Source organism: Periplaneta americana, chromosome 17 (assembly GCF_040183065.1).
Source record: "Periplaneta americana isolate PAMFEO1 chromosome 17, P.americana_PAMFEO1_priV1, whole genome shotgun sequence".
NCBI lineage: Eukaryota > Metazoa > Arthropoda > Insecta > Blattodea > Blattidae > Periplaneta > Periplaneta americana.
Genome location: NC_091133.1, coordinates 50,523,946 through 50,596,034, shown reverse-complemented (window position 1 = coordinate 50,596,034; position 72,089 = coordinate 50,523,946). Strand labels below are relative to the sequence as shown.

The 72,089-nt window shown below is 35.2% G+C and overlaps 3 protein-coding genes across 3 annotated transcripts in view; 2 read left to right on the top strand and 1 right to left on the bottom strand.

The window, feature by feature from the left end:
• Positions 1-2,869, bottom strand: part of LOC138692875 (methyl farnesoate epoxidase-like) — a 14,200-nt gene extending 11,331 nt beyond the window's left edge. The window contains exons 1-3 of the mRNA XM_069816181.1: positions 2,733-2,869; positions 1,089-1,328; positions 653-807 (exon numbers count right to left, since the gene is read on the bottom strand). Coding sequence (XP_069672282.1) covers positions 653-807; positions 1,089-1,328; positions 2,733-2,814 — 477 coding nt within the window. The 5' untranslated portion in view covers positions 2,815-2,869. The remainder of the gene's footprint in view (positions 1-652; positions 808-1,088; positions 1,329-2,732) is intronic.
• Positions 2,870-26,931: 24,062 nt separating this feature from the next.
• LOC138693206 (myb/SANT-like DNA-binding domain-containing protein 3) lies at positions 26,932-35,080 on the top strand. The gene is made up of 5 exons (XM_069816981.1): positions 26,932-27,121; positions 27,289-27,358; positions 34,036-34,104; positions 34,202-34,264; positions 34,347-35,080. Exons 1-5 carry the CDS (start codon positions 26,948-26,950, stop codon positions 34,718-34,720), a joined length of 750 nt encoding a protein of 249 aa, XP_069673082.1. The 5' UTR covers positions 26,932-26,947; the 3' UTR covers positions 34,721-35,080.
• An 8,542-nt stretch (positions 35,081-43,622) lies between these two features.
• Positions 43,623-71,278, top strand: LOC138693095 (zinc finger protein OZF-like). The gene is made up of 4 exons (XM_069816716.1): positions 43,623-43,834; positions 50,001-50,153; positions 51,875-52,044; positions 53,139-71,278. Exons 1-4 carry the CDS (start codon positions 43,694-43,696, stop codon positions 53,920-53,922), a joined length of 1,248 nt encoding a protein of 415 aa, XP_069672817.1. The 5' UTR covers positions 43,623-43,693; the 3' UTR covers positions 53,923-71,278.
• Positions 71,279-72,089: the final 811 nt, after the last annotated feature.

Here is a 72,089-nt window from a genome sequence, read left to right as displayed (position 1 = left end):
TGAGACTTCCATGCTGATGGCGTAACGACTGGGATATTATGGATGGATAGAGTTATTTGAAGTATTGTTTCAAAATGTTAAAAATGTTAAGTTCCCTACATTGTGGATAAATAAATCATTTTATAAGATATTATTCTATGTTGGCAATGTAATAATGCTGTATTACAGATGATTTCTATTATCTGAGATAATGTGCTATATTGATAATACAGCTAATTACATATACAGCAAATTTTTCAATTTATTCAGGAAGACATAATGAATTGGATACAGCATGCATTTACAGAGGATGAATAATGGCAGTTTCTATACTCAAGCTAAGCGAAAGAGAAGTTTGGCACGACCGAATAAACTACTACTGATTGAGACCAAGCCACAACTCCTAAACCGCACCGGGAGAAGATAACGCATGATTGACAATGATAATATAACAAGTCCAGCTATACAGGTTATTATAATTATTTAAAATATTATTCTTTGTTTAAAAAGTGATATGTCCGGGTATGCAGATAAATCGCGTTATTAGAGAAAATATTTCATGCTAATAGAGAAGTGTGGCATTATTTTATATGAATAACACTCCATGGAATACAGCTACGTCTTAAAATTTTAACTCGTTCAGAATTATTGTGTCATGTCTGGTTTCACGTGCCTGTGTCTCGCTGCTTTGTAGCTTCCTGACCAGTTGCTCAACTTCGTCGACTATGATAGTCTCTAAGCTCTTCTTGCCGAAACCCAGATCTCTCAAGTGACGTAATGTAAAACGCCTCTGCTCCACCCAGTACGCACCATCGGTGAAGAAGAATCCTGAAAAAAAAAAAAGCCGAATTCGTGATGCAACCCATAAAGTAATAATTTAATTATGGAATTATCTTCATAATATATAATACCTTGCCGCAATTCTAACCCAAACTTTTAATTCATACGAGTATTATGCAGATTTAATAATCTGTAAATTCTAGATAAAATATTTTTATTCTTATGGACTTTTACACGCCTACATGACGTCGATACTATTGGAAGAGTAGATAAATTTATTGTAATTTATTCTTCTACAATACTTTGTCCCAGTATGCAATCTGTGTTACCCAGCCTCTTGTTGAAGGCCCTGTCCCTCGAGTTGAAGTTGTCAGGGCGTCCCTGGAACTCTTCGCGGCGTAGAACCTCCAGCACTGCCTTCGGCTCGACGATGGCCACGGTTGGCTTGGAACCGAACATGAGACCCACGACAGGCCCGTAGCGTTTCCTCCATTTGCCGCACATGGTGAACTGAACATGTTGTGGCGGTATGAATGGCACCGATCCCACGATAGGCAAGCATAGAGGACCTGCAATTTTAACACCGTAATATGGCTATGAGTGTAGGTCTCACACCAAGCTTTGCAATTACGCGCCTTCAAAAAGTTCTCACAATCAAAACAGCAAGGTAATTGCAGTGAGTTAAAATGACATGACGGAAAAAACTACATGCAGATCAGAAGAATGTGAGAGAACTTTAGCAGCGTACAAAATACTGCCTCATATATAAACGATTATGATAGTCTATATTATTACAAGTAATACACGTAAATATACACACATACATACATACATACATACATACATACATACATACATACATACATACATACATACATACATACATACATACATACATACAACCTGTGAATTCATACACACGTACTACCTCAGCATTCATAAAGCTTCAGGGTAGGCAGGGTAAGCTGAGATTTCCCAAACATTTTCGAAGAAGGGACAAGATCAATTTAGAATTTAGTTAATTAAAAACTGGAGCGTTTCCGCGTTTCGTGTATCTTTTAGCGACGTAAAGCACGGCCTAGATCACTATTTCTGATCCATGCCTTCAGCCCAGCTAATCCAAAAATTTTGTCACGCTTCGCTACTGAAAATAATACGTACTACCTATGCATTCATACGTACGTATTACATGCATTCATGTATACGTACTACCTATTCATACATACATACATACATACATACATACATACATACATACATACATACATACACATATACATACACATACATACATACATACATACATACATACATACATACATACATACATACATACTACCTCTACATTCATAAAATAATACGTACTACCTATGCAATCATACATATATATTACCTCTGCATTCATACATACGTATTACCTCTACATTCATAAGTACGTACTACCTATGCAATCATACATACGTACTACCTATTTAATCATATATATGTACTATCTATATAATCATACATATGTGGGCCTACTACCTCTATATTCATACATGTATGAATAGGTATGTATACGTGCTACCTATGCATTCATACATACGTAGTCTACTACCTCTACATTCATATATACGTACTACCTATGCAATCATACATACGTAGTCCTACTATCTCTAGATTTATACATACGTACTACCTATGCAATCATACATACGTAATCCTACTACCTCTAGATTTATACATACGTACTACCTATGCAATCATACATACGTAGCCCTACTACCTCTAAATTTATACATACGTACTACCTATGCAATCATACATACGTAGTCCTACTACCTCTTCATTCATACATACCATACGTACTACCTATGCAATCATACATACGTAGGCCTACTACCTATGCATTCATACATGCGACTCGCAACGAACTAAGAAAACTTATCAGTCAAATGCCATGCACTCGAAGCTCTTCATATGTGTGAACTTACCCGGTGGGAAGTTTTTGGGTCTGAATATCAGGAGTTTGTACAAGAAGAGGGCGGCAAGCGCCACTAACACCAAAGTTATCATGTCTACTAGCGCTGCTAATTTGTGTAGCAGTCGTGACAGATTTCGCAGCTCTGAATCGAAATGCTTTAATGTTTCGCTAATTAAAGTATTTACAAGACGGATTTGCTGACGTCATAAGGGTTAGCAGTATGAAGGGTCATGACCCTGACATTAACATCCAATCTTCTGCCAATTTGTTATGATTTGAAACTTTCATCACTGTGAATTGCAAGAATGATTATTCATCATACCCAAATCAAGACATCGATAACTAAGTAGTCCCGAATGCAGGTAAGGCTTACATAGCCCACCACCTTCAAGGTGAATTAAATAAATAATTTGTAGCACCTTATCAAACAAGTTACTACCTTTTGTGGTATCATGCTTAGGCCTACTTCTAACTTCTATAATATCATCTTTAACTGTGAAGCTAATATTCACACCTCTAACAAATATCAGCATATGGGCAGTGTCCGTTATATCTTTATTCTCCTTGCGTGCAATAGAATAATACTGTAATCAAATTGTTTTCCTTTTCCAATAAGCTACTGCTTATCGTCTTTCACACACCTACTGTTCTTAATAATGTTTCTTGACAATATATTGATATGAAGGAGTCAGTTTTATCAGCACACAACGTTTCGACAACATTTCTTAACAAATCCACCCTCTTCGAACGCTTTTTCGTGCTTAGAAAAGAGTTTCGAAACCTCGTAACTCGTTTCCGTTGCATTTTTGTTTCGAAGTTCCATGTGAAATCATTAATTACTGTTGTACAGTAACTTTTGTTGCTCTTCTATGTTGTTTGGCTAAGATACTGAGACATTAACTTGTTTACTTTTATTTTATAACCTAGCAACGAATTCCGAAATCTAATCATCAAGCAAACGATCTTACTAACTCGATTACATTCATCTTATAGAACATATCAAAGGTCGCAAAAATAATAAAATTATAAAAAGGTACATGAAATACAGTAGGGGAGAGTCGGGTAGTATCGGACATCGGGTAATATCGGACAGTGAGTTTCTTTCATCTACCACACGATGATAGTACCTGATTGACATGGTTACGTTTCTGTGATGTCGCATAGAGAAACGTAACCATGTCATTCAGGTACTACCATATGGTGGTAGATGAAAGAAACGCACTGTCCGATACTACTCGACTCTCTCCTATATCTTGATTTTATTAATATCTGTTTTTAAAGCGGACATGTCCCAGAAGAATAGAATATAGCAATAGATTGCCCAGTATTTAAAAGTGATGACAGAACAAAAACTACAAATTACGGAGGAATTGGCCTATTGAGCTCAGCTTATAAGGTATTTGCAAGTTCAGACAAGAGTGAACACCATAGAAGGAGAAATCCTTTGTGTAACACAGCATGGCTTTAAAAAAGGATGGCAGTGATTGAACTACGTATTTTCAATATTCCAATAAGTAGAAAAGTGCACAGAGAATTTAACTCTCATAAATCACGAAAGTAAGTAGAGGAAAAATGTTTAAAATAATGATTAAAATGGGGTTTCCTCAGCATCTAGTCAAAGTAAGACAATGTTTATACCTAAATAATCATGGTGGAAGGAAAAACAAAAATTAAAATATACCGAAGTGTTAGATAAGGATGACCATTCTTACCCACCTTTTTCAATACACATGATAATTAAAAATTACGGGGACAAACTTTGAGTGCGAATTTCTCACACCAAAACAACAAAAAAAAAGTAATTAATATGTTCGGAAATGCCTTGTTTACGGGTTATTTCAATACAAAGACAGCCATATTTCAATTGAAACGGATTCTATTTACAATTACATTACAATGTACTTGTACAAATTGTTTTCAGCTTACAATTTGTAGCAAATGTTCAAAATGTCCTCCGCCTGCTTGTACTCATCGATGCACACAATTAACTACCACTGATATAACATGCCTCATAGAAACCAAGAAATGTAGCACGAAAGTTACAAACATTTTAGTATCTGTTTGGCACAGTCAAAAAGCATTTTAAGAATTTGAGTCGTGAAACTCCTTTAAAATTTCGTATCACCATGGCAGTTTCTGTACTTCTATATGACAGTGAAAATGGACTCTATCTATAACCCAGATGAAGAGGACACAGAGTGCTTTACTGACGTCACGAGTGTGGGTGGAGTTATACTGGGTGTTCAGTTCAAAATGTGTCTTGGCTCGCTGTATGCCGTCATGTGGCTAGCTGATGAGCCTAGAGAATTCAATCTTCCTACACTTCCGCAGCTCAGGTGTATAATCTAAGAGGCAGAGAAGTTGGCTAGCAAGTACGGCGTTCATTCTGAAGAGTACGTGCCGATACGTACGGTAACGCCGGTAGTGGCAGGAATGTGAACTGTTTGGAAATACGTACTGTCGGGATAAGGGGAGAGGGTTAAGACGATTACTTACGTATTTGTTGACATTAACTTCGACGGTCAACATGGACACGGAGCATTTGATTTGTGTTGTGGAATGTTACCGTACGCAACCGATGATAACAAATACCCTGCGTACGACTTGCCGGCGCAAAACACAGTTCGAAAGAGGTTATGGTAGCACACAGACCGTACAGACCGCCATCTGTTGCTACGACGTTCAAGTTATACCGTACACGTTCTCAAGTTCAGATTGAAGAACGCCTTAAATAATAGGCAACTTCTCTCACATATAAGCTGAAACTCGCTTCAAATCGGTGACCCAACAACAGTGACGTCATGACACACTTTGAAATGAACACCCAGTATCTCTTAGGTACACTGACTTTACGCTCACAACTCACTGGTAGTGGACGTGATTTCGTAGCATTTATTTACCACTCTTTGGCAGTTATTTCTTACTCCCGTACTTCTACACTTGCTGGCACAATTCTTAACTTCTTCCCTTAGTTTTTCACATTCACCCACACGTCTTCACTTCTTCATTCGTATATATGGACTATGTACAGCATTTATTTACTTCCCACCGTAATTCTTCTCAGTCTTACGTACTTCTTTACTTAATTTCGTAGCATTTATTTACCTTTAAGCCACCGGCGTGGCTCAATCGGTTAAGGCGTTTGCCTGCCGGTCTGAAGTTGCGTTCGGGCGCGGGTTCAATCCCCACTTGGGCTGATTACCTGGTTGAGTTTTTCCGAGGTTTTCCCCAACCGTAATATGAATGCAAGGTAATCTATGGCGAATCCTCGGCCTCATCTCGCCAAATATCATCTCGCTATCACCAATCTCATCGACGCTAAATAACCTAGTAGTTGATACAGCGTCGTTAAATAACCAACAGAAATAAAAAACATTTATCTTTATACCAAAACATCGGTAAGATATGCCGAAAGCAAATAAGTCTCTGTATTTGAAGCTGTAGTTATTTGTTGAAGAGTTCTGATCTCAACGCTTCTCTACGGACAATTTTAGCGAGAGACGAGTACTTTTATTAATGTTATGTTTTTTGTCGTAATTTTAACAATTTATGTTGAATATTGTGTTGCGAAATAGACTAAAATAATGATTTATTGGTAGGCATCATATTTTAAATTCACCCGTGCTACATCATGCTTTGTAGAAAGAAGTTTTTCTCAGTATAAACACTGCTTAACTGAATATCGTAAGAGATTCACGTCTCAATCCCTGATGAAACATATTGTTTTTTTTTTTTATTGCAACAAGTGCAACCATGAGAGAAGAGAAAGTAGTGCAAAGGAATATGATATAGCCTACATTTTCTTTGTGTGGTTAACTGTATATTCATTGAAGGCTAAATATGTGTATTGTAATTCCGTAACACACTGAATCGTACATATTGTTAGTAAACGTGGTAACTTAATGTGAAATGTAAGCAATAGGTGATTTAATATTTTAAAGTGCATTCATGGAATATAGAAATATGTAGCTCAAAGGACTGTATCGCTGACAAGTAAACATTCTGATGGGGGCAGATAAAAAAAGTTAAGTTCGGCAGGGGCCGTTAACAGAAAGAAAACACAATTTCATTAGAAAAATTAATTGGAGGAGACTCAGTAATTTTTTAGCTATTTTTCAACATATTCCCCACCAGAACTGAGACATTTGTCATATCATGGGAGCGACAGAGAGGTGCAGACGGTTGTCAAACGCTGGTTCCGATACCAGACGGCAGACTTCTGCGACACAAGGATGCAAAAATTGATCTCATGGTATGACAGATGTCTCAATTCTATTTGGGGGATATGTTGACAAATAGCTCAACAATTACTGTAGCTAGCTGTTCCAATAATTTTTCCATGCAATTGTGCTTTTTTTCTGTAAACGGCCCCAGGGGGAAATCATTTTGTAAATTGTAGTGTACTTCGTTAAATTGTAGTGTACTTTGTAAATTTGTAGTGTTTTTTGTAACGCAGTTTTACTCCTGGTTGAGTGTTAGAGAAGGCGGTATGGCCTTAACTCTGCCAGGTTAAATAAATCATTATTATTATTATTATTATTATTATTATTATTATTATTATTATTATTATTATTATTATTATTATTTCTGGACGGTCTCGTAATTTCGGTCGAGTGGCCAAAATTTGTATAAGCACTTCTTTTGACATTATTAATATGGTGGAAGGAAAAAAAATAACTTTCTTATCTGCCCCCATCAGAATGTTTGACAGTACACTGTACTTCCTTATATCCTGATCATGGTCATACCTATAGTCGATGCTGCAGTTAACCTTGCGGTTTACAAACTTTAAATGCGCTCTCTATCTATCACACGTTCTCACCTCTAATGACTGCCATCACAGTTCTTTGTCCATTTAATGATCCATAAATGATTCTCAGCAGTTGAATATCTTACTTAACTCCTTCAAGACACATTTTTTTTATTGGCTAATAAATTATTTCAGTTTTCAAGATTTCTCGAAGCTACTATTAAGGCTATAATAGTTTTGGGTCCACCGCTGTGGAGTAACGGTTAGCATGTCTGACCGTGAAACGAGTAGACCCGAGTTCAAATTCTGATTGGGACATGTTACCTGGTTGAGAATTTTTCCGGGTTTCCCCTCAATCTATTAAGAGCAAATGCTGGGTAACTTTCGGCGTTGGACCTTGGCCTCATTTCTCTGGTATTCAGTTTCATCTCACTCAGATACTAGATAACCATAGCAGTTGTTAAAGCGTCGTAAAACAACGAATTAAAAAACTTTTTGGCATATCTTCCTTCTGAAGAGAAGAGAGGTCTATGTCGTATATTCATGGCGTGTAGGAAAATCCTGTCCTTGAAACTGAGAACTCCAGAAAAAAATAAAAAATTTTTAAGTTGCACAAATGGGTCCATACGAGTGACAAAACAGTTCATCTTCAATGATTTTCCATGATGGTATGTTTTCCTCATAAAGTAATCCAAACTTAGTTAATCTTGTGAAATGTATTAAATGTCAAATGTTTTGCAGAATCCATCGGATTTGTTGATGAATGTAAAGCATCAATTTGAGAAGAAAAAAGAATCCTTGTGTTGATATCATCCTAGAGATTCTCCATAAATATCTCAAGGGAAACGTAACGCGTTCATAAGTTTGAAGCATTACACAGCTTATTTCTGTTAAGTAACTCGCACATCATCATCATAGAGTCTTCTGCTAGGTCGTCTGGGTTCAGAGCCAGTTGTTTGCGTCCTAACTTACTGATAGATAAGAGAGCAAATGATTGCATGAGTTACAAAAATAATTTCTCCGCATACAATGGAAAATTAGTCCTACCAAGAGATTAAATGCATGATTCCAAAGATTATGCAATTGGTTCTGAGTGGCTAATGTTATACTGATCAGTACCAAAACACAAAACGCTGAAAAACAAGGAATACCCGTAGGTGTTGTGAAAAAAAAAGTCTCAGATTTATTTGTTTATTGTTATTATTCATTACATATAGCTATTTCATCAGAAATTGAATTTATCTGTCCATATGCATCAAAGTAATAATAGCAATGTGCAACAATATTGAAAAAAACATATTACTCAAGAAAACACATTTTAAGTGTTCTCGAATATGTTTTACTATTTCACAACAGTGTTTGTCATGAAAACTTTTGTGGCTTTCTGTATAATGTTTGCATTAATTTGTGTACTTCTCATTAGATTTTGATAGATCAGTTCCTAAGAGTTATTTTGTGAAGCGCCTAAATTAAATATTGACGCACAAAATTCCTCAACACTAAATTCTTCAAATTTAGTTTCTTTCTATTCCTATTACAAGCCAGAGAGGCCATATGGTAGCGGGAGGTTAAGGCTCTCTCCTTCACGGACAATCGGCATTAGTAGAAGTACGAGTAGAGACGTCAGTCTACGTTCTTGCCGCCTTTGCCCCCAAGGGAAAATGACTGCTACTAAGGTAAACATAACTTTATCTACACCTGTATAGGCTAGTAATACATAATTTCAATTTAAAATAACATTATCCACCGGCGTAGCTCAGACTGTAGCGCGTTTGCCTGCTGATTCGGGCGTGCGTTCGATTCCCACTTGGGCTGATTACCTGGTTGGGTTTTCTCCTAGGTTTTTCCCAGTGAATGTCATGTAATCTATGGTTAATCCTCAGTCTCATCTCACTAAATACCATCTCGCAATCACCAACTCCATCGACGCTAAATAACCCAGTAATTGAAACAGCGTTGTTAAATAACTAAGCAAAGAAAAAGTGTTTGAAAATTATCAAGTATTCAGTAAAATGTTATAACGAACGACAGTATAACGAAATATTCAGCATTACGAGATTATGTTCTGTCTCGTGCCTTTTTCTCATATAATTTAATGTTAAAATATTTCAATTTAACGAATTTCGCCTTTACGAAAAGAAGAAGTCAGTAGGCCTATAACGAAATATAAATTTCTCTCCCTTGTCGAAAAATCTACTTTTTTTTAAGAAACATATTTTAAATATAGAGTACAATTTGTTACAAACTAGGAACATATTTGGTATAATAATAATAATAATAATAATAATAATAATAATAATAATAATAATGCAATTGTATCATAATGGCCTACTAAATGCATTTTAGACACATGTCATATGCAGGAGCGTATATTTAAATGACTTTGCGGCCATTTCCAACAACAGTTTTTTTAATTATTACTGTTAACATTGATATATCTGCAGTGCTTGGGAAAAGTAGGATAAGTCAGTTTCCACAAACATTTTTTAATAATTTATTGACAACTTACGGAACATCTGCTCTCTTGGGAAAAGAGACATAAGTTTTTCTCCCATTACAATAATTCATACAGAAGAAAATCAAATCGACATAAACCAGTGTGAAGACAGTTTTTTTTCCTTTTCCTGTGAAATTAACATTTTTGACTTGTGCCACTTTTCCCGAGCTATATATATATATATATATATATATATATATATATATATATATATATATATATTTCGCCGTCCTCATGGAATAATCAAGACATGCATTCAACATGTAGATAGGCCTACCTATTATTGGAGAAAAATTTGTTCCGGCACCGGGAATCGAACCCAGGATGATACAAAGGAGGCGAGTTCGACCTGCACCGTGAATCGGGTCTCGGCATAGCTCAGATGGAAAGAGCGCTCAGTGCGCAAAGCCGAGAGGTCCTGGGTTCGATTCGCAGTGCTGGAACGAATTTCTCACGAATAATAGGTATCATTACACTTAGTTATTAATGAGGTAGTTGAAGTAATAAAATTAACAAAATGGTTTCGTATAGTATGGGCAGCATTACTCGATCTTTCTCTCAATCGATCTATGTTTGAAAAAACATGAGCGGGTTGATTCATGACTGTGCTATCTTCTTGTACTTCTGGTTCACTAGTACTATGTTGTATGAAATTTTTAATAAAGTTGTGAAGACAACATACAGCTTTGACAACATGAACTGCAGAAACAATATTTAACTTTATAGATCTAAAAAATACACGTCACTTCTGAGCTGATTTGCCAAGGCATTTTAAACTACACGTCGTACTCTATTAAGTCAAGTCGTTTATTGTAATTTTATTTTTCTCTATGATCTGCAATTGCATTTCTCGGGAAAAGGTTCTTTAAATACGTTTTTTGGACATGTTAATTAATCCAGGCGATAAAAAACGAAAGTAAAAGTACAATTTCAAACAAATTTAGAAAAAAGAATCGAAAATATACGATGAGTAGTCTACTGCACTTGGCAACAACTGCTTCCACGCTGGTTCGTCCTCTACTGTCCGCGTTCTGTTTTACTCAATGACGTAGTTACCGTTTGACTACTCCAGTCCGTGGCGGACTGCGATCCTCCCGTCCGCGCGTACAGTCCGCGTTCTGTTTGACGAGACCTTAGAGAATAGTTGAATTTATTAAATTGAATATATTGCTATTACTTTACTGTTCAATCATGTCAAAATGTGTTTTAAAGTGGTAAATGATTTAGTGCCCACTTCAATGCCTATCATTCTCGATAGTGCCTATATAAGTGCCCTTTTTGAACTTGTTTTAGTGCCTATTTGCCTGCTTATTTCAAACGTTTTAGTGTCCCTAGCGCCGAGCTCGTCATAAACTAGGAATGGAAATTCAGACACCGAATCTATGAAGTTAACTACGGTGCGTTTTATACAAGTCGTGTCCACAGACTTCATGAAGTTATGGCGGAAATGAAGCGATACTGTACAAGCTGTAATTCTTGAGTCGAGTAGACCTACAAGTATTATAATAGAATCCTCAGGGAAGCAGAAGATGGGAAAGGTCGAAAAACATATATAAGAATAACAATCGAAAATGAACTGAACACTACAAATAAGACATGGAGATAGATTAAGCATCTACAGTGCATGAGGGTTAAGTTGGCGTGATTTCTACTATCCTTGTCTGCGGTCCTTGTCTATCGACTGTCAACAGATGTAAGGGGGGAAAGGTTTTCTTTAGTAGAATTCTTGGAATTCCCTTCCCTCCTTCTCCCTTGGCCCTTCTAGAACACACTTTTGCAAACCCAATTAGTGGGTCTCTCAGTGGCGTCTTGGCGTTGTTCGAGTTCATTTATTCAGTAGTGTTTTGTGAATAGTGAATAGTGAAGTAAGTGTGTGTCTCGTGTCAATTTAATATAATATAATATAATATAATATACAATAATTCACAATTTAAACAAAATGTTTTCGGAATTGCATGGTTTCCCTGTTATCTTAAACATTGTAATGTGTGTTGTGCTCTTGTTTTTAATAATCATGGTAGGCAATATGGGAAAACGCGGGAAAGCCTTGAAGTCGGACAGTATGAACATGGTTATTAATGTACACAAATTCTTTACTGAAGAATATGAGGCACTGAAACGCGGAAAGCAAACAATATCTGTGTCGAGTGTTATCGAAAGAACTGCTGCAGCGACAGGTATATCGTCTCGTAGTGTTAGCAGGATTTTAAAAAAACAAAGGGAGGCACTAGAAAGTGGAAGTGTTCTGCGAACTCCAGGAAAGAAACGCCCAAACAGGACCCCTCAGAAAACTGCAATTGACTCATTTTCTGCCGCCGCTATAAGACGAGTAATTTATTCTTTGTATCGGACTGATTTTTTGCCTAGTTTGAAGGATATAAATGACGCATTAATTAAGGAAAGCTTATTCACTGGAAGCATATGGAGTTTGAGAGAAATTCTTAAAAAAATGAAATTTAGGTATGTTAAAAATACTCAAGGCAGAAAATTTTTAATGGAAAGGTCAGATGTTATTTTAAAGAGATTTAAATTCTTAAGAAAAATGAAAGAATTACGCGCCACTGGACGCGCCGTTGTTTATCTAGACGAAACTTGGGTTAATGTGAACCATACGAAAAGCAAAGTTTGGAAAAGCGATGATCACGAAATTGACTTCCCACTTCAAACCCCAATAGGAAAAGGTCAACGGTTTATTATTTTACACGCCGGATGTTCGACAGGTTTCATTCCAAACGCGCTTCTAACTTTCAAATCTAAATCAACTAAAGACTACCACGAGGAGATGGACAGCACTGTATTTAAGAACTGGTTCATTAATCAATTATTACCAAACATTCCTCTCAATAGCATCATTGTAATGGACAATGCCCCCTATCATTCAACAGAACTCAATAAGGCACCAATTTCATCAACACCGAAATCTGAAATGCAGTCCTGGCTTCGTAACAATAACATTGAATTTGATTTACGATCCACGAAACCTGTATTATATGAACTTGTAAAAACTAAAAAAGATAATTTCAAAACATACGAAATCGACCAAATTGCGACAATGCACTCCCATACTGTAGTGAGACAGCCACCATACCATTGTGATTTAAATGCGATCGAATTAATATGGGGGCAGGTTAAAAATGACGTTGCGAAGCGTAATATTTCGTTCAAAAGTAAAGATGTGAAATTGTTGTTTGAGAGCGCTCTTGCAAAAGTGACGGAAGATAATTGGAAAAAGGCCTGTGAACACGTGGAAAAAGTCGAACAATTTTATTGGGAGAAGGACGGACTAGTAGACGAAATTAGCGATCGATTCGTAATAAATTTGGACGACACGGACACGGACGAGGAACTTTCTGGCGGAGAGGAGTCAGAATTTGAAGAGGAAGAGAGTGCCGCCGCTGCTAACTCCTGGTCGCTGGAAGGAGTGTCGACCATACCGCCGTCACCATAAATGAGGGTAGAGAGAGATGGTGAGTATTCTTTCTCTTTCTAAAAGGGACTAGACAAGTAAATCCTCATGGACTGTAGTTCAAAACAGAATACTGTACGCTGGCGAAATTTTGCAAAAACCTTGTATCAAACGGAGGAATGTTGATAATGATGATGATGACGACAATGACGGACGACGACCCGAGCCATCTATCTATCGAACTGGAACAATCATCGCATAGCCTCTAGGGCGCACAATAGGCTATGCAAGCGCAAGTGCATGGATTCGTCCCGGCTCCTGCCCTCGAAAAGCGAGCCAGGCAGCCAGAATAAAATTATGTGTTGATAATTAATATATTGTAAAAATCACACAAATGCATTGAAAATACATGATCATAAAGTTTAATTTGAGTAGGCATACTGTTTTCGCAAGTCTTTAAATAAAATATGATCCAACATCCTACATTATAGGAATTACCCGCTCTGATATCGACACCAAAACAAAGTGCACATTTCGAGACTATTGACTCCGTACAGTTTACTTCACAGATTCAATTGCAGATAAAACTTGGCATTCAGTTGAGAGCAGCAGCGTTCTGGTCATGATAGAAGCGAATGTCGCAAGTTAAGATGAATAGTCACCGTGAGTCTGTATTTTAAGTGCTTCCTCATCGTGTTTATCTTCACAATTTATGAGTCTGAGTGCCACATGTTATCAAATCTGAATTATTAAAATTTGTGCTGTAGTTCAGTAGCAATACACTTATTTTTCTGAATTCTATAGAGCCTGCAAAGTGATGATTCAGGATTTATGGCACCAGAAAGAAAGGAAAAAAAAAACTATTAAAAACTCAACCTCAGAACAGCATTTCCTATCGCATATCGCATATTTCACACAATCTGCCGAACACTATGCATATACCGATTCTGTATCAAAATTAAATGTACAGCCTTAGACACAAAAAAATGACCGATCTTCTGTAGCGTGAATTTATCTAAGTCCATTTCGGGCAGCGCCTGGTTCAAATGACTAGGAAAAGAATGTTTATTTTGCACCTAATTTACTCCTTGAATATATCTTCGTTATAGATTATTCATAACACTTGACCTATAAACAGACAGAAAAAAACAACAAATAAACAAAACAAAGGAAAAACAGAACGGAGTCTTGCATAAGAAATTCCTTCACGCGTAAATCTAAGCGATGTCTTTCGAAGGGGACTGCGCGTATGGCAACCGGTAATTTTTTTTCTGTCGAAGACTGTACATACATACACACACACACACACACACACACACACACACACACACCATAAACGCAGTTTTTTTTTTAATTTGGCGTATCGTCGTTAACGTCGTCGCCCTCATCATTATCATAATTTGTTTCAACATCATCACCAACCATCACTAACCAACTACCAAAACATCGTGATCATTATCAACATGTGAATTATTCATCATAAACTTATTATGCTACTATCGATATAGGTAAATTTTTAATACAGTCTGACCTCGATTTCTCGAATCACAACAGGACCAAAAAATTAGTTCGACTTACTGAAATTTCATTGGAAGATTACCTGAACATGCAGGATTATGTTTTACAAGAGAAGTACTGTACTACTGCAAATAGTCTGTCAGTTTCTTCTTTTTCTTGTTTTTCATCTTGTTTTCTTCCATCTAATTTTCCAAAGTATTAACAGCACTGAAAAGATTATCATTCACACATGACTGTCCCTGGATGTAAGATCGAATTGTTGCTAGAGCACCTAACGCCTGGTTCGCAGATGGTGTTGGATAACATTTGACCTGCCCAACCTCGACTAACTCATTTTCTTCTTATTCCTCCGGATCCACTGTTGCACTACTCTGGTCCATTCTTGCACTAAGAACACCCACATCCGTTGGATTCTCGGCCACGATAACTTGAGAATCCACATTAACGAAGGTATCATAGTCATCGTCACAATTGACAATCCGCTAGTAGGCCTACTGTAACCATTCATCAGGAGTGGGGTGGTTAGCTCCTCTTCATCTTCTTCACCGTCATCGGGCCCTGAGTCACCATACGAAAATCCTGCTTTTCGAAAGCAATTTGTAATTGTTTTCGTTTTGATGGCGGCCCACGACTTGTGCAGCAGCATTATAGAATCAAGAAGACTGATCACAGGCACTATAGAATTCTGTCTCTTGGGATCAAAATTTTGCTTCTAGATATCGAAAATTCGAAATACCAAATTTCGACTTATCGATTATTATTAACACGTAAAGTACATGTACAGTAATATGTTTGGGACCAAGAAAATTCTCCGATAAATCGAATATTCGAGTTATAGCGGTTCGAGAAATTGAGGTCAGACTGCATGTGCATATGTTTGCATAAGACTCCATTTAGCTCAAACAAAAAGAAAGAAAAAGAAAAAAAAATGTAGCCTATAACTTTTTTTTTATCCAATGACAACCCTTAATTTGTCGTTATTCGTCACAACTCTACGAGCTGGTTCATAGATGTCACTAGTGCCTAGAATCGTAAACAGCTTAATTCGTCGGAGACAATCCAGAGTGCACTTGTAATGAATGAATGGCTATGATTATGTGGAATTGTTGGGATATCACTCCAGGACAATTGGAGTATCCGAAAAAAAAGAACCTCTATGTTGACTTGCCCAACATAAGTTAATCAGCTGGAAATGGATTTGAACCGGCCTCCTGGCTTATAAGCCCAGCATACTAGCACCACAGTCTAATACATACAGTCACGAAACTTCAAGACTTTTTCTGCCAACATTCGCGACACTAGCGCCCAAGCGGCAGGCAAGGCACTGGTCATAGTCTCGTTCAGCCAGTACGTGCTTTAAAGGGATGCGAGATGTTATAATAACGTTTTAATCATGCATCGGAATAAAGGCAATATGTGCAATGACGAAAATTGCAGTAACAAATTTAAATCTCTGAATTTGTCGTTCTTCAGATTCCCTAAAGACCAAGAGAAAATCATCAGTTATAATCAAAGACGTTATAATAGTATACTAGACTCACACAGAGCGCTGGTGTGCTGTCCAAAATTGAAACCAGTCTGCGCATGTTTACGCCGCCATGCTACTGGTAGAAATAGAGCGGTAAACACGATTGTCATACGTGTCCTTTGTTTTGTCTCGGGTGTTTTTAGTGAATAGTGTGAAAGTAATGGCAATATAATTTTGAAAGATGATATATTATCGCCGCGGACTCATGCTTAACATGTCGGCATCATACAATAACGTGCGGTGTGGTTTAAAAAAATAATTTTGCCGACCGATTGTTGCTCTGTAGGTTTCACTCTAAGCGTCACGTTGTCACGTCTACTTTCTCGATAAGAATAAGCACTAGTTTGTTATATTGTTAAATGACTATTATTATTATTATTATTATTATTATTATTATTATTATTATTATTTCATATACGAGTACGTTGGCTTTCTTAACTCTTAATAATAACTCTTTAATAATAATTTTTAATCACATACCTTAATGTTCGTCCTCAGCACAAGACAATGCAACCTCGGGTTTAGTCTACGTGGATTAGACAAGTAAGTGTCATTTAATAATAATTGAAGCAGCTTATTGGTTACATTATTGAAATTGAGGCGAGTGATTGGAGCGGCGACACAAGAAATTGAAAACAATAATACAATTAAATTTCAAAGACCTGCCGAACGCATGAGGCCGCTCAAAGACCTGCCGAATGTTAACCATGAGAGCGCGGCGATAATACCATCCCTGTTTAATTTTCCAAGCTATTTGCAAAAGGTACGATATAATATTATTTCTGTTGTTACAATATCAATATCATTAAAAATCAATCAGTAGTTTACGACAATAAAGAATACTTAATTGTTAGTACAGGTATATCAGACTGTAGAGAAATCCCACTGAGTGAATTATTTAGACTTACACATCAGATGTTAAAACATTAGTGGAAAGATAACTTTTTGTTTTTATTATGTACATGAATTTATCTGCAAGATAATAAACTTTCATTCAAGATCCATATATGGATAAATAAATATACAGATAATAAATAAATAAATAGCTATAATAGCTAAGCCTCGCTTTGTGAATTTATGATTCAGAGTTCACCTATAAATAACTCTTTTACATTTTGCCGAATATATTTTATTAACAAAAGCAAGGAATGGCATCTTATTGATATTGCATATGTGCATAAAAATTATGTACCATCACTCCGCAAGCAATGATAATATATCTGTTTTATTTATTTAAAATAAAAATACAATATGTAAAAAATCCACACATAAAAGTATGTGGTTTTTTTTTATCTTGCATAAAGTGATTGTTTACTTTTTAGGTCTTCACGTTACCTATTGTTTGCAATGTATTAGGAACCGATACTTTTTATAATTGATAGCATTCCCTTTATTAATTGAAGAATGAATTCAATGTAATTTGGCTTACCTTCGCATATTATGTTTTACCGGTAATATAATTTATTTTTGATTCTCTAAAACTTAACAACAAGTCTATACTGATTATCGCATATTTATTTCACTTAGGAATTTGATTATAACAAGAACTTGTGTAATCAAGGTGCATATATTTATGTCTTGTGATCTAAGAGTTAATATGTTAATATAATTTTAGATTCTCTGAAACCTAACAATTTGCTGATTATCGTAAAATTATACAATCTATAATGTGTATTGTGTAGGCCTATTTATGGATGTATCAGTATGTTTTCTATAAATTGCTGCATACGTGTTTTCTTTTCTTTAATGTTCTAACACATATCAATGAAACTTTGAATATGTTTATTTCGTCCTAATTTTACGTTAAACGTCGAAAATGGCCATAATATGTCAATTTTAGATCATCACAGCGTTAAATTGCGTGATTTACGCACTGCTATTATTTGTCTGCTCTCCAACAATATGGCGGCAAGCGCAGCGTTCAATTTGCCCGGTTTCCTCGTTTCGCGCAGCCGAGACTGTAGGGGCTTGGTTATAACCAGGGAACGGATTTATATGGACTAAAAATATATGAAATATGTAAATATATATGTAGTTATTTTTACCAAAATATGGAATTAAATATGGATTTTTACCAAAATATGGAATTAAATATGGACTTAAAATTATAAAAAAATGACTATGTACGTTAAATATTGGTACATTTTAATCAAACTAAACAAAAAATATAATGGACGTACCTTATCTTCCAATGTAGTTTCAACAAAACACAATTTTTATTGTCTGTTACCATAACAATAGGTTACAAACATTTCTTTCAAGTGCTGAAAAGTGAATCTTCTTCTATTGTCTCTGAGGATAGATTTATACTGACTAAAAGAGCGTTCGACGTCACAAGAAGTAACTGGTACATAATTCAATTTCACAATGTCTGCTGGGGATAAGTCCAAGTTAATCTTCACTGTTGATTCACCACTCATCACAGCAACAACCTTTTGTAGTTCTTCATATCCAGGGTTTTTTGAAAGTACAGTGTCCACCTTAGCTCTTACTGCATCTGCAACTTTACCTCTACCACGATTCAGTTGTTCCACAGTACTATTTATAATTTCAAAACTTTCAGATAGTGAAAGGTGCCTATTTTGGAGACTTTTGAGCGTTTTTATGATGCATGAAAATGTATGCTGAATGTGAGCTAAGTCATTCTTCACACTTATGTCACAGGTAACTGTTTTCGCAGTATCAATTGAGACTGCATCTTCAGAGTCCAATGCAAGGAGAACATTGTTAATAGAGTCTATATGTTCGGCATAATATTCAACTGCTTCTAGCCATGTACCCCATCTAGTTAAAATTGGCTTTGGTGGCAATGGAATTTCAGGGTACATTTCTTTCAACACGTTAACTCTACTGGGAGCTTTGAGAAATACTTTTTTCACTGATGAAATCAACAAATCTACTTTAGGGAAATTGTCTCTGACCACTTCTGCCACACGATGAAATGCATGCGCCACACAAGTAAAATGAGTCAATTTAGGATATACAACAGATAATGCTTGTCCAGCTTTGACCATATAAGGGGCAGCATCGCTAATAAAGAATAACACATTATCGTACATAATACCCTTTGGCCACAGGATACCCATAGCTTCGTTGAACAGTTTAACTATAGTTTTGTTATTGCACTTTTCTAGAACATCACAATGTAAAAGAATTCGTTCAGAATATTGTTCACTTAACAAACCGATAACTACATTACCAACAAGTCTACCTTCTTTGTCGGGAGTCTCATCAATGGAAACCCAAATTGAACTATCTTTAATTTCATCTCTTATCTTCTGTATTGTCTCATCGTAGATGGATGGAGCATACGTCTTCCTAAGTGTTGACTCATCCGGGATTGTATGTTGAGTATATTTTTCAAGGAATTCCCTGAAGACCTTATTCTTTAGTTTGTAGAGAGGAATATCAGCAGAGATGAGAGAACGGCACAGGTCGATGTTAAACTCAGATCTTACATTCAATGTTGTTGGTTGTGTTAAAAACAATTGTCTCTGCTTGGAATTTAGTTGTTTGTTGGCCTGATGTTTACTAGTTGTAATGTGTTGTTGCACCAGGAACTTTTGTGTAGATGATACTGCACACTGACACAAATTACAAAATAATATTTTATTGTCAGTTGATAAACCATCTTCTTTAAATTCTGAAATGTAACTTGTTAGTTTTGATTTTAAATTGACTGAATGACGTACTTTTGGCATATTTAGCCTACCGTCTTTATAGTATGATTTACAAAACTGAACCTATGTGTACTCTGACTGGCATTTAACTGTTGAGCTGCACAACTGAAGTCTGTTAAAAATTTTAAATTAAATTAATACAGTTTTGTAACTTACTTTCCCATTGTTGATAGGACTGCTAATTTTCAAATAACTCTGATGTTAAAGGGATTACTGAACATGTGTTTAAATCTCTATTGTTGAAATGTATTTTTAAAAGTTAATGGAATTTTGTTTTGTTTTATTGTTAAACCTAATATAATATGGACTGTTTTATATGAAATATGGAAAATATATGGAAATTAACGAAAATATGTACTAAACTCTAAAATATGGAAAAATATGGAAAATAAAAGTAGGATTTTTCAACCCTACACATTGTGAAACATAAAGATAATGCAAAATATAAATTATATTAGCTTTATAAGTAAATATGTATTTACATATAAATCCTTTCCCTGGTTATAACCAACAATCCACGTTGTAGGTAGCCTACGTAATGTGTTCTATAAAACATTTATTTTATAGTTATCAGTTACCTATTTGTATGTCAGGAAGGACAGTTTAAATAAAAACAAAGTAAATACCTGTTACAGTATTTTTTTTTTTTCAGAAATCATATGTGTAAATGTGTAACCATTCCGATTTAATGTATCTACAGTTTTTAATGCAAGTAATTCCATAATTTTTGTATTCGTGTTTTTTTCTTTATATTTTTCAAAAGTTGAACGTTATATTGCATTCAAGTAGGGATCATGATGTTAATTTTTCAAGAATTCATGGAGTATAGTAATCCTTTTGCAAAATATTCACTTCTTGAATAAATCCAGACTGTGTCGATAAATTTCTGATGTGTTGGTGTAGATTCATGTGGCAGACGTATTAAGTTCTCAAGAGCCTTTTTAAATTTAATATAAAAAGCAATCTTTTCTGTAATAATTTGCATGACTGTTATTGGTGTTGATTTTACATTTCCAGTGATTATTTGAGCCGTTCAGAGCAGAAGTGGTGTAAGTCAAAATTAGGTAATGAGGTTTAAAGTAAATATTCTGTAAAATACAGCGTAAAGTAGCAATTAATATATCCTTCGTGCTATTCACTGACTACTAATAGTTTAAATAAATTCAATATTAACTGCTACTTTGCGCTGTATTTTAAAGAATGTCTACTTTAACCCTCATTACCCATTTTGACTTACACCACTTCTGATCTGAAAATAAAATCAGTCCTACGTTTTCTGAGTTAATTGAAGTCACACTATTTGTGACTCAAAATAATAAAGGAAATACCGGTTCTTAAGAAATGAAAAATAATGAACTTCATAAATCAATGTCTGTCATATTAAGGCTTAAATCTTCCTCTTTTTTATTTTCAAGTTTACCTCAGCGCAGTGGCGGTTCCTGCATATTTCTTAAGAGAAGGAAAGAAATTAATAGCACTAAATGACACCTTCTTCAATGAAACATGCTACAAATTAGCCTATATGATTACATGTAAGACCTGGTAGTGTTGGGGTTGGCCTTCCCTTCTGTATAGCAATAATCTGTTCTTGTAAACTGAGTTTCCTAAATTGTCCAAAATATATTATGATTTCACTTCCATTTATTGTTTAATAATTGCACAAATTAACAATTACAAGGAAATTCACAACCTCGTAGCATTTTTCGAGCACACTACAGCATCACACGTGTTGAAGAGACCAGCTACTAACTCTTAACCGGAACCGTTTTACGGAAATGGAAATGGGAATGGGAAATAATCTGAGGAAAGCGAGAACACTGCACCACCCACGTGGTCTGTGTTGCCACATGTACATTTTGCAAGTTCAGTATCACATTCTTATGAAGAATGTCAGTTCTTGTAAAGTCATACTATGATTATTATTCAAAGCTGCCGGTGGCCGATTAATTTTTTATGTTAAAAATGAGGTAGTCTGGAGTACCTACTTTCAGTTTCAAATGTATTTGTACAAAACTGACAACTTGGCTGTTGCCCTGTCTAATAAACAATGAACAGAAGTGAATTTCACGGGCCAACTACGTAAAACTACTTCCTCTTTGTTTTACATAAACCCGACTTTAACTTTGAAATATCCACGAAAGTTTCAAACCATGAATAGTAGCCTATATAAAGTGCAATGAATAATATTTTTGATTTATAATTTAAAAAAAAAAGTTTACATGGTGTCTTTCATAGCGTTGAGTTAAAACTGTTTTTGTTGTGTCTCCTCCTAGACGTGTTATAGTCCGGTTGAATGCAACATCGTTAGGTGGCAGCGGTAGCGAGCTTGCTGCAAGACCAGTCGGTTTCTATTTCCCGCCCATGACTGATTCAGAGGAAAATCTCCTCCCTCTCCGTTCATTTACTTACTTTAAAACGCTGCTTCTTTCTCTGCCCGCTAGTGCGCTGTTGTCTATGCCTGTTAACTGCAGTAGAGGAGGAATGGAGTGCCTTTCCTCTACACAGACAATCTCGCATCTTTCTCACAGTTTTCGAGCGCTCGTCATTTAAAACTCGATCAACCGAGTTTTTCTTATAGGTGTGAAGTTAAAAATTATCGAATCTTCCTCGAATTTCAAGGCAGATGTTTTATTTGGTATTTACTTTCAGAAGAAGAAAATGTGAGGACGTTCCTCCCTTCCCTCCCCCCAGGAACCGCCACTGCCTCAGCGGCCGAGTTTACCCCAATTTGCGGTATGGAAAATAGTTAATTTCTCAGGAAATAGAGAGAGGAGTTCACCACGCAATGTACCCTACGAGATATGCCCTACAATTTTGACTCTTCTCACAGGAAATATAGAGTTCTAATGATTCATAAATATATTTAGGAATGAATTTAATTAACCATCCACGTACGAACAATTATATTATTTCAAACCATGATACGTGAACAGGGCCATGATTCACTTGTAAGGAGCAGAAAGAATTACGTTTATCCCCAGCTTCTGAAACTTGTAGATTAACTGCGTGTGAAATTCTTCTAGGATTCTAAAGTAAAATTAATAAGAATCATATACACTTACTGTATAGCATAAAAATATAAAACAAATTACGCAAAACCCGTTTTCTGATGTGTTATCATATGTCGTGTGCACACTTTTAACTTGCCTGCCGCTAGAGGGCTACTGTCGTGCCAGCTGTCAAATGTTGGCATATTTTATACGTATGAGTTGCGTGACTGTAAGTATTAGACTGTGCTAGCACTGAGCAACATTAAATTTTGGTACCAGTTTTAATAGTTGCGACATAATTGCGTCGCGTGAAATATACAAAAGGAAAAAATTCTGGTTTCCGTTATTGTGGACTGAATCAACGAGGCTACCAACATCAAAAGCGTCCACACCTGTGGAGTAACGGTTAGCGCGTCTGGCCGCGAAACCAGGTGGCCCGGGTTCGATTCCCGGTCGGGACAAGTTACCTGGTTGAGGTTTTTTTCCGGGGTTTTCCCTCAACCCAATATGAGCAAATGCTGGGTAACTTTCGGTGCTGGACCCCAGAATCATTTCACCGGCATAATCACTTTCATTTCATTCAGACGCTAAATAACCTAGATGTTGATACAGCGTCGTAAAATAACCAAATAAAATAAAAAACATCAAAAGCTAGACAGTTCTGACACAGAAAGTGAGATGAATGGTTGGTTGGTTGGACGGACGGACGGATGGGATGGATGGATGGATGGATGGATGGATGGACGGACGGACGGACGGATGGACGGACGGACGGACGGACGGACGGATGGATGGATGGGTGCAGAACACACAGCATTACTTCTTCTGGAGGAAGTCATGTTAAAGATTTTAAGGATTTTATAACCCCTTTAATATCCATTGTCTTCGTCCAGGTTTGAACACGGGAACCTGAGTCCAACTCCTGGATCTTTAGTAAATATTTTATTTGGTGCTACCACTGTCAATTTTTCTTCTTTTTTCCTGACAGTCCTCTAATTCTAGAGGGCCTTGACTTCTTCAATGATTTTCCGCTATGCTCATCGGTACTACGTTACTGTTCTTCAATTGCGATTTTGGTTCTCAATCTGCTTCCATTTCCTTCAGAGTTCTCAGTTACGATTCTTTTCAGAATCCCTGAACTGTCCATTCCCATTTCGTGTCCAGCCCATCTTAACCTTCCTGTTCTTATGATATTCATGACTGGAGGATCAGCATATTGATTGTGTTGAACAACAACCTCATATGTTAAAAAAACTAACAAAATGAGATTTCACTTTCATTCATTCATTCATAGTTTCCTGCCCAAGGGCAGATATTTCACTGCAAACCCATCATTGTCTAATCTTTCCTATTTTCTGCCTTCCTTTTTGCCTTCTCTTATGATTCACATATCTTAATGTCGTCTATCATCTGATATTTTCTTCTGCCCTGAACTCTTCTCCCGTTCACCATTTCTTCCAGTGCATCCTTCACTAGGCAGTTGTTATAGTTGTTATCCACAACCAGATTTCACAACTCAAATTCATCACGTTGCGCAACTGGTCTCATACAATTGGCGAAATTTCTTGAGAAAATTTCTTCCCCATGAGGACTAAAACCAGTGCGCATGATGCCTTAGATGCTTAGACCACAAAACAATGTGGCGAGATTTACGTATATATCGATTATACAACGATAATCAATCAAAATATGCATTTAGAAATGAATGTGATTTAATGGAAAGTAAATGTACAAGTAAACAAACAACATAATAGGTATATTGATTCTCTTTAGATACCAGTAGTCTAAATTAGTTGAAAATCACCTATTTTATTCACTGTGAAATGACTGAGTGAAATATTATATTTATTTTCAATCAAGACATAAGAACAACATTATTAGAAAATAATTTATATTTTGTATTTACCTATATTAATTCTAAATATCACTTAATATGAATAGATAATAAAAAGACATATTAGTATTACTCACTTTAATAAGGAAAAATTATCTTTCTTGCTTTTTTCTCTGCAAAGACTTTTAGGATTTTGTCTAAGTTTAATAAACTCCAGGTGGTTTTCATATTCAAAGGACATAATAAAATATTATCAAACTATTCAAATGTTCTTGCTGTATAAATTATTTCAAATGCTCAAAACATTGGATTTTCCCCATTACTTTTCTAATATACCAGTAAACATCTGTGATTTTATCGACGCTTTTATAATTTTTTTAGTTGGTTATTTAACGATGTTGTATCAACTACTGAGTTACTTAGCATCGATGTAATTGGTGATAGCGAAATGACATTTGGCGATATGAGGCCGAGAATTCACCATAGATTACCCGATATTCGCCTTACAGTTGAGGAAAGCCTCGGAAAAACCCGACCAGGTAATCAGTCTATTCTGGATCAGCAGGCAAACACTTGAGCTATGCCAGTGGCTGACACTTTTATTATCTGAAATGTTGATAGCTTTGCAATTTAGTGTGTGCTGCAGGTTCTTCTTCTTCTTCTGTGCAGAGAACACATTTTGTTGAAGTACAAATTCCAATTCTGAAGAGATTGCACTGCCAAACAACCATGTCCAGTTATTAGTCTGAAGATGGCCACTGCTGTTCTTCTTGGAGAATTAGAAATCATACTGGTACTTTTATTTTTCTTAATTTCGCACCAAGGTTTATTTTCAAATTTTATTAATATTTGATATCCGTTTGTAATTCTTCTTTATTAATAATTTTACTGAATATGTCAGAATAAAATCTTTGTTAGATTGTGTTTCCTTTAATTGTTGTCAAATAAGTTTTGATCAGTTTAAGATTAGAAAAACTGTTTTCCTCTGATGTCACAGTCTGTCGGGAAGATTCGAAGGGCAATATATAAATTTGGAAATGCAGTACAGGTAGACCTATTGCAAGGAAGAAACTCAAGTTATTTTCATGGGGATCTTAATCTCTGCTGGAATAATTGGCTTCAGTGCCTCATTCCACAAGCAAGTAGCTATTGATATCAAAAACTTTATGGTATTCATTTGTTCTTGTTTCTGTTCTAGTAAGTTCTACCCTCACATCTGTCAATGCCACTTTCAGATCTGCTGTGCATTTTCCTATAGTGTCTATGAAGTTCTGAAAGTTGCACAAAAATCCAAATAAATCACTGTACTTAAGTGCAGACCCCCTTTGCGTTGGGCCCAATTGGGATAAATTGGTCCAATTGGCTTAAAGCCTACCCTAGGTTTGAAGATTATTACTATCTAGCACACGGAAATTTTGTCATTTCTAACCTCATTTTCGCCAAACTTTAAAACTTCAAGACCTAAGCGGAGTTCAAAGAATACATTTCTCGATTTCATGATGAAAGATGAAAAATGTTCCGCCAGTAAAAAAAAGCATTGGATAGGCCTATAACATTTGCTACAAACCAGTTATCTGGTATTTTTCCATTTATCCAGCATGTATTCAGAAAATGAAAGAGGTGTAACTTTGGTGATAGTTCTCACGTTCTTATTATTTATTTCTTCAGACCCAGGCGACTTTCTATTCTTTTGTCTTTTCAAAATATCTCCCAATTCTTTCATAGTACTGGTATTTGCTAAATCTACTGTAGCCTATTCCGTTTTACTGTCTCCACACAGCGTTTTGATTGATACGTCTTGCCCGATCAAATAAGACGTCAGGTAAAAAAACGATAAGTGCAGACCGGGCCTTAAAGGATACAATATCCTTGAGGTTGCCTTGAGTGAGTCCTTCGACCTTCGGAAATGTTCGGAACTTCATTCGGCTTCTTTCGGAAAATTATTGTCTGAGCTTTCATAATTCTCATACGAATACGTCACGTGTAGCCAATAGGAATCTTTGATCAACAGGAACAACAAATATGGAGGTTTCCCATAAGATGTTTACTGCTGAGGAAAAGACTATTTTGATTAATTTAATTACGACGAAAAGAGTAATAGAGGATAAAAGGACGGATGTGGAGACCCTCGCCAAAAAGAAAGCAGCGTGGGTGGAGATAGAACAGGAGTTTAACTCCAATTTTGAAGTGAGCAAGGTAAGTTATGATAAAAATTGTGTTAATAGTAGTCAACATCAAATGACATTTTTGTTAGCCTATTTACTTAAATTGATAATTGTACATTATTACATTACAATATTTATTTGAAATGATAGTAGGTTATGTACGTTATCATATCGTTATAGGTCTCCTTTTTATTTCAGCGAACTTTGGCCCAGCTAAAAAAATGTTGGGATAATATCAAGACGAAGAGGAAGAAGGATATGACGCGAGGTGAGAACCAGAGAGTGATGTCTAACAAAATCAGAATTTTTCAGGAAAGCATTTCAAAGTTTGATGTTTAATACATGGCAGTCCATTAATGGTAGGGAACTGGGCATTGTTTTTAAATAAGGAACCCATAATGGAGTACGTATTGAATATTTTATCCATTTATCAGAATATAACATTTCAGGCCAGTAATTCTTAAACTGTAGTCTGCGGACCCCTGGGGGTCCGACAGGGTAATTATTTAGCTCATCATGACTCTACATAGGCCTATTATACCCCAAAAAGTTTTTTTTCCCCATTAAATTTTTATTTGTTGCGTATATTTCGGGGGTTTAGAGTCATAACAGCGTATCTACATAATTGGCCATTTTGACTTATCTACACCATTCATGTCTTGGGGAACCAATCTATTTAATGACAAAACAACGGAACGTCTATCTTTAACCGTTACGGAGATAGTGTGCTGCGTATCTACAAATGCAATTGATTATTTAATGTCAGAACAAGGTATCACCTTATACCTTAATTTGGCTCCATATATTACGCTATGGTGTTGAATGTCAGAATAGCGTATGTGTAGATCCGTTGTTTTGTCTCTAAATGCATAATATTTATTTGTAGATACGTAATCAAAATACAGAATATCTGCATCCTTATATTCACTCACTGTTGGCGTAATCCTTGAAATAAAGGATTTTAAAAACGATCCCTAATGCAGTCCCATTATACATATTACCGGCACTGTCAGTCATGTAAAGATATCGTTCAATGAACTTGTGCTGTGCAGTCAACGTGTTTTTTAGAAGAATAAAAATTCTTGATCTCCTGAAAAATGAAAAATGTGTTACTGAAGAGAATTCAGATTCGGTTAATATCCGCAATGTCTTTCAACTTCAAGGATCAACAGTGAAGCCTGCAATGGTAAGATTATATACCAGTAATGTTGTTTCATTACTCGTCGTTAATATTCAATTTTAAAATTTTGATAGAATCAACAGATATCAAGTGCGTTATAATTGCTTATAATACATTTTACTTAAAAATTAGTCACTACGTACATACTTCAAGTGAAAACTATCCCTTTATGCACATTCAGAAAATTACGGCCATATTCCATAGTCTGAAAGTTCAGAATATCGACCAAAGGCAAATCAAATTGCTGGACGGTCAGTTAAACTGAAAGAATGCAATTTCAAATTTACTCAGGCTGAGTAGCTACCAATTAATGAAGAATTTTGGAATTTAAATGATACATATAAGCAGCTTTTAACCAAAGATGGACGGTGGAAATTTGCAAGTTTGTCAGGCCTGGTTTCTTACAATACTCAATTTGTCTGAATCGTTCATACATGAAATGGTGTACGTATAAAAGGAATAAACATAATATTTTGTCAGGCCTGGTTTCTTACAATACTCAATTTGTCTGAATCGTTCATACATGAAATGGTGTACGTATAAAAGGAATAAACATAATATAATTTCATAATTTCAAGAGATCAAAGAGGACAGCACAAACCAGCTTGGCTAATTCAGATGTTGTAATGGAAAGAATTACATTTCATATAAATGGTTTTCCAAAAATACTGTACGTTGAAAAATGTGAAAATGATGGCATAACTACTGAAAAAGAATAATTTTATCGAAATATATTCACAACATAGAATTGCCCTTCCGTTTGTCTAAAAATGATCTATGCGATACATGCTACAGATTTTCTCATATGAAAGCCACAGACAAAGAAATTCACCGTGAAGATCAGGATGCTCACAATGAACAGAAATGTTTAGCCAGGACTAGAAAAGACAACATTGAGGCGGAAGCTGCAACTGGAAAATCCATTTAGCTGAATTTGATCTAGAGACTGTCTGCTACTGTCCCAAAACAGATGCTAAAGCATTATTTTATGGGCGAATATTGGCTGTGTACAACTTAATTGTATACAATACAACTTCTATAGAGAAGTCGCATGTTATGTGGAGTGAAAGAACTGCCAAACGTGGATCTGCAGAAGTAGCTTCATGTCTTTTTAATTTGTTACAAAAATGCAGATGGTAAGGATTGGAATTCCTTCTTCAACACATGCGGTGGACAAATCAGAAATGTAAATATGTCTGCTATGTTTCTGCATGCTGTTAAGCATCTTGACATCCCTGTAATCAATGATATGTCCTTTGAGTCAGGCCACTCACAAATAGAGTGCGACTCTGATCATGTCTCAATAGAGAAAAGAATTATTTCACATCGGGATGCTTCTTTACTGTCAGAATGACAAACAAAAAAATACCATATAATTGAAATTCAGCATGTACCGAATTTTTCAGAACTGAGGCGCCACATGATAAAGGACAGAAATTTTTTCAGTGATGGTAAATAATGTCAATTGGCTCAAGATCGCCTGGTTTTAGTACAGGAAAGAACACTTAGAACACATTTATTTTAAATACAGCAACAGGACTTCTCAAGAATTTGGGCTTAGAAGAATACTAATCCGCAGAACTAAAACAAGAATGCGAGATTCTTTCACACTTCAGCCTTTATTCTCTTCTCCAGTTCATGTTCAGAAAAAATAACTTAAACATCTTCTAGTTCTACGCAATATGGGGATTATTCCTGAGCAGTATTATCACAATGCTATAATTCATTAATAAATGACGTTACAGACGGAAAAGAAGCACAGGTTAATGAAGGTGATTATGGTGGTGGTGATGATGATGATGATGATGATGATGATGATGATCAGCATTGTGATGCACTTGGAGAGCTATGATAAGTAGAGGAATCCGGTTAAGAAAGCCAGCTATAATGGCTAATAGGTGGACCACCGTGCTAATCACACGATACCTCTATCCTAGTTAGATTCCACCTCTGCTTAGGCATCTGTGCTTGAGGCCAGCTGGCTGGTCGGTCTGGATCATTGAAGTGCTGTAGCGCTACGAATATTATTATTATTATTATTATTATTATTATTATTATTATTATTATTATTATTATTATTATTATTAGCACTGAGGACTATTCCTTTTTCGGTACAATAATTCTTTACTAATGTTTGAGTGATACCGGTTTGTGTACAAGTCATTGAAGTTAGTTATGGAAAATTATGGTATATTGCCATCAGTTTAGTGTTTTAAAAATTTTGGCATATTATCCAACATATTACTAATCAATATTAGAAGAAAGACTTATCAAACTCTTTGTTTCACAATAATTAGATATAATTAAACAATAATATATAAATACTTCAGTCCAGTATTTCTATTGTCATTAATATTAAAATTAAGTGTAACTTGCAAAAAGAACAATTTATTTAAAGTCAAAACAACGTATCTACAACACAATCTTTTTTTTTCTTACATAACACTTAGCTTAAACACAAAAAAATTGTTGAGCGGATGTAAACATACTCTAATAACAACGAGTTATCACATATGTCGCACACAATAACATTGGCGGTAACAGTGATAGTGTTTCAGTTGTTGCAAAACTTCTTTTGCATTTATCTCAAAACATGAATTTTGTAGATACGTCGTTATGACTCTAAACCCCCGATTTGTGTTTAATAAGTGACGGAAAAACTGTTCAAATTATGTTTGATTGTTGTTACTGTGTGTTTAATTTATTTCAGGTTATTTCCGAGAAGGTGTGTGACAAGGTTTAGTGGGTTAGTTTAGGGAATATCTAAGTGATGTGATTTCAATTATTTAAGATCATTGAAATCTTTTCACATATTCCTCAGCCTCACGTCACTTAGATATTATCCCCTCAACCAACCGTCTAACCTTGTCGCATACCTTGTAAAAGACCGGCATCTTCTCGGAAATTACCCAAAATAATAATTTCAACAGTTTCTCCGCCACTTATTAAACAGAAATAGGCCTACTCAACAAATAAAAAATTAATGACAAAAACCACTTTTCGGGATGTTATACGTAGGGCCATGACAAGCTAAATAATTACCTCCAACAGCTATTAGTTCGGGGTCCTCAAGTGCTTTTCAAAATTTGATTTGTTATTTTATTTTTGAAAATATAATAAAAAATCCCATGTAGTCCCAGAAATAATTGTATCTTAATTTTCTTGAAAATGTTATATTCTTCACTTGACATAGGCCTAATTAGGAACATTAAATCCAGACGTTTGAGATGGACAGGGAATGTAGAACATTTGGCCGAATCCAGAAATTCATATAGAGTGTTAGTTGGGAACCCTAGACGTAGTTGGGAGGATAATATTAAAATGGATTTGAGGGAGGTGGGATATGATGGTAGGGACTGGATTAATCTTGCTCAGGATAGAGACTGATGGCGGGCTTATGTGAGGGTGGCAGTGAACCTCCGGGTTCTCTAAAAGCCACTTGTAAGTTGTAATTGTAAATTGTTAGGTCTCTTATTAATGGAGCTAATGTTTCCAAAGTTTGTGAACTAAACTTGTGTTTATAATAATTTATAAAGTGAAAAATAAATAGGCTGTAGGCTATATATGTTCAGTCAACAGTCCGAAGACTAGTTGGAACTTCATAAGTGACGTCAATAAGGCATCACTCATGAAGCAATTTAGCCAGGAGATAATGGGGTAGAGTGGCCAGTTCCTTTCCCCCTTCATTGCAGTCATTGCTGACTAGTAACATATTTCACTAATCAGACTTGAGATGTATGCAACAACTGTTTTTCCTCTGATACATATGGTCAAGTGGGACGTACTGCTTGATAATAGTTGTATCAGTTGCCTATAGTTATATAGGCCTATTGTATAAAAAGATTTCCTTATCTTGTACCAAACATAGCGGTACCAGTATAAAGTTAGTGTATTAGTGATCCAGCAAAATGCATATCGTATGAAAGGGGTCCTCCAACTTACGCAGTTTGAGTATTATGTTATATTCTTATATATATATATATATATATATATATATATATATATATATATATATACACACACATATATAAACAAGTGTTGTAAACAAATTGGACCATTTGGCACCACCAGTTTTCCATTGCATCTTGTATTATAGTATCAACTTTTGGCATCCAACTTCATCATTGATTTAATATCTCTAACCTTTTCCTTGACTACTTCTGTGGTCTAATGGTTAGTATGTCTGATTACCAACACAGAAGTACCGGGTTTAATTCCCAAGAATTTTTTTTGAAGGAGATAAGATCGAAATGGGGTTCATTCAGCCTTGTGATGACAGTTAAATAGCTGTTTGACAGAGAAGTACGAAATCTGGTCTAGAATTGATGATGATGATGATCATCATCATCATCATCATCTTGTTGCTATTATTGTTGTTACTCTTATTACTAGGCTTTATTATTATTATTATTATTATTATTATTATTATTATTATTGTTGTTGTTCATTCACAGTTTAAACTTACAGCTCATGCATTTTGTCAAGACACTCCCTCATTCTTCCTACAGAGCTGCGCACGAGATCAGATGAGTCTACTTACGAATTATAGGGGAATGGGTTAGTTTTTGCCTTGAACTCTTTAGATACACGCCCGACATACCCTTCTACTTTTACCCCCTCCACAGAAACGTTGTTCCCATACTGCACATCGCGAGTGTCTTGACAAAATGCATGAGCTGTAACTCTTAGTTATTAGAGCATTATCTATCACAGTTCTTAATTTTCTCATACCGGTACCCATTTTGTTCAAGTTGAGTTCTTTTGAACTGTGGAATGTATTCTGACCCACTGCAGTCATAATCGGTAAATGATTCACTATCCATAATAGCACTTTCAAGTGTTATAAAATAATTATTGTTTATTTGGTACTACAACAATGTAAAGATAATTGACTGCACATTGTTCTCAGATTAGACAAGTTTTGCAGATAAAAACTCAAGTTATCCAATTTTTGTAAATAGAATCAAATTACCCTATGGTTTCCAAAGAAAGAGTTCGTCATACTGATTCAATCTCAACTAAATGTGATAGAAAATGTTCTAAAGAACCCATTTATGTGAAGAACTCATGAAGTGTTGATAAAACTCTCTGGGTCTTTCCTCGTGAAATAGCAAATGAAATGAGGATATTTCTGAACGAGAGTGCTACAAAGGTGGGCCTTTTTTTTTTTTTTTTTTTTTTTGGGCTGCTTGACTGTTCGTCATTCACCCATATGAAGCCAGTTGTGTGGAACAATTTACTGACCAGGTTGTTACCCAGGGTGCATCACAGGAAGCTGATGTATGCTACAATGCTGCACTCGTGATGAGATGATCACAAAGATTTGTTGGAATGCCAAAGGGGATCGGAACTCCTGGAGGAAACACTGTGTTTCCTGGACCACAGGCTTGCACAACACAAGTTATGAGTCGGGGGGTATGCCAGGGATCAAACTCGGGTCTACAGGATTATAAGTTCAGTGCTCTAACCACTAGACCACTGTGACAGCATAATTTATTTACCTACTTGGCTTCTAGTACAGTTACATGTACCGACTATAAAAGAAAAATGGACAAAAAGTGATTGATAGTGATAGTATACATATTGACCAAGTACTGTATCAGATTTACTTAGTGAGCAAGATGTTTGAAAATTATTCTGTATTATTCTTACACTTCATACACACATTATTTCAACTTTAGTTTAAGCGTATTATTATTATTATTATTATTATTATTATTATTATTATTATTATTATTATTATTATTAACTTTTATACTTTACAGATTCGATCAATAGGCCTAAACTTACTCCAGTTTCTGCTTCAGAAATTCTGGCCGGTTCTTCCACACAAGGTAATTTAATAAATGCAACTACAAGATATTTTAACTCCACTTTAAGCAGATTATTATCAAAAACATCATTAATCTCTGATATATTGATGTATTACAGATACAGATAATTCGTGTACTGATGTGTGTATGGGGAGTGACACTCCTACTACAACACAAGAAGGTAATTTTCTTTGTGATGTGTTAGTGAAAACCTGTCCTGATGCAAGTAATTGCATTTTTCATCTTTCTTATTTCCTTTATAGCTGCACAGAACCGGCCACTAGCATCATCATCAAAACAGTCTTCATATTCCATTCCAAGGCAGAGAATTGTAGAAGAGGAGCTAGAAGCAAGGCTCAAAAGACATAAGTTGCAAATGGAATATGATGCGAAGCTGCATTCCCTTCGTGAGAATGAGCTGCAGCTTTTGATTGATGATGCAAAGCAGAAACTGGAGAATGCAAAGAAGGAAGAAGAGAGGAGGGAACTGGGATTTCAGTGCGAAGAGGAGAGAAAGGAACTGGCATTTCAATGGGAAGAGGAGCGGAAGAAACAGGCTTTCGAAGCAGAACAAAGAAGGAAAGAAGAACTTCACACTTTACAATTGGCTTTGTTGAGAAATAAATCTGTTGAATAGCCCTAAAACCCAGTATTTTATCCTATCCCCTGTCAATCTTTTTATCTTCCGAAGGATCTTTCCTCATTTGTTTTACTGTAGTACAATGGTTCTCAAACTTTTTTGTATCACAGAACCTTGATTAATAAAAACAATGAATGGTGGAACTTACTACAAATTTTTGCACTTTTGAGTTCTGTTGGAAATTTATTTATGGTCTGCTTATCCTAGGTAAAATAATAAACTGTTACTTAATTACTTTATAAATCTATGTAAATAATAAATAATATAAATGTCCGAAAATTGAAACATGCTTTAAAATAACTGTAATCAATTCAGTGGCATTGCCATACCACTAAGACATCACAGTAATAATAATAATAATAATAATAATAATAATAATAATAATAATGATAATAATAATAATAATAATAATAATATACAGTCACAGTCTGAACCGTGTGTGATGATAAATAAAAAGTTTGTCAATGTATTAATAACATCTCGTTTTGTTTCATGTATGGTGCCACAGAATTATGTTGTTTTCCAATGCTCAAGACTTTAATTTACTCCATTATCTTGCAAGCGTCTCAGTAGTATGTTGTAAGTTGAGTTATCTTCCATCTTCTTAATTGCTGTGCACCTCATTAGATGGTTTTTATTCATTACAGCGTTTGAATCTTACAAAGAGTGCACTGGGATGATGAATATATGTATATTCTATGTAATTGAGCAGCTAGACAGTCATGGCCAGTTGTTAGCCGAAAGTTTGCAACTGATTTATTTCTTGGTAAATCTGGGATGATGTAGAGTCTTTTAATAGAACTTAACAGAGTTTATCTTTACTTTTATCGTGAATTTCTTCTTTGAATTTTGCCTGGGATATATAGTTGATCCATAATTTTACATTATGAAAGAGAACATTTGTTAAGGGGCTCTGTTTAAATTTTGTTCCTTTCTTTGCCATCTCTTTGCTATCTCACTTCCTTGGATTTCACAGTGAGAAGGTATTCATTGAAATGTTACATTTTTTTTTCGTAGATTTCGGAGAATTTTAATAATCTGAATTTCATTAATTTTTAGTAGGTTCAATTAATTAATTGTTTGTAGTGTTGATTTGCAGTTGCTCAAAATTATCACCTTGTTAAAAAAAGTTTATATTACTGAGTAGTTATATTGCTTTCACTTCACCACCAAATTGTGTGTTCCACTTTCCAAGAGATGTATAGAAACTAAGCAATTTGCTTTAAATTCCAGCATCTACATTTCCATTTTTATCTGTAAGTGATCAGTCTATGTAAATAGAATCCATTCTGTTTCAGGGTGTCTTGTTTGAATAGTCTCCAAAGCTGTTGCTTTTAATACAGTTGGTTTTGCATCTCGTTTACATAGGCTATTTTGTGTTAATTCAAATTTAACCCTAACTGTAAAATGTGATGGTGGATTATTTGGAAGTGGAAGCTTTTCTAATTTATTTGAAAGTTCTAAATCATATTTCATTTTATGTTCTTTAACTTTTTGAAAAAAAAAACTTTTTCTAGATAATGTTTTTTTTATCCTGATAAGATCTCCAGTAATCATTGTTTGAAAGTTTCCTTACTTTTTCAGTGTGCCACGTAATTCTAATTTTCTATATACCGTACTATATTCATTTCATTTACTCATAACTATTGTGATGGATGTGCTTCTTTAGCAAAGCTGAGTTTCTTGAAGTTTTTGGTTCGTTGTGAGAAAATTGTAGCGTCAAATCAGGCTCTTCATTAAGTCTGTTTTGATGTAAAATTTTGGTTGCAGAATTCCTAGAAAAGCTTACTTTCACCTAACATTTTACAAATAATGTCTTGTGTACAAGGCTTAATGCAACTTTTCTGGCGCTAACAAACTATTATTCAATATTTTGTAACACAAAACAGCATTGTACATTAGGAGTAATAGCTGTCTTGCCAGACATATGAACCCGAATGATCAAATTAGATCATACTTTCTGATTTTAGTACTGGTTTGATTACTACAACGACCTTCACTAGCATCTTCACAGTTCTTTTCCCTACCATCATTTTTTTTAACTTCCACTTTTTAGCCACTTATACATTACAATTACCTCACACAACTCTCAGTCTAATTAAAAATTAAATTGTTCACTGATAAAATTATTTAAAGACATCGACCATCCATTTACATCACTGACATGCCATGAACCAAAAGTGACTCATTGTTAGTCCGACTAGCATACATACCTCACCATTTCAATCATAAAAATTTTTCAAAGTTACTGTAATCAGAAGAACTGACACACTCATTTTAACAGTAATACGGAATCTCTTAAATACAGCAATTCATAAAATTACATGTACAAGCTGCATGGTACAATTTTGAGAAGACAAATATTTAAGTAGCTGTAATACATTTTCCATGGTTGTCAAAACGAACTTTATGCACATTGTGTGCATTTCCTCTTATTGAATATAGACATGCCAAGTTGTCTACCATTGAAGAAAATATTTCACGGAACTTCAGAACCAGCTCTGTGGAACCCTGGGGTAGGACACAGTTTGAGAACCACAGGCTGCTGTATTAGTAAGATATAGTGGACACACACATTTTAGAGAACAATGTTTGGCTGGGAAGCCATGAAAACTTACAGATTTGTTAACATATTTTTAATAATCTGGTTATTGCTATTGCTGACAGTGTAATGTTTCTTAAAATTCAAATTTATTAAGCCATAATATACATAAAGGTGTAATAGGCATCGCCATAATAAACAGTTTATTTTGCAACAAAGCCAATTGCAAATTGCAGAATGGATTATTTACTAGGCAGCCTTTAACCTTGTGTTTAAAATGATTTGTACTAAGTGTTTAATATTTTCAGGCAACTTATTATAAGCCTCTATTGCACTAATAACGTAATTAGATTTGGTTTTCTTTAATCTTACAAATGGTACATAAATTTTATTAGCATTTCTTATGTCATATGTAGGTCTTTCTTGTACAAACTGATAGTCAACAGTTTTATTCTTATATAACATTAATTCGTTGTTCAACAGTGTTGTTGTTCTTATATAGCATTAATTCATTGTTTCCTTTCAAATTGTAATTGATTACATTGGATAACAACTGTACATATTTTTGGAGAAGTACCACACTTCAGGCACACATTAAAACAAAACTAAAGAGAATTGTATATACTATATTTTGTATTACCTACATTCTTAATATTAAAATGTTACTTAAATCATATATAGATTGTTCCGTTATTGTGTACCGGTACCTGTTAAACATATGCATCGTGTTATACATTCGAAAACAAACAAAAAAGTCATAGGAATTAATTTATTGTCTATACTGCTATACAAGGCACAGAAGGTGTAAGTTAACTGCATTTTCATTAAAATTGAGAAATTCATGTTTTTTGTTCTGAAAGTTGGCATTTGTTATGTAGTATCAGAAAAAAAATTTTGTTATTTGGTATTATTATGAATTTTTATGTGCTAAATCTATTTTTATTAAAATGAAGCTTATAAAATAGTGCTTCACGTATTAAATGTAGTTACGACAATTTCTTTTAGTTCTTTTAGCATCTTTTACTAAACTTGAAAGTTGTAACTGCATTTATAAAGGAACTAGCCAGAAGACAATTAAGTCCTTATAATAATTTTATTCAGTCTTGTTATTTATATAACTCAATTAAAGTCAATAAAAGTGCTTCTTGGTTATAACAATATGGTAATTGGTAAAGTGAAGAATTATTCTTCCCATATCAATAATTACAACGTTTGACTAAGAATTATTTTCTCACTAAAGATTCTCCAGCAATATTCTTCAGTTAAATTTTAACGACTGGTACATATTTATTTAATTTGAGATGAAGCCTATACGAAAAAGTATTAACTTAATGTATGAGCTAATGTAATTCAGTTCAGTCTATATGCAATATGTAAAGAATTATAATTAAGTTGAGAAAGCTATGGTGATTTTAAGAACAAATACTCAGTTGTGGCTGAAGTGGACCTCTTCTTTAAGCTTCTTTTTCTTTATTATATCCTGTTTCTTCTCCTCATGTTGCTTATCTTTCTTCCATGGGATTACTTCTGCACCTAAAGATGACTCCATAACTAATACAACAATTCACGTGCTAAAGTATTTTTCTCTGAGGTGGTTTTTGCCATGTATGTAAGAAGCAGTACTGCCAAATGTACTGTAGTTTAAAATTATATGAATAAATGTTTCAAGATATGAATGGGATATTTGTAAATGCTGCCATCGTCCTGGCTGGTAATGACTGTTTTCACAAAAAAAGTCTCTGGACTGTGGTTGTTTTATGAAAACCACTGAAAATTTCCACTCCGGTAACATAGGCCTATGGTGTTTTTTTCTCCTAACAACTAACAGATAGTAACAATATATTTCTATTACAAAAAAGAGTAATTAGAATAATAGTAGGTGCCAAATCTAGGGAATCGTGTAGGACTATTTTAAAAAAACTACAAATAATGCCCATGGCTTGTCAGTATATCTTTTCATTAATAATCTTCCTCGTATGTAATCGTGAAAACTTTGTAACTAATTCAACCGTTTATAGCATAAATACACGCCAAAAAAATTACTATCATAGTCCATCGGCAAGTCTATCGTGCTATCAAAAACGAGTGCGTTATATGGCAGTAAAAATTTTTAATAGCCTCCCTATCGATATAAAAATGAAACTCAAAACATAAAATTATTTAAGGCCAAATTAAAGAAGTACCTAATTTCTCACGCCTTCTATTCTGTAGGTGAATTCATGACATTCAATAACACTTCATGAAATTGATACTAAAACTATGTTTTGTACTAGTAGACTATATTGTAAATCTCGTCTGTATATATTTCATCTAGACTGTCACTATAAATTAAGATTTTATAATAGTATTAAGTTTTTTTACTTGTTCCATATTCTAGCTGTAAGCATGTATGAATACCATGGAATGTTAATAAATACAATACTAATTCAGTGGATGGCTGCTACAATACGCTCACCATATGCTTAATATCTCATATTTGTATTTTTTGAACTATGGTTCTTTTTTTTTTTCAAAAATCCTTAAATTGTTTGTATGCATCTGAAGTCTGACTACTGGAATATGTAGCTAGTCGGTAATGTATGCAATGGAGAGGGAAAGAAACTCCGCCCTACCCCATTATCTCCTGGCCTAGTTGCCTCATAAGTGGTGCCTTCTTGGTATCATTTGTGAGGTTCAGACCTATCTTCAGATAGTTGACAATACAACAACTATGAAATTCAAAATCAATTTAGACTCCCGGAAAGCAAAATTCATTCACCATCACTTCAGAATGAATCAACAGATGCTGACCCCTAATAAATTACTTAACTTAATTTAATTATTGTCCATTTTGAATCTTATTGTGTTGAGAACAACAGCTTCATAATTTCTTTGAAAGTCCTCAGTCAATTTAAAGCAACTTGTTAATAGAAATATAAAGGATTTTTTATTCTAAATATTGGTCATTGTCTGTAGAAACAGTCGAACAATATTTTTCATTCAGTGTCGACATGTCGCATTCGCAATGCCAATGGGGGATTGTTTCTTCATACTTAAATCTAATACCAGTATAATATTCAAGTATTTCGAGCGGGGGCTTCAGCCTGGTGACCTTCCCTCTGCCTACACCACTGAGTCAGGCCTTAGCCCTTTAATTTAATCACTTATTTTCAGAAGTGTAAGTCATGATGAGTATGTAGCGTACATCCTAATAATATGGTTAATCCATGTTAATGTCACAAATTTCACTGCTCTCACATAGTGGAGACTCTAGTAGTTTAATTTTATATTGGTACTCTGGAATTCCTCCTTTCTCCCCCTACCCCTCTCCGTCCCTCTATCCTCATCCCCCTTAATTCTGCTTCTTTTGGTTGAGGGAAAATTTCAACCAGGGAACTTGTCCCAACTAGAATTTGAATCCGGGTCCGCTCATTTCACGACACATGTGCTAACCATTACTCCACAGGAGTGGACTACTTTGGAGTTAGACTACGCAAGACGAACAGTAACTGTAGCTGATTTTCAGCAACAAATAAAGCTGTTGGAACTGTTGCAAAATGCGTGGCCAGTCTAGGCTGCAAATACTGCTGAGTTTGTGTATTAAAAGTAGCTACATGTGGCCATAAGATGTGCCACATTAGCGACATTTGTAGTCTAGTTCTTTCGCGATTTTCTTTTGTTAAGGATCATATGAATTATCAAGCCAAAGTCACTTTATGTTTGTTGCTATTTCGACGTAGGTGCTGTGGGCAAAGACGATGGTGGATTCATCCTTTCATTAGTGAAAGATCAGCTTATGGAAAATTGTCATTCATGAGAAACTGAAACTGGTAGCTAATTCGAGAGAGAAATTTCACTGTACTCATTAATTTCACTTGTTTTATTTTAGAATACATTAAATAAAGTGCCAAGAAGTTGTATACCTAGTTGCAAATTGAATTGTCAAAAGGGAATTTAGTGCCGATATTTACTTTTTCTTTTGATGAAGCAACAAAAAACAGGAGTAAGGTTAAGAAAATAGTATTTAAAATTAGTTTGTTTATATATCGATACGCATTTGTAAATTGGGATTACACTAAATGATTGTAATTCTCTACTGTAAAATGAAAAGCTTTATTTTTTATTTTAGTGTTCTTAAAGCCTTCTTAATTTCTGTGTCCTTTACATGATATTCGATTTCGCTATTGGATTGCTAAAAAATTAAAGCATAGCCATTTGTTGCATTCAGCTGGGACAGCACTAAGGCAGTAAAATCATTGAATGCCTTGCTGACTGACAGTGCTTTGGCTTAGCTATAACAGCAGTCGCCAGTTTTCATAGCAAACATTTTTTTCGCTGCACTTCCGCTGCTCACTCAATGAAGGAGCAAAGATGTGATTGTTTCTAAACACAGCAGACATTTTGGAATAGGGTAATTCAGCCTCTCACAGCTGCTACCACTCATAAGAAATTAATAGCTGAGTTAATGTTGTGGCTGAATGCATCCATTCATTTTACATAGTTGTTTGTACTTGCACTACTCTCGGCTCCACAAGTAAAGAACCCTGGCCTCACACCACTTCTCACAGATGACAGTGATTGACAGACCAGTTAGGGGAAGCTGTTGCCACATTTGCTCTTGGCTAGACTCTTTAAATGTATTTTCTTTTGCAACTAGTTGGATTCTTTCAAAAATGGAAAATTCACAACACATCATTCTCGGTGGACTCCTGGCGGTATCTTTGTCCACAGTTTCACTAATTGGGGGAGCGTGACAGTCAGATTTATGGCTTCCTGAACCCAACCCTGCAACGAAGGTTCTTTACTTGTGAAACCAAGAGTACAGTTTTGTTATTTGCATGATACTTATTCCTTATTTATTGTCAGTTAGAGGGTAAAAGTCATTTGACCTGTTTATTCTTTTAGTCTCTTTTGGGATATACTAGAGCAGAAATAAATAAAAAATATATATATTTACTGTAAATTTCAGGATTAAAAATACTGATTTTATAATTAGACATTACTGGTAACTAACAATAGTTGTTAATTCGTTTCGAGGGAAAATGAATTTGTTTGTTTTAAATAACATGTCAGACATTTGCCCTAAGTTTTAGTTTATTATTATTAGTTTTTTTTTCTAGAATTAATTTTGTCTTAATGAAAAATTATTCTTATTACATAGGCATATGGGTAGTCTATTGAGAGTGGAATGTTTTATGCAATAACTTTACAGCATATTTAAATAACTTGAAAGTTTTTCGTTAAATAAAGAGAAACACGAGTATCAGTTTATTAATAGCTTCATAGCTCTTGGATCGTGTCCCTGTATGGCTCAGATGGAACCCTTATGCGGTAAGAGACACCAAGACTGGAAAGATCGAGTTTGCAATATCTCTCATAGCTTTCTTCCATTAATTTTAGATGGAAGAGTGTCTTTGTGAATATTTAATTTACGAAGTACCAAATTCTGTTCTTCATTTAGTTTTCGTACATGATGCAAATGTATATATTGAAAAAATAGGAGACTACTGCGTATTTTATAGTGTTGAATACCAGCCTCCCATTCAGTACACAGTAAACCTATTTCTCTGACTTTTTAGTAGCGTATAGCATACTGGTACTCTTTGGTGTATCATCAGGTAACATCATGATTTCCTTTACAGTACTTCTGGTAATTTTATCTAAATCTTGAAGAAAAGTCCTCGACAGTTGAGTTAAAGGTGCACATTGTAGAGGATATACTAAACCCAGCCATATGAATTCATTAATTATTTTAAGTTTTTGATCTGGTTTCAGTAGTTTTGTTTTGATAAGGTTATTCAGGTCAGATTGTTATGCGTTTTATTACTTTAATTTTATCGAGTGAGATTTCATTATTAAAATCTATCCCAAGATATTTAATAGGCCTACTGGTATGATCGTTTTTTGAGGCGAATGAACCATGATCCTTGTAGCGTGGTGATTTTTCCTTTAGATAATTTTTCTTTCCGTGAGACAATATATTAACTTTTTAGAGGATTGAGGATTCTTGTTTAATAGAAGAATATTTAATATTCCGAAATATTTAATTAATCATGATTTTGATTATTATCGCCTTGTTGAATAATCGAGTTTATATTTGAAGATAATGAGGTCTTCTGGTCTAGATAATTTTGTCAGTATGATAGAAGTGAGTTTCAGTGCTTCTTTGGTTAAAACATCCACTAATTCATTTTCTTTTATTCCTTTATGACTGGGGATACAATGTGTCCTCTGACTTGCAATGAATTTTGGAATGATGTTAAAAATAAAATTAATAGTGGCGCCTAAACTTGTCATACACAAAACATAAATTCTCTATACAAAGAGAATTTTTGTTGCGCAAGGATGTGAGTGGCTAACCTGAATGATAATAAGCATGGTGGTCGAAATATTAAATTAAGTGTTTTAATAGAGTAATTTTATCGAGTTTTAATAGATGTTTTAGAAACATGAGTAGTCTAAACTCAAATAAAATATGCCGATTGTGTATGTCGCAAAAGGGAGTGATGATACACATTTTTGAGTCACCAGAAGCAAAGAAACAGCCGATTCCATTGCCTAGTAGAATAATGATGTGTGTTTCTATTAAGGTTAGTTTGTATCTGGAGAGTGTATACACGAAGTCGAGATGGATCTGTCGAAAAATTTCGTATGATATTTGCAGTATTAATGCTTTAATGCTGAGGATGGTATGTTTTGTAATTTGTTTTTGACTTAACATGTGAATTTGCTCGAGAAGCGGGAAATAACGATTATAAATTTACATGAATTCACCTTTAGAACGCATCTTGAATAGAATTTGCCCTTGGAGTGAAATTCTCACTTCCCGATTTCAAAATGTATTAGGCCTACTGTTTTGTCAAGTGATTTGTCAAGTTCATAATAGGCCTATGTCATGCAGGAGTACATAAGTTAGATAGGTAGGTCTATCGGCACCAGTAGCCATTCAGTTAAGTTTGTTTTGTCATTTGGGTCATTTCATTAAAAAATTTTGTGAGGAACTGTTAGATGACCTGTACGACTGGATAGAGGAACCATAAGTTAGAAATGAAAACTTAGGCCTAGGACTGTAATAATTAAATGCTACCATATAGGCTACTAATGAAGTTAACTGTCATACTGTAGTTATTTTAGTTGCAGTTTTAAGACGAATTTTGTTTTACTAGTTGTATGTTTAGCTGGCGTATACCTTTGCCATAGAAATGTAAAGACAGACATTTGATGACCAAGATAATTGTTTTTTAAATTAAATTAAAATTTCGGAAGCATAAATTGCTTCAGTTATTTAAAACTAAACCAACTTATTTCACTTTCATTACTTTAGTAATTTATTGTTGTTTTTAGTATTAGGACAGCTTCAAATACTTGGGATGTACTATAAGTAGTAACATGAACTGCTGCCAAGAAATCAAAAGGAGATTAGCAATGGCAAAGGAAACTTTTAATAATAATAATAATAATAATAATAATAATAATAATAATCTTTATTGTCATGAATGAAAAACTTCACTATAGACATTGTCAAATGTTACAATCTTACTGCAATACATTTCATAGATATACAAAATAAAAATTTAATTATAAAAACAATGTAGGTATTCATCAAATTACATAATATAAAGTTAAAAGTACTATATTTACTAGATAAAAGACAGTATCAAGTACTAATTGTCATATGTTTAATAACTAATTAAGAATACTACAAACAGAGACTAATAACTTTAAAAATGCAACATAAGGTAGTGCAATTTGCTCTGTTCATTAATACATTAAAATTTAAATGTAAATTGATTTACCACTAGGTTTCATTTAAAATCTCATTATTAAAAAAAATTAAGAAACAACCATAACATTTAAAACTGCATTATTTAAAAATGTATGTCAATTTCAAAGAACTCATTTATTGAGTAAAGTGGGTTTTTAATTAACCAACTGTACAATTTTGTTTTATAACTTTCAACAGGAAGAAGTTGAATGTTTATAGGGAGCTTATTAAATAATTTGATTCCAATCAATTTATAGAAAATAGAAAATGGAGCATCTTCTGCGGACCTCTGGAGAAAGAAGTAAGGAAGGTACTAGTGAAGTGCTTTGTGTGGAGTGTAGCATTGTATGGGGCAGAAACATGGACATTACGACGAAGTGAAGAGAAGCGACTAGAAGCATTTGAAATGTGGATATGGAGAAGGATGGAGCATGTGAAATGGACAGACAGAATAAGAAACGAAGCTGTTTTGGAAAGAGTGGATGAAGGAAGAATGATGCTGAAACTGATCTGAAAGAAGAAAAGGAATTGGCTGGATCACTGATTGAAAAGAAACAGCCTTCTTAAGGATGCACTGGAAGGAATGGTGAACGGGAGAAGAGTTCAGGGCAGAAGAAGATATCAGATGATAAACGACATTAAGATATATGGGTCATATGAAGAGACGAAGAGGAAGGCAGAAAATAGGAAAGACTGGAGAATGCTGGGTTTGCTGTGAAAGACCTGCCCTTGGGCAGAACATTGCGAATGAATGGATTAGTAGTAGGCTAGCTGTTGCAGTTATGATACACCAGCAGTGCTGTTATTGTGGGTTTTTTTTCTGCCTCTTATTGAGATCAAACCAATAGAATTGCATAGCCTACATGTTCTATTGTATTTTTAGTCTATCAAGAAATCCACTCTCCATAATCTGAATTTGCAGTCTGTTTCTCTCATCTGTCAACAGTTTTAATTACCCTACTTTAAATATTTAACAATGAAGAAAGTGGTTGAAAACGATTCTCGCGAACTTCTCCATCCCATTTTGGTCTCGTGTATCTCGCTCAGCTGTCACATAATAGTTAACCGAAAATTTTTCAGAAATTGTTTTATTTTAATTCTGATTTATGAAACTGAGACATAAGGCCATAATGTTTCATTAAAATTGGGATGGGTGACAACCTTACAGAACAACAGAGCATAAACTCAAATAGGCCCTAGTCTTAGTTCTTTAAATGTGATTTGTTTTTATAATTGCTGTCACTCTTAGTAATTGCTTGCAATTACAATACCTAGTAAATTACTATTATCTTGTGATAGTTTCATACTCAAGTTTGTTATAATTATAGCATAGATTTGTATACGAGCTTTTAAGACTGATAAATAAGCCTAGCATGTTGTCTTATGGTAGACTTAGTGACCACTAAAGAAAAATTATGATAATTTTAATAGGCGTATGTTGTACTGTACTTGGGTACATAAATTTGCCGCATATATTACTTACTGTTTTTCGTGTAGACTACGATAAGTTACGTGGATATTGCTAACATCTCGTGTTACAAAAAGAACATTTTCCAGTTACAAACCATTCTTCAAAGTTAAGCTGCCCTTACATGCTTCGTAATACTGACAGTATTTTTCCTCTAACACATATCGTCAAGTGAGATGTAAATACTGTATCATATTACATGCACAGTGTATTAGATTCTTTATGTAGTCTACTTCCTGACTCCACTGGCATCGAAATTGGCAATTAATGAGCAGGATGGGATTGTTTTTCACCAGTGCAGTTCAAGTAGGCTTCTTGTTATGAAATGAGTTGCGTGACGATTGTGTTGCTTGGCTAAGCTGACTCACCCATCAGCTACACCATGCATTTCTCAGCCAACAAGTCCAAATACTGTACCTCAGGTCAGTGGTCTGCCAGATCTCAGAGATTTATGTGAGTTGTTAGTTCCTCACCCTGGAGATGTAGGCTGTTCATCTGTAGATCTTTGAGACATCTAGAATCTACAACCACCTAACCTTTGAACAAATCACGAGAAACATCTGCCTTGGCAGACAGCCAGTCATAGTTGCCAGACGTCCTGGATTTCCTAGGATTGTTCTGGACTTCAGTCGTGTGTCCTGTGTCATGGATTGAATTATATTTGTCCTGGAATATAAAAAAATTGTAAAAATATAAGTTTTTTTTCTATGAAATTATTTTTAGAGAGAAAATCCAGAAAGGGATAGCTGCCTTATAACAAGAGGTACAGTTTGGTTACATCCACGTAATTAATTTGTTTATGTACAAAAAACAATAACTTATTTCTATATAGTTAAGTTTTTCTTTTTTCCTTTGCTGTTTAGCAGCCATCCCTTTATTCATTCATAAAACTGTATAAATGGTGATTTACAATAATTAACAAAGAGGAATTTAAAATTTGTATAGGTAGATCCTGGAGAATTGATGTATTCATATGAAATCTATGGAAAAAATTTCCACAAAGTTTTGAAATAGTTTCACGTGCTCCAAACAATAATCCAATCACCTCCCAGTGATTTTCAGGTATGCTGTATTTTTCTTCCAAATATTTGAAGCAAACAGAGCTTCCGGGCTAAGATGCCGTGGTCTACTGGTGCTGACGTTACCAGACGTTTCGTCTACTTCTACGGCAGACATCAGTTGCTACAGGTATCCCGAGCAGAAGACTTCGACCGAGGATACCTAACCACTGAAGATGTCTGGTAACGTCAGCACCAGTAGACCACGGCATCTTAGCCCGGAAGCTCTGTTTCAACTAGACACCGGCCGTGAAAGCCTGCATGCTAAGATTTGAAGCAAAGTTCACAGTGCCTCTTTTTTTCACGATCTTCTTCTCTGCTCTGTGCGTCACTTTTTTTTTTTGATGTACTTTTGGGTCAATAACAAAGCCAGTGTTCATCTTCCTGTTGATTGCATATGTCAGCATGTTTGTTAGAACCTTTTGTTAAGATATACGAAACTACTTCATAGATTTCAAAGTTTTCAAATTTTCTAAGGCATATCATATCTTATTAATTTTTTCAAGACCCTGCCCAGCCTATGTTCAATATTGTCGTCAACTCAATGCCACCTTGCACCTCCTGTCAGGTTGTACTGAAATAACGATAATACTATATATCTTTATTCTTTACACTCTTTGGAAGTTTATTTATTATTGATAAGATTTAAACACTATATCATGTATTTTTCTGTATATATCAGGCTGTAATATGACATTATTTTTCCAGGCTTTATTAATAATTAAAAGGAAATTTCAGTCTCCCAAAAATGCAACAAAATTAGAAGTTTAGGCAGGCCCCATATAATTAATTGAATTGAATTAATTCAAATGTGTAGTCACATTAAGGTAGTCTATGCAATATCATTACCTGTCATGGATTACTGGAATCTGGCAACCTTGCAGTCAATACAACTCCGAACAAAAACAAGCAGGTGCATTGTTTTTCGAAAAGGAGATAGGCCTAATAATGAAAGGGGAATTGTGGAGATGTTGGTGGAATGAAGATGGAAAAAAAAGTAATCTCTAGGAAAATTCTCATAGTCTTGGGTTTGTTAATCACAAATACAACTCTGCCATTGCCAGGATTTGAACCTAGGTCTGTGGTCGTCATAAGCCAGTGTTCTACCAACCGAGTTACCAAAGTGGCTCTTCTGACTGCAAAGTAATCTTGATTCTGTGCAATAATATGCTTTGCTTGGTAAACAGTTTGCTAGATTCCCGAAGATAAAAATCATACTCTAACATACTATAACTTACGGTAGTATCTTGTGGTAACATTCTCGTCCTTTGGTTCATACCTTGCATTGTGGAACAATTTTTCCAGCAATACAGTGAAGTTTCGTCATGATGGAAATTTCACCATGAATATTGTCTTTTAGTTCAGCTAGATGACTTTTTATAAAATAATGGCTGTACCTGTGCTTGTGTATGGTGGTATAACATTGGCACTTACTATAAAGAAAGTCTGCATAGAATACAAAATTCAGAAATGCATTTTCTTAAGAAGTGCTTTATAATGTTAGATTGTATTTGTATTTTGGTGGTGTAGTGGAGAAGGCCTGATGACCTTAACTCTACCAGATTAAATACTTACTTCTTAATATGTGTGTCCAGTTGTAAGCTGATTACACAATGTCCATTGTAAATCAAACATGCAATTTTCCAGAATTTATTGTTGGTGTTATTATCATTGAAGTATGATGTCTTCTATTGTTTCTTCTTCTGTTAAACATTTTTTACTTAGTGGTGACTCTGATAATTTAAAGCAATGCAGATATAGCTTCTGTAACAAGGTGTCCAATTCTAGCCAGATTAAATAAATAAATAAGAAATGACGATTTTTACACCGGGATTAAAAATGTAGGCCTACACAAAAAGTGATCTAATAAATGATATGTAAACAGAACAGTGGAAACAAAGAGTGCCTAAGTTAGTATAACACAGCAAAGTTTTTTTATTTAGGCTAACAAAAATAACGAATCATTAGCATAACAGTATAGACCATCAGGAATCAGAAATATATGAAAACCGAGAAAGAAGAATTCTTTGCCTCATCCATGAAGTGTTAAAAGAGAAGAAGAATTCATATTGTGAGTCAAGATTATTCACACGCAATGTATATTTCAGTTTCTCCCACAATTTAAAATTGCAAGAATATGTCTATAAAGATGACCATAATCATTAGTCTGCCTCATGCAATTGAAAACAAATCATTGTAGGAAACTTTAGAATGAACTCTTAATACAGTTTAGCTACAAATGGGAGTTATATTGGAATGCTGGATGTAAAAGATCTAAAATCACAAGTCTGAAGAAAAGAACTAGACAATAGACTATACCTTCATTCATGAACTCTCTGTATAATATTGGTATTTTAATCATTTGTAATAGGAAACATGGATTCAAATTATTATGTGATGTTCAGATACCAAAATATGAAATTGCTCTTTTCTCAAGTCAAGTGATAAATTACTCCTGTGTTCAGGTAATGGCAGGTGATGGTCTTCCTTCAAGAGTGTGTCGTCAGTGTATTCGGCAGCTGGATAGGTGGTATGCCTTCAAACAAAAATGTGAGAATTCTGATGCAGCACTGCGACAGTTTGTCGTAAAAGCAAATGTAGAAGCAGATTCTGTAGAGGTAGGAATAACACTGATGAACAAATTTTAACATTTTGTTTTGCCCCAAAATAAAATTAGGTCAAACTTGGTTAATTCGTGTGCCCTGAATCCGATTTTGAAATCTAGTCTCTAGCATTGTAATGATTCCTATCCTGATCATTCCACTTACATGAACATCAAAACTTCATGCATTCCGTTTAGAAGTCCAATAACTTTCAGGTCCCCATATATTTACTATCGTATTTATGTTCTGAATAATTCACAGCTTTCAAGCTGGTGTGTTTCTTTTCATATTCATAGTATAAGCCACTAGTATGTTCCTGTTGTATAGTAATAGAGCTATATAACTGAGACAAGCCCATTTACATCATTACAGTTAAAAAAAGTTCACCTGTCTTAGACTGTGATGACATTTTCAATAGTCCCATACTTTAGTGTCCTGTAGTATTAATTTATAGCAGTGGTTCCCAAACTTTTTGAAGACTCGATCCACTTTTGGACAAGACTTCTGTATGCGACCCCTGAACTGATAGGATACTTAACACCATTCGAAAAATACAAATTCCTGTAAAATAAAAAACAACGATGATTTTACTCAAAATTAATGGATACCAACCAAAAAACTACCAAAATAGAAGAATATAGTGCAACAGTGACACGAAATATTACATGAACATCATTTCTAGTGCCTACTTTGCTGATATTTTCCAACCCTTAAGCACTTTGAATGGTAGTGTGGAAGGCCAAGATGTTAACATAACAATTGGGAATAAAATAACATACATAAAATAAAAGGATTTATAAAGAAACTTGATTTCTGATAGGCATCGCTTGACAAAAAGGAATGTGATGCATTCCATTGTATTAAATCGTGGAAATTTAGCTATGTATGATACACCAAATACTGAATTTGTTTTTTTGAACTTGCAATTAAATTGACATAATTCTAAAAACAGCTTTTTGAATATTTTCCGTAAGACACTCAAAACAATATGATAGTCACAGTTCATTACTAAATCCATTTTTAGACAGTTAAAGGAAAATTAGTTTAAATATGTACATACCTACAAACAGAATATTGTAACTAGGCTTTTTAGCAAAGTGTAGACTAGTTTTAGTTCAAAAGAATGCAAGAATATCTCGATCTTTTAAAAGAAGCTCTTAAATTTTTGTTAGGTCTAACATTTATAATCTCATATTTCTACAAAATAAGCTTCTCATCTGTGATTGCCATCAAAACAAATACGAGAAATCTCATGGAACTTGATGAGAGATATTCATATTTTCTGAAAAAAAAAAAAAAACAGGTACATTTGTCGCATTAATTAAATTATTTTTTACTTTAGTGTATAAGTAAAGGAACTTTTTTATTTTTATGTTAAATATTCATGTTTCTGAACACACATTAAGCATATGTTAATAAGGTGTTTTTTGTTTTAGTTTGTAAATAATCTCCTTAGCTGTTTACAGACTCCCAGTTTGGGAACCACTGATTTATAGCATTTCATTAAGAACTGTAACAGTGAGCTTCAGTTGTGTTATATTCGTTAGTTATGTCCATTTGTATTGGTTTGGAATAAACATATTTCCATGTATTAGTGTACTTATTCAAATAAGATAAGCATTATTAAAATCCAGGGCTGGATAATAAAATTTATAATTCTTAAAAGCTTCAGTTTCAGTTGTTAACATAAAGTGCATCATTTTGACTGCGATTTCTATGTGCATATGTCGTTGTAGGAAGAATGTGAAGAAGCTGATGACAACACTGATGATAATGCTAACGATAATGACGAAAATTATATCGAAGACTCTAAAGTGGAAATCAAACTAGAAGTAAAAGATGAGCATTGTCATCTAAGTGTTAATAGAGTCGACTCGGAACAGAAGCATAATGATGAGAATGACTCGTGAGTACATAGCTTCTCTCTTGTTTTGTTGACTGATTTGCTGCGTCATATTGCAGTTGTAATAGGTTATTTTACGACACTATATCAACATCTTAGGTTATTTAGCATCTGGATGAAGTAAAGGTGATAATGTCGGTGAGGAAAAACCCCGGAAAAAACCTCAACCAGGTAACTTGCCCCAACCGGGATTCGAACCTGGGCTACCTGGTTTCGCAGCTTGACGCATTAGCCATTACTCCACAGGTGTGGACGTTATATTGTATGCAGTATATTTGCGTGAGTAACATAAATATTCATATCGTCTGAACTTAGGAGTAAAAACATTCTACATTTTGAGATTCTACTTGTATTGCTGAGTTAAACTAGAAGTGTTGCAAATGAACAAGATACAGACCAACTTGCTACAGCCAGTACGATTATGGCTTGTTTTCGGCTGAAGCAACTGAATATATCTAGGCAATATATTAACAGTGTGGTCCACACCTGTGGAGTAACAGCGCATCTGACTGCGAAGCCAGGTGGCCAGGTTCAAATCCCTGTCAGAGCAAGTTGCCTGGTTAAGGTTTTTCCTGAGTTTTCTCTCAACCCAATATGAGTAAATGCTGGGTAACTATCTGTGCTGGACCCCAGACTCATTTCACCGGGATTATCACCTTCATTCCATTCAGATGCTAAATAACCTGAGGTTTTGATACAGCGTCATAAAAAACCCCACAAAAAAGTGTGAAAAACCAAATAATGTTGCAAGAAGGTTACAGTATCAAAATATAAATAATTAAGATTTTGTTCTATTTTGTTCCTTTAACTTTTCTATTTTTCTCGTCTCTACTTACTCCTTCTCCTCTCTCTTGTACTCTCCTTTTCTCTTTTCTCATCTCTCCTCTCCTGTCTTTCCACTCTTCTCTTATCTCCTTTCTTTTCCTCATGTCATTTTCATATTTCTTGATGATGTTGAAGAAATGAAGGTACACATTGATTTATTCTTATGATATCGTGAATCCAGTAAGTTATAATATCATTCATTACTTTAACATCTTCAGAAAGGTGTTGTAATGCATAAGCATATTGTTTTTAAATTGACTCCTTATTGGCAGATTGCAATTTCAAGAGAATTCTTCAGCAGAGGAAGGAAGTGGCTCTGGTCCAGGAGAAGTTACTCTGCCGGCAAAAAGAAATACAGCCAAGAAGAAAAGATCAGGGAATCGAGTTCATCAGTGTGATATATGCCAGAAAGTGTTTACCCAAGCAGGTGACCTGCAGATTCATAAACGCATCCATTCAGGGGAGCGACCATACATTTGTGACAGTTGTGGTAAAAGTTTTCCTTCATCTTCAAACCTGGCTCGACACAAACGCACTCACTCTGGTGAGCGTCCATTTGCCTGTCCTCTCTGTGCCAAGCGCTTCTCAGTTCGTAGTGCTCTTCGAGAACATGAAAATGTGCATTCAGGCAACAAACGTTTCTTATGTCAGGAATGTGGTAAGAGTTTTGCTCAAAAAGGCAATTTGAAAATACACGAAATGTTGCATTCAGGGGAAAAACCACATGCGTGTCGAGTGTGTGGTAAGTGCTTTGCACTAAGAGGTAACTTAAAAGATCATCTGAATATTCACTCTCATGAACGTCCATTCCAGTGCACACAGTGTTCCAAACGCTTCACACAGCGCTCAACCCTCAAGGAACACCTCAAAGTGCATTCAGGGGAAAGGCCTTTTCCGTGTGTCTTGTGTGGCAAAAGCTTTGCATACCGTAAGACACTTAAAATACATATGAACATACATACGGGGGAGAAGCCCCACCAATGCGAACTTTGTAACAAGAGCTTCTCTGAACGAAGTCACCTGAAGCGTCACATGAAGATACATAGTGCTGTGTAGCAAAGTTTCATTCCCTTTGTAGATTCCTTCGCATTTGTGATTTTAAACATAAGAAGAGGTCGCCATTATATGGAACTCTAATGGCTGGTTTCACCAACTTTCATTATCATTATAATGTCTCATTAAATAATTTAATGACCATTAGTCAGTTTTTGTGTTTCACCAAGCACCGTTGTTGCTAACGCATCTTTAAACTCATCATTAATTTATTAGGACCTATTTGTCGCATTAAAACAGTAACGATGCATTAAGACGTTAACAACATGGTGGACATATTTGATGCTGAAATTTTTTATTTAGAACTTCAACATAACAACGAACTTATATGTGGTAATAACACTCGGAATAATCATTTTGAAGATTCAAGTGATAAAGGATTCCATGAAAGCTACAAATTAAGTAGTAAGAATGATTCTAGAAGAAACTGAATATAGATTAGAATACGATAGATAGGAATCACCCAGTTAACGCCTCTTCAACAGAGTAATTGATGATACGAACAGGGTATCAAAAGCTTTATTGTCTAGATATGTGAATAAAGTATCAGACATACTACTTTCAACATTACGACCACAATACAGTAATTATTTTTATAATAGGCCTATAGCTGAATTTCCTGTCATCATTGACAACGATAGATTGTGTACATGTTCCAGTCGTATCTCCTGGCAGTTCCAATTCCACAGCTGTGGAGTAACGGTCAGCACATCTGGCCGCGAAACCAGGTGGCCCGGGTTCGAATCCCGGTTGGGGCAAGTTACCTGGTTGAGGTTTTTTCCGGGGTTTTCTCTCAACCCAATACGAGCAAATGCTGTGTAATCTTCGGTGCTGGACCCCGGACTCATTTCACTGGCATTATCACCTTCATTTCATTCAGACGCTAAATAACCTGAGATGTTGATACAGCGTCATAAAATAACCCAATAAAATAAAAATAAAAAATATGGCCAAAACGTGAAGAGATCACAGGGGCTCCAATCTTCTCCTGTTGTCCGCTCAGGTCTTGTGTCTCGTGGGGCTAGTGTGTTGCGTGCGTGTTCTTTCCATATATTTATTGGGATGTCTGCTGGGAATCGAGGTTATCTGGGGCGCAGGATGCTGTACAGGTCCTTTTCTGCTTCATCTATTTCTTCTTGGGCCTTCTTTTCGAGATAGATGGCCCTTTTTTTCTCTATAAGGGCTTTGTATTCCTTCCTCTTCTCTTTGTAGACTTGTAAGTCCTGTTCACTCGCTCTCTCTTTGGTTCTATAGAGGAAGTTGAGCGTTTCCTGCCTCCTTCGATAGCATTCGGTATCAAACCATTGTTTTGTTGTCCTCCGTTTGGGTATTGGTATTGTCGCACTATCCAATAGTTGTTGAATCTTTTCCATCGCTTCTGAGAGATGTCCATTTTCTATTGTCTTCTGGATGCTTGTAAGGAACTCCCCGCACCCTCTAATTTCCTACCTTTGGTACTTTGTTGTTTCTCCTCGTTTCTGATTTCTATCGAGGATTTAAGCTCTATTTCTGTTAGGATTGGAATATGCTTTCTAATTATTGCTGCTTCTGTTTGCTACAGCTGTCTCTGGTCTATAATTTGTGGGCCTCTCATAAACACTAGATCAACTACGCTTGCCCAGTTACAGCATATATATGTTTTTAGGTGTTTACTATTGCTAAGTTTCAGGCCTTCTTCCTTTAGGAAACCGAGTACTTGTTCTGTCTTCCTGCTAGTTTTGTTTATGGGACAGTTAAAGTTGCCTGTGAGTAGGATGCTCTCGTCTGAGATAACATGTTTAGTGCCTCTGACAGCCCGTCTATCTGTCTATGTCGTCGACTGCTTTATACTTTGAATTAAAGTAGGCTACTATGATTGTTATCTCTTTAGTCTTTACGACAAGCGTATTTTCTTCCTTTTTCAGGACTTTAAATGGCCCCATATGTCACTTTATGGAACATGCTATTCCTCTGCTGGGCCTTCCTCTTTCTCCTTGCTTTGCGAGCGAATGTATATTGTAGAAATCTCAGACGTTTCCTTCTCCTTCTCCTTCTCTCGTGACGAATGTTTCCGTAAGTATACATAGATCTACTTCTTTGAAAAGATCCTGTGATGTTCTGTTGAGCACATTTTTCAGTCCTTCCACATTCCAATTCAATGTGTTAATTCTTTTAGTAGCTGTAGTATCCCTGTTGATTACAGGTTCCCCTGTATTTCCAGAGGGCACGAAAGGGCCGGCATATGACTCCAGTTGGCCAGAAATACTCAGTGAATACAATATCCTTGTAATTAAGGGGTAGATCTTTAATCTTGCTACATATAGCCAGACCAAGCTCTCCACTGCCTGTAGCTCTGTGTCCTGTTTATTCCTGCGGATTATGTCTTCTCTTCTCCATCTTCTTTTATAGGGTACTTCCCCCCACTCATAATCCTTTTGCATGTTTGGGTTCACTGCGATTTCATCTCTCCTCTCCTCCCATACATTAGTGTTCTCTGCATCTTCGGCATTCTTCTCATCATCAGCAGCTGTGTTTTGATTTTCATATTCACAGGCCATTCCTCTTTCCACTTCTATGCGAACCGTTTCTTTCCCTTGGTCAGTTTCGTTTTTTTTGCATCTTTAGCCAGGGTTTCTGTGGCGCTGTTTTATTGGTATGTTTCTTGTTCTGCGTTGGATGTCGTACTGTTGAGTTATATTGTTGTTGTCATTATTCTCCTTAGTACCAGTACAGTAAATCCCCGATAAGACGCTGTTCAAGGGACTGGGTGTAAAACGCGTGTTAACTGGGACCGCGTATTAGCCGGGTATACTAATTTTGACTTATATACAGTATCTATTAGCATTTTTCTTTGTTGAAATACATGATTCAGGAAAGGTAATACAGTATTACTCCATTATATAATTACTGTACTCTACGTCAAATACATTCACATTGTGTACTGTACTTAATTCTTTCGAAAAAAAAAAACATTTATAGTTGTTTGCCGTGTGCATGTTCTCCAAGTCCTCATTTTTACCACACTTCAGTTTCTGCCATTACATCCTCCCGACATTGCAGCTGTAGTGATTGAGTCGCGTTTTTTTAGTATTGTTCTTAATGTCGATGATGGGATTCCTAATGAATCAGAGAGTTGTTTCTGAGTAAGATTACTGTTCTCATCGTACTTTCGTAAGATTTCCAATTTTTCTGACACAGAAAGCGCTTTTCGTTTAACACTCATTGTAATCACATTCACGGATACTTCAATACACTAAAGGACAACAAACTGTCCAGAAAAAATTTCCAGAATTTTATTACGGCCGGTGAGGAATGTTGTTTGAGAGAGAGGGTTAGCAAGAGGGTGAAGTAATGTAACTGTATGTAGGCTTTAAGCACGCAGATAAAGAGTCGAATAAGAGAGGGTTAGCAAGAGGGTGAGGTATTGTAACTGTATGTAGGCTTTAACCACGCAGATAAGAAGTTGAATAAGAGAGGGTTAGCAAGAGGGTGAGGTATTGTAACTGTATGTAGGCTTTAACCACGCAGATAAGAAGTCGAATAAGAGAGGGTTAGCAAGAGGGTGAGGTATTGTAACTGTATGTAGGCTTTAACCACGCACATAAGGAGTCGAATAAGAGAGGGTTAGCAAGAGGGTGAGGTATTGTAACTGTATGTAGGCTTTAACCACGCAGATAAGAAGTCGAATAAGAGAGGGTTAGCAAGAGGGTGAGGTATTGTAACTGTATGTAGGCTTTAACCACGCAGATAAGAAGTCGAATAAGAGAGGTTAGCAAGAGGGTGAGGTATTGTAACTGTATGTAGGCTTTAACCACGCAGATAAGAAGTCGAATAAGAGAGTGTAACAAGAGGGTGGGATATACTAAGGTATGAAGTATGAAGGTTTAAATGCGCAGGTAAAGGGTCGAATACCAATACTTTTCAGGTTAATGGCACCAATGAGTTCAATGACCAACATGTTTCATTGCTGTTACAGTACATTGCCGAAAATTACATCGAAAATATTCCACAAAAACAGCTTATTATGCGGGACTTGAGCGCAACAATCGGGGTATTTTATAAAGGCGTTATACATGAAATGTGCAGAGACCAGACAAAAAAAGCGTATTACATGGGATAGCGTAATAAGCGGGCACGTCTTATCGAGGTTTTACTGTATTATTATCACTTCAAAGTGTGTGTAAAGAGAGTGAGATCTCTGAAAGACTATACCACTGAACTAAATAAGCTATAGTTTTAAAAATGCCCGTTCGGGTGCGATTTTCAATGTTATTAATATGGAAAAAAGATTCTTCTGTAGAATATCCTATTTTTCATTCAGTATTCAAACAATTTCATATGCAAAGCTCTGCATAGAGAAATTGTAAATAGATGGCTAGAGTCAGTACATGATAGCACAATATTCCAAAGCTGTAAGAGGAGGATCCTTTTTAAATGGGAAGGGTGCAAAGAGGTTTACTTGTAGGATACAATGGATACCCCTTAAAATTCAATTTATTGACACCTCTCCTGAATTTTGCCACACAAGCATGGCAAAATTGTTACAGGGTACATAAATCTGCATGAAATACAATGGAAAAGTATTATGCAATTTATGGAGGAGGCGATTTTCCTTCCTAAAGTTAGACCTAAGAACAATTGCTGAGAATGTTTCGTATATAATTGTGGCATCGATTCTGAAGCTGTCTGCCTTATCATCCGCAAAATTCTGCTTAGATTTCCTTTGGAGTTACAGTTTAACTGCTCTACATTTCTCCTATTTACATTTGGAAAACTATTTAACGTAATAAAATTCTTTTTCATATGTTACCCAAATCTCTTTTTTTATGTTATTCCGTCTGTCTTTGTTTTTAATTATGGTAGGACAACATAGGCCTATTGTATTCAGGTTAGGAAGAATATCAAGAACTAAGAACTTTTAGATGTTCTTAAAATTACTGCTTCTTCCATTTGCCTGTTATTGTTTCCTCCTCATGTGAAACAAAACAAAGTCATCCGTGATCATATGTAACCAATAAAATTCGCGATTTCGAAGCCATAGTCATATGAGAAATAAAACATGCAAGATACAAGTGCGAAATTTCCACATTAGTAAATGCATGTTAATTTTAAAGAAACGAGGCTTGGTGAAACAATCAACTTTTAAAGATCTCATTAAAATTAAACAATCTGTTTTTTCACATGTCATTTATGCTGTTTTAAAGAAGCTTGGTGAAACCTAGTGTAAATGTGCAATTGGTTCTACAACTGTTTATTATTTTTTAACAAGGTATTGTGAAGAAGCAAGCTACAGGTTGCAAATCAATAGTAATGGACTAGGAACAATTTCTGTAATACCTGGTAAGTCACTTGACAGATTTAGTAATAACAAATTGCATTCAAACTCTACAAAAGTGTGGTGGATATTAAAGTATATCTACTATCGATAGACTTACCATAATATTTCTTCCTCAAACTGAAACACTTAATTGGCAGTGTTTTCGAAGTGCAAAATTGAAAAACCAAAGGGCAGATTGCAAAGATAATATGCTCTTAGGATACCTAAACATAAATACATAGTTCAAAGTTTAATTGAGAAATTTAAATTAATTTAATCGTAAATACACTCATTTACTGAATTTAAAAATGTTGAATTTTATAGATTTGGAACAGAGTATCGAACATAACAATAAACATTAAAAATAATCAAAAGTCCATGGTACAATAACATCTGAAATATAAGCTACCTACATTACAATTAAATACACATTTAGAAATAGTATTATTTAAAATGAATACTGTTAATTGTTTAATTATTAAAAGTTATTCTATGGCCACTTGAAAAATTTGGTTTCTAAATTGTAAAACAAAAATTTTCATTTTTGCCGTTCACAGTGGTCACATATGAAATAGACATTGTTATCAGAACCAGTGCATTCTACATGGGCCCATCTTTCACATGAAGCACACTGTACCCACTGTTCATCTGTTGTCTCAAGACAAATAATACACTCAGTTTCATTTTTAACACTGATCAGTGATTACTAAATTTTCACAGTTTCTGTTTTTCTCACTGGCACCATCGAACTTTAATTTGTTCTTCTCTTTGCTACTGTTCACTTTTGCACTGTGGTCATCCTTTACATTTTTCTCTTCTCTTTCCTGTGTTCTTTTCTCTCCTCTTTCCTTTTTTCTCTTGTCTGAAAAAGTTTTTCTTTAAGCTGTTTCTTGTACAGTGCAGATATCAGCACTTCATTTCTTCACTTTCACTTGTTCAGAAACAGGGGAAATAGTTTCTATAATCTTTTGGAGCCTGAAAGACGAAGTGAGATGAAGGATTAGTGAGATGAGACTTATCTGACAAACCTTGTCCAATTTCTGTTGAAGTCTTATTTTCCTTTGGATTTCTTGAACACAACAGAGGAGCTGATGACTTGGACGCCCCTGGATTATTGGTTGTCGGTACTGAAATTTCTGTAATTCCAGTCATAGATTCGTCTTTAGATTGAGCCCTAAATGCTGAAGCTAGGACGTCTGAGTCTCTGAAAAAATTGCGATTGAACGGATGCAGTCTTGTGCAACAGAAAGCAGACTGGGCTAATTCCGTTTTAATGCTTTGTTCACCAAACCAGTGATATCTTTAACAGTGATTTCCAGGGGATGATTTTCCTCATCCAATCACCACAGCACCTTCTGAAGGGCCTCATTACAGCACTATTTAGTGGTTGAAACTTATAGGTGGTGTGAGGTGGTAAACTGATCATGTTGTTACTATATTAGGGGCAGAAGAAATAGGCAGATCTGGCAAACCCCTCATTCACTACCCCTACTCCTATACCTCTCAGAACCTGCTTGGTATATGGCCCTGTCCCAAATAACCTGTACTCCTCCATTCACATGCTTTGCACTATAGGAAAACTTAAACAAACAAATAGAATAATAACGTGATTTCTAGTAATTACAAATACCTGATTTACTTAATATTGTTTTGTTTAGTCAACTGTCCGAATATAGGTCTGAAACTCATAAGTGACAACAATAAGGCATCACTCATGAGGTAACTAAGCCAGGAGATAATAAGTTATGGGGGCCAGTTCTCTTCTCCCTCCATTGCATAAATCGTTGAATACTAACATATTACACTAATCAGACTTTAGATGATATTATGATTTATAATATTTCGCAAGTTAGCCATTTCACAAATGTAATAATTATTATAATGTAATCAGATATTTTGCATTACACAATTATTTTATTTTTATGTGTTCTCAGAATATTGTATTGAAATAGTAAATACTAAATAATGTTTATACAGTTATCAACTTTGTGAATCATGAGAAAATTAAAAATTAAAGTGCAAAAAATTAATATATTTTTACTGTGTGTAGAAAATGTACACATTATAACATGAACGAGTTTCGTAATAAACAAATACTTATGTATTAGAAGCACATTTAAGAAAAGGCTTAGCTTAATAAAACAAATAACACAATAAGTAGGCTACTGCACAAATTTTCTGAACCGATCGTAGAGAAACACCACATGCCTTGGCAGTGGTTGCCTGTGTTGATGATAAGACACTTTTAATGTCCTCACAATCTTTAAGTTCTTTCAAGAAACAGTAAGCTTAATAAATAACGCCTTTAGTATGACTTCTGATATCAGGGCTCGACTGAGACATCATAGCGATTAATTGGATGATTAATATTTAAAAATACTCTTTATTAGTATATATATTTACGAACAAGCTATAACACAGCAGTATTACAGATGAGCACTTGTCAACAATTAGCATTCGAATGCAGCAACAGGATGGTCTCTTTGTTCAAGTCATAAACCGCTAGAGAAAGTGTGGAGTGAGCAGTTTCCACACAAGACCAAAAACTCTCCTATTTCTTCTGCCTCTACTATACAAACAAAAAGTATCACTCGAAAATCCTTATGGAAACAATGCCTATCTGGAACCAGAAGTTTCCAATCTTGCTCATCCATTTTCAACAAATACTTGCAGCAATTTAAAAAAACAGGCTGCTCTAATCCAACCACTTTCCTCTGCAGTACAAATGTTACCTTCATATTAGGTGATGGAAGCCATGGATTGCCAGTCTAGTCACGACATACCGCAGTTCGAAATTTGGGGTCGTCCACGTTCGGTCTGTCATGGCTCCAGTGCCGTAGAACTCAGGCCATATGTCTTCTCTTTTTCTCTCCATGATCTTCATTTGGTTTCCAAAAGCCTTGGTGTGTTGTAACAAATACCGAAGTTTGATGTCTTCTATTAGGAAAGGTTCTCTAGCTAGGAGATATACCAATCATGATCTAATTGTTTTTGATAGTCCAATTGCTCTTTTTAGATATGTTGATTTTACCTTTTCTAATGCATTTAGGTTATTTTCTGTGAGATGACTCCATATAACCTCAATTCCGTAGCATAGTATAGGCATGATTTTGGCCTTGAATATGTTTAGGGCCGTTTCTAGGCTGAGTAGCAGTATATTTTTTATGTCGTGCATTGCCATTACTGCTTGGGCTAATATGTACCAACAAGACATATCACGACCCAACCCAAACATGCGTGTGTGAATTGTGTGGTAAAGTCTGTGAATGCTACACCTAGAACTATGCACAAAAAGACTAAGGTCAATACGCGACTACGCAAATGCAAACTAACTAAGGTTGAAACAATGCACATTTGTGTGCTTTTCAGTTTATTATTAAATGTTACCTTCAGGGGCATCCTTTCTCAGCTCATTGTCCATCCCCTTCCTTGGAAAGACAAAGAGTGGTGGAAGAAACAGGTCACCCATTGCATTAATTGAGAGTAGCACTGTCACATTTCTTCCTCTCTCTCCTGAAGTTATTTTGTTCATTTGCTTTTTTCCTTTAATTGACATTACTTTCAGGACATCTTCATGAACAGGATAAACTCCTGTTTCATCACAATTGAAAATATTACAGGGGTGGAAATTATATTTATTCCACAGCTTCTCGTATTTGGAGAAAAATAATTCTACTATTCCCTGTTAAATCTCATTGCTCTTTGCATACTTGCAGACGCAGGTGTACATAGAGACAGCGGCGGCTCATGGCTGAAAATGGGAGTGTGCTACAATATAGGAAATTCACTTTAAAAAAAAAGTTGTTAAAATTTGGTTGACCTACTCACCTAGTGACGTAGTGTGAAGTCCATGCGGCGCTCTTTATTGCTGCAGAAGCTGTCAATTACTTTAGAGTTGAACCACTCCATGTCGGCAACCAGTTTCTTTTCTATTGACAGAAGTAAGGCGGTCCTGAGACATCATATTCCATAAAAATGTTTTAATCCTCTTCAGAGACGAAAAACATCTTTCCAGTTCCGAAGTTGTCATAGGCGTCATGATCATAATTTTGAGGAATTTTGTTATTTCGCTGAATGTTTCCTGTAAATTATTTTTCATGATGAGCTTCAGTAGTGGAACAGCTCCATCAATTCGCCTGTAATCAGATCTTTCATAAAGAACGCTGAGTTCTGTCTTTAACCTGTTCTTTTCCAATATATTATAATTTTGAACAGCAGCTTCGAGTTCTTTTTCTGGAAACTATCTTGAAAATTCATTAAAGTTGAGAGAATTTAGGAGCTTTGCTGCTTCTAAATGATCCAAGGAGTGGAAACAATCACGAGCCTCTTGTATGATTCGGACACATACCTCCTTGGTATCAGCACTTCGACATGTCCGCTTCCGTCGCTTATTACCTGACGTCACTTCACTGTCAGAATCTTTTGTGGATTCCCTTATTCCACTAATTGCCTGAATAAAATGTGCTGTAGCATTTTTTATTTTCACAGCGTCAGTCGACCTTGCTTGTAATTGACTATATAACATCTACATGGGGCATTATTTTGTGGAAAAATGACAGCCAGACTAAGAATTCTTCATCCTCCAAATAGAGGCGGAGCCCACAAGCTTCTTGAACAGTCTTGGCAGATGATGACTCCTCCAAATCCAAAAAGCATTCGACTAGCTGTGCTTGTGTTCATACACTGCATTCACCGTTCTAGATTTAAAATTCCATCTAGTTGCAGAACCACTAGGAATCCTACATGCCGCCACTGCTTCTAATGTGGATAATCTTTGTGCAGATCTTGCAAAGAAGGTTGGAAAACCTGATAAGCTGCAGAAAAACACTCTGGCTGCTTTATTTTGTGAAGCAGCTCTTTCCATCACTAAATTGAGTTGATGGGCATAGCAATGAATATAGTGGGCATTAGGATAGAAATGTTTTATCCTTGCTTGAACTCCACTACATCCACCACTCATTACAGAGGCCTCGTCATATGTTTGAGCAATAATTTTTTTTAGGCTCGTCTCTAAAAACCTCATCCATCACTTTTAAGATGCAGGCAGAAATAGCTTCGGCATTCTGTCCCTCCGGATTGAAAAATCCCCAAAATCTTTCATATGGAACACTGTTTTTTTCGTACCGAAAAACTAACACCAACTGTAATTATTCTGAAATATCAGTCGTTTCGTCTACCATTACAGCTATAAACTCAGCATCTCTCATTTCTTCAATAATCTTTTCGCGACATACTTTTAATATCAAATCTAACAATTCGTTTTGGATCGTTTTCGAGGTCCCCTTGAAAACCTGATTTGATTCCATGTGTTCTTTCACTGCATTCTCTAAACTACTCACAAAATCAACTAGTCCCAAGAAAACTCTGATTCTCGGACATTTCCGTCTCATCGTGTCCTCTTAACACGAGCTCAAAGGCGCCACAGAACTTAATGCAATCTATAATTTTGAAAGTATATGTCTGTTCTTTTCAACTTTTTGATTGTGTGCTTTTATGGCGTCGTGGTAAGCGCGGCTTAATTGCATTGCAATATTCACACTTCCCAGAGCAGAGAGGTTCAACACATTATGTATGTGTGTTCTATTATAGTTATGTTTTCTGCTCTGGCCTTTAAGCTGTCCAAGATCTTTAATTCCTGTCTTAAACCAACCATATGCATCGTTATTTCCGAACAGAAGACAAGGGAAGCAGAAAATAGCATTTCTGATTTCACAGCCACAAATTCAGCTATATATGTCGTATATTATGTTGTGAAATCGTTTACTGTAAATGCTATTGTTCCATCCACTTACCTTCTGACTAATATTTAAATCAGGCGTTGGCCTGCCTAATTTTTTTATTTTCATTTTCTCTTCTAATTGCATAGAAGAAAATCTGTTTTTTAACAAATTGTCCACTGAATTCATATTTATTTTTGTACATACAATATACCTCCTTTACACACTTAACACAAATATGAACTCAATACAACAACACTTTAACACTGCCTAGTTTTTGTAACAGCTTCACAAACAAGAAACAACACAAACTGATAAAGCTTCAGAAAGAGGAAACAACACAAGCTGACAAACAGACGTAGCACCTAAAATTTTAAATGCAAATAGCATTCTGGTGCATTCCGGCCATCTATCAGAGGTTGAAGGAATTGAACAGGAGTATAGCATCTTTTAATTAAATTTTATTAAATATAATACATATAAATAAATTAATATTAAATGTTGTAAACAATACCTTTCTGTTTTACAGAAAAGTTTAATATAATTATCATCAGAATAAAATAGTCGTCTCTACATTCTGTGATCAGGACTTGTAAAATAGACACAAACTCACAAATAGTACACTGCTGCTGCTCAGAGATGTCGCGACATCTACATTATTTGTGAATTGTATACCTCATCTACAAATAGTCATTCACTCCTGATTGGTTGTAGGTTAAATAAAACGCCAATGCGAATGAGTCATTTCAACTCGCTGCTCGCAGATGCAGCTCACACTGCTTATAATGGGAAACCGTAGATTACGTCATACATCAAGAGAATTTAAGCTCTCTGCGCATGTGCAAGATTCGCTGCATTTTACTGCTGTTCATTGCGATAAGGAAGTCAGCATACATTATCGACTGGGACTTACAGACAACGCACAAGCTAGACAATAGCAGTTTCTGATTCTTCGTATATTGAAGCGTGTAAAAGGAATGAAAGAAAAAATAGATAAAATTATGCAAGGCACAGAAAATTAACTGTGTGCTGCAGCACACCACCTCTTCATACTCTTGGTGATGTTAATAAGTCAGATCTTACTTCAAAAAATTTCTTAAAAAATGTTGCGCAAACAGGTTGCATCTTGTCTCTAGTTTGTATCTATAATAATATGAAAAAAATTGCTTAAGTGTATTGCAGAAACATCCATAGAGTGGGAGGAATTAATTGTTAATTTGGTTAATCACTTATGAAACTCTCTTATATAATGTATCATTATTTTGTAATAGTAATACAATGATAAATAAACCGAGATCGAGTAGGAAAAAATTGCAGTAGTTATTGTCGCGGATTCTATTGAAAATATTACGCAATTTTAAAGTGTATCAAATTACAAACACCTAGTAATTTTATTTCACAATATAGCTATCAATAATATATAAAACCAAACTATAATGTAAAAAGTTAAAACCACAATGTATTGTTGAAGAAAAATACAACTGCATAGGCCTACCTGATAATTCACAACAATGTCATTTCTTTTGCAATCTTCTTTATAAGATGAGCTTATCTTTTGGGCTTTTGGTGATTTGAATGTCATTAGGCGGCTTAGACACCGATCCTGATGAAGCTTATTTGGTATCATGTAAAATATGTTTCTCGATTTCACCAGGAAATAAGCTGCAATACTCTCACATAAAAAATTTCCATAGGCAATAATAATGCATATTCCATGGAATCTTGTATTTATTTCACTTATAGTTACTACAAAATAACTGTGGTAACTTGTTAATTCCAAATTGAAATATTACTTGTTGCTGTTGTTGTTTAGTCAACTGTCCGAAGATAGATTTGAACCTCATAAGTAACATCAATAAGGCATCACTCATGAGGCAACTAAGCCAGGAGATAATGAGGTAGGGTGGTCAGTTCCTTTCCTCCTCCAATGCATGCATCACCGATTAGCTACATATTCCACTAATCAGACTTCAGATGCATATAAACAATTGTTTTTCCTCTGACACATATCGTGAAGTGAGATGTACTGCCTGATAATAGATATACATATCAGCCAGAATCAGAGGTAAAATATTACTTATTTACAATATAACTAAAAGACAATAACCAACAACCAATATTCTCTTTTGACGTAATTAGTGTAGTTATTTTATTTGTCGAATGACTTAGATAAATGTGTTGAAATGTAAAGTGTTTCTGGTTCTCTGCCGATTTCATCCATAGTTTATAAAATGAACATAATAATTGTCCTTAACTAGGATTTGCAACCTATGCTTCTGGAGAAACTGAAGGATGGAAACATCCATAATGAGTGAGAACAAATAGGCCTGCCATTCATGGACAGCACAAAGTTTCATATTAAGTGAAATTAACCTGTACACATTTTCTGCTTTCTAAGCCACAGTTAAATGTGATGGCATTTGTATAAGAACGAGAGTTCACGTTTATTTAAGATAGATACTACAAGAGTTTCCATTGTCTGCCTTAACTTTGCCAAATGAATACAGTATTTATCCTATAATTTCTCGTAGTACAATATATCAGACATCATTAATTTAAACTTTTTACACTACTGTTCATTGAAATTGCAACATCAAGAAAGGCAAATTTGTGTAATTTGTATGTAATACAAGAAATAAATGATCTAGTTGTAGAAATGACTTGCTTTCAGTATCTTGTGTTGCCAGCATGGGTAGTGGTTACAGGATTTGTGCGATTTGGCATTAAGGGGTTAGGTACAGCTTACAGCAGTAAAATTTTGGAAATATTCAACATTTTTTCCCTCCATTACTGTATCTTGCACAATAATGAAAATTAGTATGTATAAAATACTGTCCTTCTGCTTTACGAAAAAAATGTTTTTACAATTAAAAAAATGATTTACATTTTTTTTCTTTTTTTCCAAAATTCAGTTCACCGTGCAGTGATGAAGCGTTTCCCACATAACTAAAAAACTATCCAACATTCTGTGATGAAATGTTTTGTGTGTATTTATGCATGTCATATCTGCAATATGATGCAAGATCACCTCTCTACCTTTGATAGATTGTCTGATAAAAATAAATTTATTTTAAAAAATGGTCAAATATCAGTATTTTCTCCTAACACAAAATAAAAAAAAAATATTATTTATCAGGGAATGTATATATTTTTTTTTTTCGTATAGCAGAAGGACAGTGTTTTACACATACCAATTTTCATTATTGTACAAGATACAGTAATGGAGGGAAAAAATGTTGAATAATTCCAAAAAATTTACTGGTATAAACTGTACCTAACCCCTTAAATGGGCTATCTACAAAGTCTACTAGTAACATCATCTCAGATATGTTGAATTAGTGAACATACAGGCCAAGACAAAAGTGGAACATGATTTTCATTCAAGAACCTTTTAATATTCACTGCCACATGAGATCGAGTGTTATCCTGCTAAAACACACAGCGAGGTCCTCAGGAAGGTAGGATCACAACTTCTAGCTTCTCACTAATCAAGATATGGTACCATTATTGGATATCAGGTGATATCTTGAACGAAAGACAATGACACCTAACACTAAACAATGTATGTGGGACCTGTGTACGTTCAGGAATGCATAAGTTCAGTATTTGATCATCAGAATGCCATCAAACGAAAATGGTGATGCAGAAGGTTGAATTAGGATTCTTTCTTCTTACCATCAATATTTTTTTTTATTCCACTACAACCTGCGTCGTCTGTGTTCTTATAGTCAAGAGAAGTCTCATCAGAGGCCTTTGAACTACGATCTTGCTTTGTAAATATTGGCATCAAACCAAGCTTGCAGACATTAAGCAGTGTGTTACAGTCCACCATTGTTGGGCCGATGTCTGCACAGTTGTTTTCATGTTTACCAAAACCAATCTGAAAAGGTATTTACTGTATCTTCACGTTAATTGGTTCGACATTTTGTACTAGAGACCTCTTGTCGACTTCTTTCCATTGATGCCAAATGCGCTTATTACTAGTGTGATATTTCAACCAGCACTGCCGTCAATATCACGGAAAGATGTTCCACATCCTCGTGGCCCCACAATTTGACCACTGTTAAGTTCGCTAACTTGATTCTAAGATTCACGTTTTCTGTGTTTGGTATTTTCGTTCTGAAACACCTCCACCAAACTCAGGACATAAACTTTGTAACTTTATAATGGTAATGATATATGCACTGTCTTATGTATACAACCCATGTAGCAGGCTGTAGGTAGATTTTGCCCAAAACATGCAACAGAGTTGCTCCTATATTTGTTTACTATAATAACCATCAGGTGTCTGCAAACGAAAATTCTGATTTTTTTTTTTTTGTGGCAATTTCTATGAACAGTGGTGTATGACTCTAAAGTCAGTTTATCTTGTCATCTGCATCCCAAATTTTTGCACCTTTAAAATATTTTTTGTCATAATACCAGATTAAAATTCTGTCACTAAAAATGGATTATTTGAGACAGTCGGGGTGAGACATCCCAAATTGGATAGAATCAGAAACAAGATAATTAGACAGGAAATGGATGTTCAAAATTCTTTATTAGATTTTGTAAATACAATTAGAATTGTATAGGCATATGAGACGAATACCAGAGCAGAGATTACCCAGGAAAATTTTAGAATGGTTTCCACTATGGAAAAGAAAGAGAAATTGTCATAAGATCACATGGTTACATTAAGTTACTAGATCATTGTGGTGGGAGGGGGAGGGGGGAGAGAGAGAGAGAGATAGATAGAAGATTGGAAGAAATGGATTGGGCAGACAGGCTGGAATGGAGAAGAAAAATTGAAGTGCCATAAGCTTTGGATGCGGGAAGATGCATATGCAATGCAAACCTATTAAAATATAAAATACATTATAATAACAGACAATTAACTGACCCTGTAATTGACTTCCTAGCGAATTTAAGGACTTTATTATCTGTATATGTGACCAGTTGCAGGAAATGGAACCTAAAGTCGGATTTTTCATTTTTTTGTTTTTTTGTGATTTCAAAAAGAGGATGAAATACTGATCATTTAAAAAAAATTCATGGTTCTAGGTGCTATAGTTTTTAATATATTACTTATTGAATGTTGATATTACATTATGTAGAGTAGTAACAAAAAAAACCGGACCGACCCTTGTAGCTGATACAAAAGAATCCTGTGCTGTGCATTGTATCAAACTGTGGTAATTTCAATATGGATAGTGAAGCCAGAGGTATGTCCTGCTATTTAATGTAAAAATACGCAGTTATTTTTGCCGAATAGAGATAGAAATGTAATATTGATGCCACATGAAAATAAAACTCTCGAAGTTTTTTCGTCTTAAGTTTGAGGCACTGAAGGAAACAAAAGACGGTAAGAATCGAACAAATGCAATACATTTCATTGTTACAATTAATTATACAATATGGATGTGTTTTGTGACTAGCAAAATTTGAATCTGTGACTCTGAAATCAGCTACATGGGTCAGTCCGGTTTTTTTTTTTTTTTTTTGCCACTACTGTACTTTTCGAGAAAAAATGCAATTAAAGTTTTCATTTGTTTTCTTAGCAACTATAAGAAAGATTGAGGTATTTAAGAAACTCTGTGTAAAACCAGCGTCCTAATTTAGTATGTAAAAAAAGCCTACAGATAGTGCAAGATGTCAAAACATAGAAATGCAGTTTTTTACACAGCAAATTCGTTATTTTGTTCTCCTGTAAAATTTCCTTTTACGACTTTAGATCCCTTTTCACACAATGGGTCACATATTAAATAGAAATTGTACTTTTTCCTGTTTTCGTCTATTTATTTATACATAAAGATTTTTACTTTTTTTAACTGCTGTGTTGGTCGACCTAATCCGCAGTCGTTCATGAAAATGATGATGATTAATTATTGTTGGTGCTACCCTCTCCTAGACATACATTAACACTGTTTTGTTGTAGAAAGTATGTAAGAAGAGTAGTTAAATTGGTGAGTTGCAGTATCTGTAAGTTTAAAATCATAAATGTCAGAAGTCATGTATGTATTCATATGAGAGTTTTGTAATTAATGTAATTTTTTATTGCTAATGTATTTCATAGTAACTAATTGTGCTTAAACTCATTGTAGTTTTCTGTCCATGATTTTCTGTTTCACTCCTCAATTTTCCCATCCATATTTCGGGGGAAGGGGATTTAGATTGGACTTTTCTATTTTTTTTTTTTTTTAATTATGCTTTATTTAACGATGCTCGCAACTGCCAGGGATACTTTAAGCACACTTAAATGTCATCGACTTGAGCCAGGATTGAACCCGCAACCTCGAGCACAGAAGGTGAGTACTATACTGAATACTCTACCCAGGCCGACCTGTGATTATTGATAGAAGTAACAGGCTACTACAAAGGCTTTACCCGATTCCATAGCCTTGTATTATGAAAAGTATGAGACATACATTATTGAAAGTTATACCAATAAAAAGAGAAACTCATCAAGTTTTTGGTCCATCAACTGCTACAAGTGCTCGATGTGACCTCCTCACGTCACGCGACAAACATCCACTCGGTAGTCTAACTCCTGCCACACCCGCTGGAGCATATCACGATCAACTCTAGCCACTGCCGCACGGATCCAGTTATTAAGTTCTTCAAGATTAACTGGCAGTGGAGGTACATACACTTGAGCTTTGACAAACCCCCATAGAAAAAAATCACAGGGAGTCAGATCTGGTGACCGAGGAGGCCAACAGAGAACATACCAAGTTGTTAGAAGCCCGTCCACACCAACGTTGTGGTAGATGCTCATTAAGATACTCACGCACTTCCAAATGGAAATGTGGTGGAGCCCCATCTACACGATTGGTGTGTTCTCCGTTGGCCTCCTTGGTCGCCAGATCTGACTCGCTGTGATTTTTTTCTATGGGGGTTTGTCAAAGATCAAGTGTATGTACCTCCTTTGCCAGTTAATCTTGAAGAACTTAATAACCGGATCCGTGCGGCAGTGGCTAGAGTTGATTGTGATATGCTCCAGCGGGTGTGGCAGGAGTTAGACTACCGAGTGGATGTTTGTCGCTTGACGCGAGGAGGTCACATAGAGCACTTGTAGAAGTTGATGGACCAAAAACTTGATGAGTTTCTCTTTTTATTGGTATAACTTTCAATAATGTATGTCTCATACTTTTCATAATACAAGGCTATGGAATCGG

Excerpts from the sequence above, each read along its gene's own strand:
- LOC138693206 (XM_069816981.1), top strand. The coding sequence starts at position 26,948 with ATGGAGGTTTCCCATAAGATGTTTACTGCTGAGGAAAAGACTATTTTG. Across the intron at positions 27,122-27,288 it reads CCAATTTTGAAGTGAGCAAG|CGAACTTTGGCCCAGCTAAA; the intron begins GTAAGTTATGAT and ends TTTTTATTTCAG. Across the intron at positions 34,265-34,346 it reads TCCTACTACAACACAAGAAG|CTGCACAGAACCGGCCACTA; the intron begins GTAATTTTCTTT and ends TTTCCTTTATAG.
- LOC138693095 (XM_069816716.1), top strand. The coding sequence starts at position 43,694 with ATGAGTAGTCTAAACTCAAATAAAATATGCCGATTGTGTATGTCGCAA. Across the intron at positions 50,154-51,874 it reads TAGAAGCAGATTCTGTAGAG|GAAGAATGTGAAGAAGCTGA; the intron begins GTAGGAATAACA and ends ATGTCGTTGTAG. Across the intron at positions 52,045-53,138 it reads CATAATGATGAGAATGACTC|ATTGCAATTTCAAGAGAATT; the intron begins GTGAGTACATAG and ends CCTTATTGGCAG.